The 69,441-nt window shown below is 38.4% G+C and overlaps 8 protein-coding genes and 1 pseudogene across 11 annotated transcripts in view; 4 read left to right on the top strand and 5 right to left on the bottom strand.

Annotated features, from left to right (window-relative positions):
• Positions 1-16,872: 16,872 nt before the first annotated feature.
• LOC127142439 (ecto-ADP-ribosyltransferase 4-like) lies at positions 16,873-23,333 on the top strand (annotated as a pseudogene).
• Positions 23,334-27,842: 4,509 nt separating this feature from the next.
• Positions 27,843-29,980, bottom strand: LOC108875787 (cerebellin-1-like). The gene is made up of 4 exons (XM_018664925.2): positions 29,887-29,980; positions 29,314-29,493; positions 28,375-28,506; positions 27,843-28,159 (listed from the first exon to the last, which is right to left on the bottom strand). Exons 1-4 carry the CDS (start codon positions 29,978-29,980, stop codon positions 27,858-27,860), a joined length of 708 nt encoding a protein of 235 aa, XP_018520441.1. The 3' UTR covers positions 27,843-27,857.
• Positions 29,981-32,539: 2,559 nt separating this feature from the next.
• On the bottom strand, positions 32,540-37,387 carry tppp2 (tubulin polymerization-promoting protein family member 2). Of its 2 annotated transcripts, none has more exons than XM_018664926.2 (4): positions 37,247-37,387; positions 35,506-35,729; positions 34,493-34,646; positions 32,540-33,674 (listed from the first exon to the last, which is right to left on the bottom strand). In XM_018664926.2, the coding sequence occupies exons 2-4, from the start codon at positions 35,721-35,723 to the stop codon at positions 33,483-33,485; spliced, it is 564 nt and encodes a 187-aa protein (XP_018520442.1). In that variant the 5' UTR covers positions 35,724-35,729; positions 37,247-37,387; the 3' UTR covers positions 32,540-33,482. The 2 variants fall into 2 exon arrangements, with proteins under 2 accessions (XP_018520442.1, XP_018520443.1); XM_018664927.2 differs by having other exon boundaries at positions 35,506-35,697; positions 37,247-37,383.
• Positions 37,388-39,497: 2,110 nt separating this feature from the next.
• ftr84 (finTRIM family, member 84) lies at positions 39,498-44,472 on the top strand. The gene is made up of 7 exons (XM_018664923.2): positions 39,498-40,242; positions 40,427-40,522; positions 40,668-40,901; positions 41,146-41,302; positions 41,402-41,458; positions 41,637-41,690; positions 41,948-44,472. Exons 1-7 carry the CDS (start codon positions 39,670-39,672, stop codon positions 42,487-42,489), a joined length of 1,713 nt encoding a protein of 570 aa, XP_018520439.1. The 5' UTR covers positions 39,498-39,669; the 3' UTR covers positions 42,490-44,472.
• Positions 44,473-47,458: 2,986 nt separating this feature from the next.
• On the bottom strand, positions 47,459-49,115 carry LOC108875793 (ecto-ADP-ribosyltransferase 5). The gene is made up of 2 exons (XM_018664932.2): positions 48,926-49,115; positions 47,459-48,809 (listed from the first exon to the last, which is right to left on the bottom strand). Exons 1-2 carry the CDS (start codon positions 48,989-48,991, stop codon positions 48,168-48,170), a joined length of 708 nt encoding a protein of 235 aa, XP_018520448.1. The 5' UTR covers positions 48,992-49,115; the 3' UTR covers positions 47,459-48,167.
• Positions 49,116-50,371: 1,256 nt separating this feature from the next.
• LOC108875791 (ecto-ADP-ribosyltransferase 5) lies at positions 50,372-51,746 on the bottom strand. Its single transcript, XM_018664931.2, has 3 exons — positions 51,614-51,746; positions 51,387-51,471; positions 50,372-51,278 (listed from the first exon to the last, which is right to left on the bottom strand). The coding sequence occupies exons 1-3, from the start codon at positions 51,730-51,732 to the stop codon at positions 50,523-50,525; spliced, it is 960 nt and encodes a 319-aa protein (XP_018520447.1). The 5' UTR covers positions 51,733-51,746; the 3' UTR covers positions 50,372-50,522.
• A 367-nt stretch (positions 51,747-52,113) lies between these two features.
• LOC108875790 (ecto-ADP-ribosyltransferase 4) lies at positions 52,114-54,563 on the bottom strand. 2 transcript variants are annotated; one of them, XR_001959921.2, is made up of 4 exons: positions 54,420-54,563; positions 53,685-53,824; positions 52,543-53,560; positions 52,114-52,238 (listed from the first exon to the last, which is right to left on the bottom strand). XR_001959921.2 is itself a non-coding variant. In XM_018664930.2 (3 exons), exons 2-3 carry the CDS (start codon positions 53,820-53,822, stop codon positions 52,667-52,669), a joined length of 1,032 nt encoding a protein of 343 aa, XP_018520446.1. In that variant the 5' UTR covers positions 53,823-53,824; positions 54,420-54,563; the 3' UTR covers positions 52,355-52,666. The 2 variants fall into 2 exon arrangements, 1 of the variants encoding a protein (XP_018520446.1); XM_018664930.2 differs by lacking the exon at positions 52,114-52,238 and having other exon boundaries at positions 52,355-53,560.
• LOC108875756 (ecto-ADP-ribosyltransferase 5) lies at positions 53,498-59,267 on the top strand. Of its 2 annotated transcripts, XM_051070715.1 has the most exons (4): positions 53,498-53,538; positions 54,433-54,524; positions 56,251-56,395; positions 56,718-59,267. In XM_051070715.1, the coding sequence occupies exons 2-4, from the start codon at positions 54,448-54,450 to the stop codon at positions 57,552-57,554; spliced, it is 1,059 nt and encodes a 352-aa protein (XP_050926672.1). In that variant the 5' UTR covers positions 53,498-53,538; positions 54,433-54,447; the 3' UTR covers positions 57,555-59,267. The 2 variants fall into 2 exon arrangements, with proteins under 2 accessions (XP_050926672.1, XP_050926673.1); XM_051070716.1 differs by lacking the exons at positions 53,498-53,538; positions 54,433-54,524 and adding an exon at positions 54,873-54,930.
• A 2,263-nt stretch (positions 59,268-61,530) lies between these two features.
• Positions 61,531-69,441, top strand: part of vwa10.2 (von Willebrand factor A domain containing 10, tandem duplicate 2) — an 8,571-nt gene continuing 660 nt past the window's right edge. Inside the window, exons 1-18 of the mRNA XM_018664902.2 lie at positions 61,531-61,724; positions 62,543-63,032; positions 63,326-63,533; positions 63,980-64,065; positions 64,186-64,279; positions 64,788-64,916; positions 65,010-65,196; positions 65,580-65,749; positions 65,844-65,956; positions 66,127-66,243; positions 66,397-66,600; positions 66,692-66,827; positions 66,928-67,080; positions 67,280-67,372; positions 67,559-67,668; positions 68,341-68,505; positions 68,647-68,970; positions 69,355-69,441. The exon at positions 69,355-69,441 is cut by the window's right edge and continues 660 nt beyond it. Coding sequence (XP_018520418.1) covers positions 62,832-63,032; positions 63,326-63,533; positions 63,980-64,065; positions 64,186-64,279; positions 64,788-64,916; positions 65,010-65,196; positions 65,580-65,749; positions 65,844-65,956; positions 66,127-66,243; positions 66,397-66,600; positions 66,692-66,827; positions 66,928-67,080; positions 67,280-67,372; positions 67,559-67,668; positions 68,341-68,505; positions 68,647-68,970; positions 69,355-69,441 — 2,577 coding nt within the window. The 5' untranslated portion in view covers positions 61,531-61,724; positions 62,543-62,831. The remainder of the gene's footprint in view (positions 61,725-62,542; positions 63,033-63,325; positions 63,534-63,979; positions 64,066-64,185; positions 64,280-64,787; positions 64,917-65,009; positions 65,197-65,579; positions 65,750-65,843; positions 65,957-66,126; positions 66,244-66,396; positions 66,601-66,691; positions 66,828-66,927; positions 67,081-67,279; positions 67,373-67,558; positions 67,669-68,340; positions 68,506-68,646; positions 68,971-69,354) is intronic.

Raw genomic sequence — 69,441 nt, 5'->3', positions numbered from 1 at the left:
GAATATGTGCACTCATGTGTGAGTGTCGCTTTTGAAAAGTGATGCTCCGTGGGCCCATAATCATCATTCATCCTCCCAGAGATTTGAGCACGGAGTGGCAGAGTCATCTCAAAGACAATTAGAGAGAGAGTGAGCCTGGGCTCAGGTCTGTGCATTAATGTTTGTTACTGTGTGCTATCATCTCTCTGTTACTGCGTGTGTGTTGGTCTTGTGCTTGAGTGTGTGGGAATGGTTTGTGAGCCATAAAGGCAACATGAGCCAGCAGATTGGTAGAGGCTTTGTAGTTTCTTATCATCTATCTCCAGCTTTGAAGAAAATGATCTCTTTATACTGGCGTCTTCATCAGCTCTTGCTCCAAAGCGAGAGTCATGCAACATAGTGCTCTTCTATGAAAATCAATGCAACTCCATTTTCTGAACTTTGTAATTCCAAATGCTATTTCACACAAGCTACACCATCTAATAGGCTCTTGCCTACTCTTCTCCGTGGCTCAACACACTGAATAATGCATGTAGTGCTTGTTCAGCCAATCAGGACTCACTCACCAACCCAACCTGTTACTGGCTATGTACAGTAAGGTGATGTCAATATGTTTCAGCTATGTTTTTCAGTCAGCTGTCTTACGATTCTCTTGGTGGAACAGACAGGCTTCAACTTTAATCAGTTCACACATCTACAGAGGCCATGTAAGAATCAGTCCTCACATCTGTAAATGCAACACAAAACATCCTCTCAGGCTTTACAGCTATTTTCTTCCATCTAACATGTTTAATTACACTTCTTGTGTATTAGGGCTGTGAGTGCTGCCTGTGAACACACTGCAGCTAAGCATTTGTTCACATACCGGACTGATGCTGCTGTTGCTGCACCAGTCATGTGCTACTTTCTGTGTGGACAGTGTGTTAACGCTCATTGTATCCAAACCTAGCAGGCAAGACCAAACCAAATCAAATACCAAAAACCTCATGAAAAGAAAATTCAGTTTGTCTCAAGCACATACTTTAGGACCTAGTGATTAGGCAGATTTGACTGAATATTTCTTCTCAGGATAAAGACGAAGGGAAATTTGTTGCCCTGTTGGTTATGTATTACTTCTACCTAAACAATAACAGAGAAACTTGTTTCACTGACACGCAGAAATACTCCAAAGCTGGCCCTTTCCCAGCCTGCTAAATCTCAGCACTCAGTAGTAAGCACTACTTCCACTGAGCAGTTAAAAAAATGGTGCCACAGCCACCTCTGAAATGTTCTTCTGTTGTGGAACTAAGTAGTGTTTGTGCAGCCAGAGATGATCCTCAAACAGCGACACAAAAGTCATCTAAGCCCCAGTATCTTAGTTCTCCTTAATTTATCCAGCCTGCTGAGAATACAGCCTCAGTGCTGGTGCCAAAACTGTCTATGTCCAGCACAACTCACTCCTTGGTTATTTTAAAGTAAACCTCTGAAATCACAGCTTTGAAATACAGTAAGTGCTCCCTAATCATGACACTAATGTTACAACTTTGTGCTCCAATGCAACTCACATCTGTGTCCCATCTTGCATCAAGTTTTTTTGGTGGTTGGTGTATACCTTAGTTGTCATTATTTACAATTATCTGCAAGGTCTCCCTTCAGTACGTGCTGCTATAAAAGTCATGGAGAATCATGTTATTCCTCTTAGTATTCAATCTTGCCACACAATGCAGAGCAGAAATTTCTCTTCATGATTTGAAGCAAACACAATTACAATTGAATTTCAAAACATCAACAGGTTAGAGGAGATGTGGGGATTTAGGGACATTGTTGGTCCTTTTAATTAATCTTTCACCCTCGTCTACCTCTAAGCATCTGTGAGCCATTCACTGTTCCAAGAGAGCAGCCTTGCTGTTAATCAAATGTATATCCCAGCTATGAATATATAAATGGCAAACAGGGAGTGTTCTCTGTTATGAACACTATGTCCTCTAAAGCCGGTGTGTGTGTGTGTGTTTGTGTGCTTGCATGTGCATCACTCCATAATGTGACAGGCAGCAGGACAATGAAGACATCCTTGCTGAGCCAGTGCCCTTGTCATTTAGTTGTGTAGATGTGTACTTGCATGCATGCAGGTGCCTGTGTGTGGGTGTGTGGTCTGGCACTGCTACATCTCTGTGATGACTGTTGCCATGGACTGCTTGATTGACAGCAGCTATGCTTCACCGATGTGGAATCAATCACAGTATCAGATTACAGCATGTCTGATGAGAGAGAGAGAACTTCACGTCACTTCAGTCACGATTTGACTATAACAGGCCCAGTCTTACTTCAGCACAATGTAATCATTTTCAGTTATTATATTGTATTCCAATCCAGCCTGAAAAAGCTTATGATGTTTCCAGTGGCTATTTTCTTTTTTTTTTCAGATATGTTTTAATTACTTTCGTCTTGGGGCCAAATTCATAAAACTCTATGCAGGTTTCATAACTAAAAGTCTGTGTATGCACAAATTGAAAGTTGCACATGCACCCTTTGCATAAGATTTAAAATGCTGCGTGCGCACAAGCCTGATTGCTGCTCTCAGAGTCAACCGTAGATGGATGTAGGCATGCCCTTAATCAGCTGTTTGCATATTAATACCTCTGTATGCTCCACTGAACAGGATAGAAGAAGAAGGGCAGTTTCACAGATCATATGTGTCACATTGGCAAAGTCCTCCAACAACGCTGGAGCGTTAGTCCATCTGTGCTACTATTACAGACAACCGTGGCTATCAATAGCACCATCACATGTACCTGTAAACCATCATCAACAGTGATATCTGCCACTTTCATCACCAGTAGTCAATTATTCAGTTCATAGTATAAATGAAAACAAACTTAACAAAGTTTCGAAATTATTAATTAATTTCAAAATAAAATCTAAAATGAAAAGAATAACCGTAGGCAACTAAAATGCCTCCAATGTAATAAAAAAAAACATTTAATTGTGCAAAAGCAGTTCATCAGAATTAAGTTTAGAAATGTGCTTTTCACTGGTATATTATCTACTGGTGTGTAGATTACTCAGTAATATCTGAAACAAATCATGTTTTATTATTCATCTTATTTTGGAAATAATTCTATTATGTATAATTTTCTTTTGCTCCAGAAAAAAAAACAAACACCAGTTTATGTGTGGAAAATTACATATATTTATTTTTTGTGTTGATATAATTTATACATTTTGTCTCCACTCTGAAGTTTCTCTGCAAGATGGCTGGCCTCGTTCTCTTATACAGGGAGAAGGAACTCAGAAAGTAAAAGGTACCACATTTCCTTAAGAAAAGCCAGAGTAACATCTTTACCAGTTACCTGAACCAGCAGCGTTCTGATTCACACATCTTCTTGGAGGATGACTTGGACAAAGTTGCAGGGGAAAAGAACATTTAGCCTTCCCACCCTAAACTAAGACCTCGGCTGAATATCTAAGAATGTCTAGTCGATACTTGTGTCCTTCTGAAGAATGAGCTTCCCAGTTTGTCTCAGAGAAAACAAACATCCCACAAAAGCAATCACTGAGATAGATTTTTTTTTTTCTTTTTTTCAGTTTGAGCTGGGCTGTGTGCTGATTGCTTGCACCATCAACTAAGAGTGAGACCCAGGTGTTAATTTTCCCGTCTGTTTAGCTGGCTGCATACTATTGATCACAGAAAATGTTTGTGACACGGTGTGGACAGGTACGCTTAGGTTGACATGCTTCTGACCCTGTAATCTTCCTAATTTTTAAAAGTTAAGTTCAAAGATATCCAACAGCACCTGACAGGAAGAGATGAAGGTTGCAGGATGGAATCAAGCCAATTATGTTGTCAGCATTTTTTTTCCCACTTTGATCTTTCATCTACGATGATACCTCGCAAAATTACTGTACTTTGTTTGACATTTTCCCGGCGTCCAATAACACTGAGCTTGCCCGCAGAGATAAAAGACACTCCAAGGTTGTCACGCCGAGAGGCCGAGAGTTAAAAAGGGGAAATGAGGGAGAGGGACAGAGAAAGAGAGGGAAGGGCAGATGTCCACAATGTTGGAGCCACTCAGCAGTCGCTCTCATTAACTCACAGTATAGTCAAGCTGAAAACAAGTCACATATGGGCACACATCCGACTCACATGTGGTATCTTGCTGACCCTAGAGCTGCAATGCTTACTGGTCACATCTTTGTTATTGTATAATTACACTTTGGTTTCTTAATTAAAGCCTAATTTTCCAAGTACTTAAGTACCTTCCTAATTAAGCAGTAATTTCCTTCTTGTTACTATACTAGATCCTTATAATCTATAAATCACAATCAGATTATATTATGATAAATGTATGTAAATGTGAAATGCAATCTAAAATGACTTGGCAACACTTTTTTTTAAATGTATTTAAACTAAACAATCCATCTGGAGGATGGAAAATAATTAAACATTTGAGTTCCTGGGGGGAAAAACCCTTGTGAATGATGAACTATGCTAAACAGTCATACATGCTGAGCTGCATTTATTCATGATTTACAAAGGATCTCTCTCACTGTGTGTCTCACTCTACCAGGTGTGATGAATGCACAAAGTAATTAACTCAACGAGGAGTAAGCTGAGGAGAGGTGAAGGAACGAGGGATCAAGTAAATGAGCAAACCTTACAAATGAGCATGTGTGAGTGTGTATATGTGTTTTTTTTTAACATGTACTTGAGTGTTATGTATGCCTTAATGGTCTCGTTTGGCTTTAATTGGACAGGTGCATCATTATGTGTGTGAGAAACTTAGTTAGAAGTTTGCGCTTTTCTCTCCTGGACAAAATTCCCTCCAGTCCCTGACTCCCACACAGCCGAATCTGGGGCAGAGAAAACAGCCAGCTCTAATGTTATTATAATGTGATGAGCATTGACTAGTAAAGACCCCATGAAGTGAAAAATGATTTCTGGAGGTGCTCACCAACAATGCACATCACCCTAAGAAAGTTTCACGAAAAGTTTACCTGTTACCAAACACCCTCCACCCAAAAAAAAAAAAAAAAAAAAAAAAAAAAAAAACAGAGACCCCAAATCATTTTCTTCAACAGTATGGTAAATGTACTGTGAAGTTCTGATGTGATGTGCTCCACTGCTCATCTGCTTGCAAAACCCCTGCCTATTTCCTTTTTATCAGGTCCACTTGTCATAAAGTCAGTTCCAATCTCCATTTCATGGGTTCTTTAACAAGGCATATTGTTTTGAATTCTTCTCGAGCCATTGGAAAGTCATTTTTTATTCATGTGTTCCCAACTTCAACTCAATTTCAGTCTCTAGATATTTCCACTATCTACATAAGATGAAGAGGCTTCGTGTTTTAGAATAGATATTATTTAGTAATTACAACATTCTATGAGAAATTCAAAGATCATATTGAAACACAAACTTCATATGGGAATGGTATTGCAAATTGATTGACAGATGACGTCAAATCCTCAAATCATACCAGGCAATGCATTGTTTGAGTTGAGTTGTTGAGTTAATGACATACGTATGTTGGACCCAAGTCATGTCAGCAAATCCAGCTGATCCACTGAAGGTTGACTGCAAATGCTGCTACTTGCCCCAGTCATGGGTCTCCATGTCACCTTTCATCTGAATACTTATTTTTCCTCCAGGTTTTAATAGTTATGCATTGTATGTTCCTAAAATGTTTCATTAAGTAATAATGCTTAAACCTGGAGGAAGATTTGAGGAATTTTTGTTCACAGACAAATGTTTTGGTCCTTTTCATTCAGTTGATTCTTACCAGTGCCTCCAACCACACATTCACTATGTGCTCTGTACTGGAACTCTGAAAAAAAAAATAGTAGAATTAAAGTATAAAACAGCAAGATAACTGTTATATCTGTACACACTTCCCCCCTGAATAACTTAACTCATGCTGTAATTTGATTTCAGAGAGGTGCAGGCACCAATGCATACCAAAATCTCAACCCTCAATACAGTCACAAAAGTCACCACAGTCAGTTTGAATAATAGCATAGAGCAATGAGAACAGTGTGAGGTGAGGATAGAGACATTCTAACTACTTCCTCCTGCATGTTATATATGTCCATGTGAGGAGCATGTTACCCTATTGATCTACAAGGATGACCATTCGCATTACCTTGTATTTGCGGTATTCAGCCAGAGGCCCACTTATACATGGTCCTGTTGACTGCAGTGTGACACTAAAGGGAATCAAATGTCAACATACAATAGCAAATGTAATCTTTTTATATATATTACAAAGACTTATTACATACATTTTTGATCTTTTATTCGATATCTATGTGCTGTATTAGGTGACAAGGAAATCAAAAATTTCAATAGTTAATCTTCCTAATAACAAATTACTCTTATGCGTATATTAGATATTTAGTGCTGAATTTTTATGTATGTCACATCTCCATGTCATGCAAGCCCATATGCTTTTGTTGTCTGCTTTTCAAGAAAACAGGCTATACCCCATGCATTACTGCGTGGCCTTATAACGGAATTAGCATTTTCTGGAAGCCAAGCATCTGGGCTTTGTGCACACCCAGTGCTTCTATTTTTACATGCTACTTATTATGAGCCTGAGGTCTGCACTGGTGTTGCTTTGTCAGAAATTAGAGGCAGGGAAATGAGCGCAAGAAGATGCGGTGGCGTGTGTGTGCCCATACACACATGAGCATGTGTAGGAAACTGTGTGTATCTGCAGTGTTATTACTCATCCCTGACTGAATTTACATTGTCCTCTAAGTCAGCAGGGTGGTGCAATAAAAGTGTATATATGTGTGTGGGTGGGTGTGTATATGTGAAAAAGACACTGTGTTTGCACATGTTATGCTATGCAGATTAACTATGCATTCTCCTGCTGCTGTGTGTGTGTCTGTGCATGTGCTGCGCTGTGGTCTACTTGACCTCCTCTCCACCTCTTCCCTGGTCCTATCACCTTCATTACCAAGAGCATGCTTCACACTGCTGCTGTCTGCCCACACATTGATGCATTTACACGACACAAGACACACACTCACACAACAACGGAATGTCATAGAAGTACAGCCGCTCTCTACTGATCACATCACCCTCTGTGATCCGAGGATAGTCAGAACAACAGCCAGCAGGGCTGCTGTCTAACTAATCACCCACAAACTGAGAACAAGGGAGTGAGAGAGGAGAGAGGATCGGTAGCAGGGAGAAATATAGTACAATAAAAGGCAAAGAGGGGGAGCAATGGATGGAAAAGAAGACAGGGGACATGTATCCGTATCTTGATACTAGAGGAAATCACACAGGGAAGAACATTATCATAAGAAAACAGCACTACTATATAAAAAATATCCTTGTTCACTTAGAACTCTTGTGTACTTATTTTTAATCACAGATTACACATTTACATTTACATTTACACGTAAGTACATCTACTCATTTACATTACCGTAATTTCGTATGGTACAGTCATTTTTGGTTTTGATATGTAAAAAGTTACTTTTTCTGGCCAATAATTTAAATGTTAATAATTAAGTGACTTAACAGATTTCTATTAAGTTTACTGGAGACCATTAAATGCATGTGAGATTAAGATATTTAAGAAAATTCAAGGTTGTAAAAGACTCATCCAACTATCATTAAATGATATTCTGAATACATTTTCCATTCTCTTACACTGGGTGTTTATCGTGCAAGACAAGGAGCATATTGGATTTTTTTTCTTTAATGAATGAATGTGTTCTTTAAGGATGGAGGAGGAAAAACAGACAGTAACAAGGCTGAAATGTTGACGTAACCACTGAGCAAGGAAAACAAATTTTAATGAATATATTCATCCCAAAACTATTTGCTGCTGTTCTTGACTTAAAAATTATGGTCAAAAGGAAAAAAAATTAAAAGGAAAATAGACTGATTTAATATATTATGCTACTATATTATATTTCCATATAATCTACCAGGAAACCTTGGCTTTTTAACTGTAGCAAACAAGTCATAGAGCATTGTTCTTTTAAGCATAAATCCACTTTGACCCCAGCAATACCAAAAGAATGATGCATCTGCTGTACGAAGAACAGCAGGAATTCCAGGCCTCTTTGGTGAGGGGAGATGACCTGCTGGGGATGTGACTGGCTGAAGATGATTTCTATATAAGACAGGGAAACCTGGTTGAAACAGCTATTTTTGAGAACAACACTGTAGTATACACAAAGAAAAAAACATGAAACTTTAAGTGAAAAATAGATCATTAAAATTATAAAAAACAACCATTACCTGAGTCACGACATCATCTGCATTAAGGCACAAAGAGACTTCTTTGTGTATTTCTGTTGAACATTTCATTATAAAATTAATGTATACACAATAACAGCCATATGGTGTCTGCATACTATGTCTTTGTACACTGCTGTTTTTATACCTGTGTACAGAAAGCCAGAAATGGAAAGATCTTGTCAACTGACCATATGAAATTTACATATAAGCACATTGCCCTAAGTATATTTTATAAACTTTATTCAGTCAGGTAATCTCAAATGATATCATGGATCACACAGCAACACTGTCAGTCACACACAACCTCATGAGTACATATAATTTGTTCATAAAGATTTATAATTATTAAGTTTAAGTAATTTACATCTAATTATTTTAGATTACTATCTTTTGGCCTTAAATGTGGTTCCTAACAACTGGCACTGCTGCGGAGAAAGAAGTACATCATCTGCATACATACTACAATCCATTAGAGATTATCAACCAAATTCAGTCACCCACAAGTTCCTATCCTTTAATACATCTGAGCAGAAGTCCTCCTCTTAAGACTGATTTGAACAGGAGTGTGAAGGTGTGTTGACACACAATGCAATGTAAAATTCACTTTGCATCAAACAACCATTGTGCCAACTGTATAGTTGTGAGCTAGCTAGCACTGGCCACACCAAGTGTCTCTATGGGAGTGTGTCTGTGTGTGTTTGTAGGTGAATCCTGAAGCAAGAGGCCTCTGACATTATTGTCCCCAAACAGTTACCATGCTCAGTAAATGGGTCTCATAATGCAATGTAGAAAGTCAGCATTAGAATCCCTGATAAATACCTATGGTCCCGGAGTCATCATCCTCCATTGTAGTGGTAATTGTGGTATGTTTCCCCTGTCTTCCCTTCATCATTAAAACTCTGGTTTTATCCTGACCCTTTACCATTACCCAACCAGAGTGATTGTGTGTGTGTGACTGTGTGTATGTGCGTGTGTGTGTGTCTCCTGCCCCTAGATTATTGCACTTTGTGGACTGTGAAATGGCAGGTTAATGGAAGCCACTGTGCCCACCTCATCTATTCATATAAAGAAAAGCACGCACACACACACACACACACACACACACACACACTCCCTTAACACACTGAAAAAGTGTAGGAGGTGATTGCTGTGACTACACCTGTAATCACACCACTTTATAGGGCCTCTAAGGCAGTCCCACACACACGCAGAGAATACTGTGATATTTCCTCTGCATGTTGTCATTATGTTGTATTACATCTGATTAAAGTTATTAAAGATCAGATGTCTGATGCCAGATAGCCTCCAAAATGTAATGAGCAATATCTAAGTGTGCGTTAGTCCATGTTTGAATTTTTGGGTGTGCATGCATGTGTGCACACTGTACATGTGGGCACATATAAGTAAGGGGTTCATTATAAGTCTAATATACATGTAGGAGGTGAGCAAATGCAGCAGCCATCCTGGGTAAAAAGTCTTTTATTCAAAGCCAATTTCCCTGCCTCTTGCTCTAGTCCTTTAATTAGTGGTTTGCCAGAATATTGATAAAAATTGCTACTGCCCTGGCAGTGACCATTTTTTTCCCCAAGGGGAAAAGTAATATTTTTAACAATTAATTTCAGGGTTTGTGCAACACGGAAGGATGGAGAGAAGGATGGAAACAAAAAAGAAAAGAGAGAGAAGATAGCAGACAGGCCAGGACATAAGCAAAATGGTTCTTATGTAGAACATTGAAACCTTTAGTCATACAGAGTGTGCAGATTGATTGCCACAAGTAAATTATACTTTTGACGGATTAACCCTGCCCAGCACTGTCCTTCAAATTCATTATTTTTCATTTTAAACAGAAAACTAGATAGGTGATTGTTGGCTGTCTGGAAGCAGTTCTTTGAGAAGACATCAGCTGTTAATTGCTCCTATTTTCTTTTCTTGTTTACATGGTATCATCATTATTTCCTTGGTTGACTTTAGACTTTAGACTTGACTTTATTGATCCCTTTGGGATGACTCCCTCAGGGAAATTGAATTTTCAGTAGCTTATAGATACAAAATAGGATAAAACAAAACAAAACAAAAAAAAACAATGCACAGTAAACTCTTAACAATGGGTTTTAAACAATTGCAAGTTGTGTGTCATAGAAAGAAAAATGTCAAACTATGAGAGGCTGCTCTACCCAGGACTTTGATGGGTTATTGACAGGTCATTACTCTGATTAGCGCTAAATTCTGCATAGAGTTGTTGTAAAGTGTGTTTTGCCAGTTAGGATCAGAGTAGGTGGAGCTGCTCACTCATGAAGTTTTCTGTTTATTTTAGTGTGACATTGGCAAATTCTTATCATAAATGCCAACAAAATGTTACATTTTTGTGGGTTTACTTGGTGAATGCATGGCTGCTATCCACCAGCACTGATCAACATTGAGGCTGTCAGTAGCACTCCCCAAGACATGTGCAAGCATTCTTAACAGCATTGCTGCTAGTGCGTAACTAAGCATTCACTAGCAGTCATCAGGATGCGCGCACACACACATCTATAAAGCCTTTGCAGGTGCTGGATAACAATAATCTGCAGTAAAGGACAAAAAAAAATACCTGCTGCCTACATGAATATGACAAGATTTCAACCACAAACACCTGAAAAATACCATTTCTAGTCAAAACATTGTCATGTCCACGTAGAATAAAAGAAAAATTGAGAGAGATGTGCAGGTATTTTCTCATCATCTTTTAACCAATGTCTCACTCCCACAAATGTATCCTGGAAGTATTTTTGCAGCTTTCTTTGCTCTGTGTCCTTAGTATTGGGACTCCTTGTCTGAAATACAATGGCAGCAGAAAGAATAGCAGCTTCTATACTGACTTAGCTTTTTAGGAGGAGAACAGCAGCAGTTCATCAATTCTTACTCATTTTTTCTCTTTTTCTGCTTGAAGAAATACATCAGCACATAGAGACCTTGAAGCCTCGCTTTGGTCAAATCAAATTCCTCACAGTTTAGTAGTGGTCACCCATGCCAATCTAGCCTGCATTGTTTTTTCTCCCACATTTCTCCTGCATTGTAGAACTGTCTCTTGTTGCTGAATGACAGATCCTCCCTGTCACCTTTTCAGTAAAGGTCTTGTCAGTGTCTGAGACAATGTGGTGTCAGAGCAACAGTTTATATGTCTCTTTGTACACACGTCTATATCTGTGTCTGTAATGTGGCACGCTGTTGTAAGTCCGTGTGTATATACTGTATTTGTGTGAAAGAGCGAGAAAAAGAAGGAGAGAGACTTTACGTAAGAACAAGAGTAGTAGAAAGTTGAAAAAAGATGAAAAAGAGAGAGTCAGGCAGTAGGGAAAGAAGAGAAAGATGAGCTGAATGAGAGAGATGAGAGGTGACATTAGGGGTTTTGCTGGAAACCTCAGCACTATACAAGATATCAGTCAGCAAGTTTTTACACACACTGGGACACGTTCCAAACTTAGCATTACGCTCTCTCGGGGGAGGAACACCACAAACATTACAGATCATGTTCCAACACAGCAGCGATGTAGGGCTTCTATAAATCTCTTTTTTGCCTGACACATTTGATCATATTTTAGTCTTTTAATGCTTTTCTTGATTAGATAACCATATAAATGTCAGATATGTGCCCCAAATTGAGCAGATTTTCTGTCCCAGCATGTGATTAAATAATTTGAAACATACCTGAACATGTTCCACTCCTACATCCACCAAGAGAACAAGCAGTTGCAACCTGCCTCTCAGCAGTCCTTTTTTGCTCTTTTTTTTTTTTTTTTTTTTTAACAATTTGGAATGAATTTCAGAACAAACACCACATGATCCTGATGGTCAAAATAAACATAACACATGCCAGCTGTAGAGATAACTTCTCTCTAGGCTGGTGGGGCACTGGGAAATGTTTTGAAAAATACTGTACTTACTTACTGTTTCTCCATTAACTGCCTTTAAAGGGGACGCTGGCAATTTAGTTTTGCACTTCCATAAAGTTGGGTGGTCTTGTGAGAGGCACCGGCACAGTCCGGTGGAGGATATGGGCTGTGGAACACACTTCAGACCAAACACACATTCAAAATAAATCCCTTGGACTCTTTAAATGAAACTGCAAATCCCAGTGGAAGTCACTGTTGAGAAAAGTGTACTGACTGTGGGACACATTTCAAATTAAAAACAAGTCAGCCAGACCAAAAAAAAGCACCTTACATTTTGAAAGCAGAATTCTTTTCTCTCAGTGTTCCAGACACACCAAGTCTCAGCATGCTCTGTTTCCTCGCTGTGCTGCAAACAGCTCTCAAAACCCAGAGAATTACATTCCAGATGAAACCAAACAACAATATGTTATATTGTTGAACCATAACAAGAACTGTTAAGTAAAGTGAGTAAAGCCAGCGATCAACAGCAGAACAGTATCACTTCACTTTCGTTGTCCAGTTGAAGGAACATAGCACAGAAAAATGAAAGATATGTCAAGGCCTGATCTCCCTCAGTCAAACCATCAGTAAAATGTACATGATGACATATTGTGACATACTGTACCTCTAAACAGCTTGTATACAGCTCAGTGACAATGTCCTCCAAATAATAGTAAGTTTCACATAATCAAAGTGTTTTTAAAGCCAAATAACTGCGTTGTCAATCTAAACTTACAGTATTCACCTCATTATTTTTCCACTATCGTTAACTCTGCACAGACTCACTACAGTATTAGCATAATATGCTGCCTTCAAGTGGTGTTCAAAACATCCCAATTACAGTACAGGTAGCGCATGCTTCAAAAATGTTAAATACACATGAGACTTCCAAACATGTCACAATGTGATATTCTCACTGTTTGTTTATCTTATGGTGTCCTGCATAATTAATAAACTTCATTTAAATATCACTTATAAAACTTCTCTACATCTTGCCACTGCTGCACAAACCCATTTCCAAAGCAACAGAAGCTACAGCTCAGTACAGTACAATGACTTGACTGTTTAAAGGCTTTAAAAGTTTTCCACCCACTTCAGTTTTTGCACACGTCTTTTAAGGCACATAACAATTGTTAATTGTTTTATATCAGACATGTTTGAATGACTTATTTCTTTAATCCCTAGGCCATCCAGACTACCCACTACACTTATCCTGTTGGTAAAAAATAAAAATAACTCCTTAGCACAAACTAAATGTCAAAAGTGACTTCCCATAAATAAAATAGACAATCCTGGCAGCACTCAATGTATGGAGTAGGACATGACTGTAGCTGTGCAGCACAACCAATAAAATAAGTGAAGCCAAACTATCACTTCAGCTGTGATGTTTCTCTATCAAACAGGGATTGACTGCAGACTTAACCACAAACCACTGGCTTGGAGCCAAGAAGCTGTGAGAAGTTTTTTTTTGTTGTTGTTGTTGTTCTATAAATCAAAAAAAAAAAAAAGGTTTTATATTGTACATCTGCTTAAAAGCTCTTAATGGGATCTATTAATTAACAAAAGTATATTGTTGTAGTCACAACCAAAATCTCATTTAGTAGTAAAACTTCAAAGATTTAAACAGACATCAATAAGAGGAACATAAATACTTTGGCTCTGCTGTTGTTGTATGTGGTCGGAATCTACTTCCTGCTGGCCACAAGCCTGTAACACACTTCCCTTGAGAGGGTGATAATGTAATAGGACAGTTTCCAATTTAACACAAGTAAGACCAAAGAGTATCAGAGTACATGAAAACACAGAGGCATTATGTATGCATGCAAACACACACATGACAGACAGTGTGAAAGCAAGGTAAGTGCAGGTTTCAGAAAGCGTAGCTTTCATACCTCCATAATGTAATGCAAATTTTGATCTGAAGGCTATTTATAATCCAAAATAAAGAGAAAAAAAGCTGACAAAGTCAACCTATTTTTGATTTAGCAAAGCGGATAAAAGATCTGAAGCTATAAACAGACATAGTCAGGAGTTAATGTACTGTAAAAGGGTCATAATGTTCACATGGGTTTAGTTGATTTGCTAATGGTGGAAATTTAGATCAAACCCATCATTGTAAAAGTTCTCTGATTCACCACTAAAGTCATCTAATAGTTTTTGAAGTGCTCAAACATAGATGGGTATGTTTTGTGGACCAGTGTCAAGTAGAAAATTTGATCCCCCTCAAAAGTAATATTCGGGATAGCTTTACCATACACTGCCATCATTTCAACTTCTTTCCTTTATTTATTACTGTTTTACGTAAGACAAACATTCACACTTTATGTCAGTCACCATGTTAAATCTGTTTCCTGTTAAATAATAATGTATGGTTACGGTTGGAGAGTTTAGATTGTTTGTTGAGTATGTTATTGCTGTGCAAGTCCAGGCTATTTAATCCATATCAGACCTAGTGTAAAGTAACGCGTAGAAATGATTTCTCTACTAATATTGCACACAGAGCACCAAACACTGAAAATATCAACACCACATTGTCTCACTTGCTCTAATCACTCTCCTTTCATTTTCTTTGTGGTCTCACTCTCGCCCTTTGCCTTGCCTCTGCCCTCCTCTGCTTTATTCAAAATAAATCTTTACCAATCCAGTCAAGCACACTTGACATAGTATATATTCATAAATGTGTGAAGGTTTTTAAGAGGCACCAGGCAATTTGCAAGTTGATGACTCCTGAAATACTGAGAGGTGATGTCAGTAAGCTCATACTAGAGCTCAAAAGCTGTATACCAAGCTGATGACTTACTGAATACTAAAAGGAAGAGAGAACCAAGGCTTTATGTATACTGAGTCCATGCTTTCTTTGGACAGAGTGCCCACACACCATTTTAGTGAGTCAGGACTGTTAAGTTTCGATTTGTCACTTCCTGCTGGCTCAGAACATTTCCCCACTGAGTCTATCCCCAGCAGAGGAATTTAATTTAGGTAAATAGGGCAAATCTACTGGGTCTGCATTAGTGTGGATGAGATGCTGTTGTCTGCTGAATCTCACCTTTTGGATTGTAAAATGGAGATATTTTTACACATAACTCTTGCCTGTTGCAGTTTTAACTATGCCTAATATCATATTTCATTTTTCAGCATCTACCAAGCTTTTTATATTTGGGAGCTACACATAGCATGCTTTATCAAACACTATCTGTTTTGAAAGTTATTGTTACCATGTCTCGTCTATTTGCTCTGTCTGTCAATCATCATCTGTGTTTCCTCCACCTGAATGTGGATTGTCCTTGTGTCCTTTTCCATCAGTTGCAAAGCTTGTATTCTTCTGTTTCCACTTGTTCTGTCAGAAGGTGCCACTCTGTTTGGGCAAATAAACACAAGCAAGCTCACACACACACAAGTTCACACACATGCACACACACACACACACAAACACACACACACTAGTGATACTAGTGCACACAGTGTCTTCATTATTATTTCTGGAAACTTCAGTGTGACTCCTGACTCCCGACCACTGTTACCTTCAGAGCAGTTCATTTGAAGTACAGCAGGAAGTGAGAGTGATAGCACGGCACTGGGGACTACCGCCGCTGCTGCTGACACTGTATGCTACCTGATAGTACAGTAGAGAGAGTAAAAGGAAGGAGGTAGGAAGGAAGTCAAAAAGCAGAGGAGAAAAAGGGAGGAAAAGAGAGAGAGAGCATTAATGTGATGCAAACGTCCCAGTCGCTCGGGACAAACATTACCTTGGGACGTCCACTGATTTGTAGCGAGTCTGCAAGGTGCTTGGATGGGGAGGTGTGTGTTTTGGGAACTGCAGTTTAAAAGTCAACTACTTTGACTTTTAAAAAACTACTTGTAAACTTTAAAGTGATGTGGTAGTTATACCTAAGGCCACATCCAGATTGACTTTAGCCCTGTGTGAAAAAAGTGCAACCTCATTCAGTTGAAAGGAGCCAGTCCGGCGACACTGTGCCAATACAGCAGGGCTCTGGCGAAAAACACACAAGGTCATCCTGTAAAAAAGTTTAACCTGGCTCAATGGCAAGGTGAATGCTGTGGCTAATCAAATTATGAGCAATCACACATTCCTGGTAGATTACTTTTTAGCACTTTGTATTTTGCAATTGCTGCAACAAAAACTTCAATAATTTCTGCATTGATAATTTTCAGGAGGTAAAAATCTGAGTATTATGTAATGTTTTGGATTCTAATAATCCTTAAAACTCATAGATCTGTTACTCAGAATGGACGTCTTGAATCATAGTTCACATCTTACCTTTCACAACTTATCTAAATTCCAAACATATAGTTTTACAGTGTGAAATTAAACAGGCCTACCTGTCATTTTTTATATATATATATATATATTTATATATATATAAATTATTTATTCATCTGGGGTTAATTCAGTTATTTCTCAAGGTTCCTACATAACATGAGTCACATTCAAATAGAGCTGAAGAAAGTGTGGGAAAAATTGAGAAGGGCGGTTGAACTGATGCAAAGAAAAAAAGAGAAAAATGGAGATGCGAGAAGCATTAGAGAGGGAGAAGGCACAGTCTGTCCTCACCTGCCGCAGCATCTGTGCCCTGTCAAAGCTGCTTGACTTAGTATAATATGCACACACACATACAGACTTTTCAAACTCTATGTAAGAGAGAGGGAAACAATGGAGAGAAATTTACGTGCACACACACACACACATATACTGTATATACAATGCTGTGCTGTCATGTATGATAAATGTCTGTTTCTGCAGCCTCTGTGACCCACTTGAAGAGGATCCCGGTGAGTTAGTGTCTACTGGCACTAACTCACCCAAACATATTACCTATACACCTCCTTTCCTTCCACTTTCATTTGCCTCCTTCCTCCACCTCTCTCTCCTTCCTCCCACTCATCCCTCTATTCTCAATGCATCTGCTGGATCTGATTCACTGAAAGTGAAACATCTCCTTCTACTTTGGGTTTTTTTTTTCAGTTTTCCTCCCTCCATCATCAGTTCTCCAAACATCACATCAATCCCTCTTATGTATATCCTGATCTCTCGCTCTTTTTTGGCTTCAGCCCTCCATCCCCGTGTCTATCATTGCATTACTACTATGTTATCTTCAGGCAAGTCACTGAAAACTTCCCAACTCCATCTATTTATAGCCAAGTCTGAAAGCAAGTCGCAATGCACTGAAACTTCTATACAGAAATATCTATAAACTGAATCATACTGCCTTCTCACATCCACATGCCTGTCTCTTTCTTTCTCCAGTCTCTCTCTATCTTCCTCCCTGTCCTGCCTTTCTTTCATCCTTGCTGATATCAGCTGGGGCAAATCCACTGAAAATATACTTAAAATATCCATCTTCATGCCTCATCCCGCCATCCTCAGCTGGTGGTAACTCACCGTCGTCTCTTTTATATACACCTCCTCCGCTCTGTAATGTGTTGGCTTACTCTCACTCATTTTTATCCTCCCAGCACTGCGTCTATCCACATTATCACCATCCCTCCTCCTCAGCCTTCACTCACTGAAACTAAAATTCTTCTCTAAATCACCTCTGCCCTCCATATGCCTCTCTATTTACTTAATCTCTTTCAGTCTGCATACTGTTGAGATTTGAGGCGAAAACATGCAGTTAACCCTTTTGTTTCAGTCACGACGATGACTGCTTTCATCTTATTTCTGGCCACAGTGTTCTAGTGTGTGTCCGGTCTTGACTTTGACTGTGACTTTCTATGACAGGACATCTTTTCCCATCCCTGCCTTATCCACTAGAGCTAACTCAATGAACTAGCTTCTTCAGAAAAAGTCCAATTTTGCAATTTTGACTATTATGGCATAGTATTTTTAATTAGCCCTTTTACTGACTATAACAATGTTCTTTCATCAATTAGTTTTCATAACCTTAAACACAACTTATTCATAGTTTATTTTCCATAACCCCCACCTTTTCTTATAAAGTACTTGCCTTTTGTAGATTTTGTGGAAAAGAAAGAAATGTAGAAAGACTGGCACTGGACATAATCCATTTGAAGTTGACTTTGCTATATGTTGAGAAGTTAAGACAAAGACACTTGCACCTCCCTCTGGCTTAATTCCATTTGTTCCCTTGCTTGCCAACGCCTCTTCCTCTTCCTCTTCCTTCCTCTTTCTTCTATCATCCTTCCCCTCCCTAATTTCTTCTTTTCTTTGCAGTCTCCTTTGCTTTCTTTCTTTCTTGTCATTCTTCACACTAAACCCTCACTAGTCCTCCCTCTGTTGCTCATTCTCTCATATTCTCACAGTTGAATTCCTCGTCCTCTTCCCTGATTCTCCCCATCTTCCCTTTCCTAAAAGCTCTCTCTCTCTCTCTCTCTCTCTCTCTCTCTCTCTCTCGGTGCTAGAGGTAGCTCATTTACATAGTAGGTACCCTGCATTTTGACTCCCCTTCACCATCCTCCCCATTCATACTAACTCTTCTCTCTGTATTTTTTAGCTGCATTCATTTCTTTTTTCTCAGCTGGGAATGTTGGAGTAATTCACTGAACACTTCACTCACACACACACATACACACTCTTACTTTGCTGTGTATGCTTTGTACAGCGCTCATTCTCTGCTGGGTCTATTCTTATTCTACCGCTCCCCCTTTGCTATAGTGCTGTGTTCCTCTCTCCCTCTCCAAGGTATGCCACAGCTAAACCAAATACCTACTCTCAACCAGTCCCTCCCATCCTCAACTTCACATTCCCTGCTCACTTGCACTCTTCTCACAATCTCCATACCTGGCTCTCCCTCTCTTTCTCTCATCTCTCTACTGGGCCTGCAGTGTAACAGGAGACTGATACCTATTCTCTGTCTCTTCCTTTCTCACTTTATCTTTCATCTTCTCTTCCTGAAAAACTAAGCCCTACCCTTACCCCCCGTCTTTGTCTTTTATCAGCTCTCAGAGCATCTTGTATCTGCCATCTCGACCTTTTGTTTTTGCAATTCATTCGTTCCTCTCTGCTCTCCTCTCTGTCTCTCTCTAACATGCCACCCCCCACACCACCCCACCACATTGCACTCACGCAAAGAAAAGCTCAGGCAAGTCAACGATAGGGGCCAAACAATTGGACAATGCTGCCATCTCCTGGAAAAGTATTGAAACATCATACCTGCTAACGGCTCTTTACACAGAGGACATTCTGACAAATTTTGTCACAGTGGGAAAAGCACAGGTACAAATAATAAGATTAATTAAGACTAAATTGCATATTGCTGCTTTAGTTTCATGGTCCTGGTAGTATTGTGCATGCTGGCTCACTGACACACTCTTATGATTTACTGCAGCTCTGGAATAGAACAGAGCCATCATTGGTGTTTTTGATTAGGATGATTTTTAGGTGGGCTCCTTAAAACGGAGCTATAGGCAAATTAATGTTGGCAGTTATTGTTGACTGTTGTCCTCTGTATGAAGTTCAGTGGCTACATAATATAACTCAAAATTAGAAATTAAAATAGAATCCAAAAAAAGTAGCAGGTTAGCAACCCAAACAAATTATTGCATTTGCTTTTGATCACTGTAGTGTATGCTGGATGGTCAGCCAAAATTTTAGAAATTTTCACACAGTGCTCAGTAGTAGTAGTGGTAGTAGTGCAATGGGCTTATCAGGTGTTTTTTTTTCCCAACAGCTACCTTCTCTTTCTGGAAATGATGCCAGTGATAACAGTTAATCTGCAAGCTATGAAAGATGCTAAACTACTTTGTTGAACTGCAGAGTTCACTGGTAGCTCCCAGTAGTTCTGTTTAATCATTTTACTTTGTCCATTCATGCAAAGAAAAGATAATCATATGAAAATGACTAAGTCAGTAGATAAGTGTGGCTTAGTGGTCTAAGGCACACACCATGTAGTTGCTATGTCTGTTGTGCAGGTCTGACTCAGGATCTTTGTTGCATGTCATCCCCCACTCTCTCTCCCCACATTTCCTTTACTATCAACTATTAAATAAAGCCAAAAGAAGCTGCAATAATTTGCACATTTGGTATGACAGGTTTTTTTTCCCAGTTGGCCTATTGGAACGTAACTCTAATCATACTTTAGTATTAGAAAATTGGCAGCGACCAGTGTTCAGATAAAATCAATGTGAAGATTTCCTTGTTTAACAGATTTTTTTTAAAGGTATGGCTGGTGTCTGTCTTTTCATTTACCTCCACCTAGCACAAGAACATTTTCAATATTGCATTTCAGCACACAAAGGTTTTCCTGTTTGTGGCCTCTATGTTTGTTTGTTTGTTGTCCCCACAAGACAAATGACACAGACAATCCATTACTGACTTTTCAGTGTGTTTCATTCACACACAATAAAATGGGATCAACAAGTGCTGTAATATATATTTTTATTGAATCTTTCAATATGTTATTCAACACAGCCAACTGTATTGGCAAATTAAACTATGAGTATATAATGAGTGGTAATTTGTGCATAGTATGTCCTTGAATGCACCAGTATGGCTTTCCAAAAGTTAAGTGGCTAGCTCAAAACTGCATGTCTCACCACTTGACAATAAAAAAAACTCTAACCCTGAGTAGGTAAAAATATTTAGTTGTGACTATATCAGAGCCTCAACACTAAATACCAATGCTGTACATCGATTACAGGTTAGTCAGCTGACTGGTAATGTCACTGGTCAAAGTTAGGTATCATCCAAAAAGTTAAATAATATTTTTGACTGATGCTATGTTAAAAAACTGTTGCTTTGGCATTTAAGGCCAAAATTCTAAAGATATTGGTTAAAGTCAAAATAAATAACGTTTTTATAGACTCATCATAATTAAGTAAATGCCGATTGCACTATGCAATGGCTACAGAATAATGACACCACTGTAGTTTAGATTAATGCTTATAAGCCTTGCATTCACCATACAATTCTTTCTGAAAGAGGACAATGCTTTTGTACTCCCCAGTAGCTATCTGTAGCTTTCCCCAGGTAGAGGAAATGGCACTCGGTTTAACAGCCAGCAAAAGTAACAAAAAAAAAGTGCAAATTAACAAAACCTTAATACTTATTGATACAACTGGATGTTTTGCTCTGCTAATGCTATTGCTAGCGGCCAAAACAGATGATTAATTATATATTTGATAAACTAAACAAATAACATATTATCTGGCGATGACCTTTCTAAAATTACCAGTGATGAAACGTACTTATATTCTTCATTTTTTTTTTTTTTTTTTTTGCTCCTCTTTGCTAGTTGCACCTCAATTTCAGCCTCTGCATATTGCTTGTTTTGAAACCATAAAAATATTCTAAAGTCCTATTTGCTTAGGCAGTGGCAAACACTGTTAATTGCCAATAAAATTAATATGGATTTGGGCAACCCAGTAGCCGAATAGTTACAGTACATGCCACATGGGCACAAATGCCGTGCATTTTTCAACTCCTAGCCAACTGAACCATTTGCTGCCTGTCATTCCCCTACTCTGCCTCCCCATATTTTCTGTCTGTTTCCAATGTTGTGTCAAATAAAAGAATAAAATGCCAGAAAAAAATGGTTACGAAAAAGAAATTATCATGGATTACAGGCTGTCTTTTGGCATCTGACTAAACTGATTTGAGAGATCAGTTGTGTGGAATGTTGCTCAGTATAATCATAGATGGTTTGTAAATAAATGGAGCATCAGTTTATAAGACATTGGTTGCTGAGACCATTTGACCACTAGCAGACATTGTAAGAATAAACCCCATTTCCTTTTAGAAGATACAGCATAACAAAATCTAAACCCATCAACCTACAAGAACGTACACATATGTGTGTGTGGGGAACCAGGCAGTTATGTATTTAATTAAACTATTGTACAGACACAGTATGGGTCTACCTGTATAAGTACATATATCAGTACATATATATATCACTGATATATTTTTTGGATATGTTCTCTGTGTGTGTAGATTTGCTATTTGCTTAACTTCAGTGATGAAAAGTAGAATGCTTATTTTTGCTCCACTGTGTTTGCTCCTTTGCTGGATGCAAATATATTGACTCATACATATTATCCTTCCATAATATTAAGTTTAAAACTATATTTAGCTGTTTACATTTGAAACTGTTGAGCATTTTATTTCTTTTAAACATTTCTTTCAGTCAGTAAGCTACACTTTGTTACGTACCACTTACAAAGTTGTAATTCTTCCATAGGCCAAATTTCTTGATGTCTGTCTATAAATCCGTCTATAAATGCAGGGGGAATTGTAGCTTTCTAATGTTGTGGCTGACCAGTGTATAATAATACTGACAGGGAACGTTCTACATAACCAATATTTATCTTTGAGGACATTTTGGTTATAATACTCTACTTTTATACAAGTTAATCTTTGAATGTAAATTTTTTTTCTTGTAATTCAGGACTTATATAGCATTGTGTTGTTATTCTAACTTAAGTTGAATGATCTAAATAGTTCTGCCACCACTGTATCAACATCTAGTTAATGACCTTTCATCTCATCTTTTTCTTCATTCCCCTGTAGATAAGCATCCTCACTTTACAAGATGCCAACCAGACCATCCCATTAAACATGACCAAAAGTGCAGTTGATGACATGTTCTCTGACTGCAATGAAAGGATGGAAAAACTGGTGAATGACAAATACTTTAAAAAAGAAACAAAGGATGCAAAGTTTAAAGATGTCTAGAAATACTTGTGCAACTAGCTGGTATAATCATAGAGATGAAGAAGATAAAGATTTAACCAATGAATCACATGCAAGCAATCTGTGTTTATACATCTGATTACAAAAAGTTTTACAAGACCTTCAATGATGCAGCTCGGACTGAGAGAAAAACATATGGTACTACCTTTAAATTCCACTCCTTACATTTCTGTCTGACATCTGCTGCACAGATGCTCAATAATAATAAAAACTATAACATCACTTACCACAGAACCAATGATGTATTTACTGGCAAAGTCAAGAAGATAAATCAGTTTGGTTCTTTTACCTCCACCTCTTTCAGAGCAGACCTGAGTCAATTTGGTACCAAGACCTGCTTTAAAATTAAAGCTCAGGTGCTTTCTTGAAGACATATTCACAACCTAAGGAGCAGGAGGTGTTCATCCCCCCTTATGAGATGTTCAAAATAACTAAAATAACAGATACATTTGTGGAAAATCTGACAGACTGTAAAAACATGTATTTCCTGGAGAGTGCAGGAGACCAGACCAATCGGAACTGCCATGTTGCATACTAAATAAAAGACCAGCAGTTCTTCTTAAACTGCTGGGGCAAAGTAAGCATTTAGTCTTGTTCAGAAAACTATGTGCATATAATCCTTCTAAAATCCAAGCTCGTGACAATATATCTACACATTCTCCTTAACCTCTACATTCATGCATGGGGTTCTTTGATTATTGCAAGTTGAAGTTTCCAAACATGTCCCAGCACATCGTTCAACAACCATGAGAAACAACTTTGTAGAATTTCATTTGTGTTTTTGCATTTATTAGTATTTCTATGTGTAACATATATTTTGTTTTGAATTTTTCTTAATGAAATCAATACATTTGTCAAACTGAAAAAATAGTTTTGTTTTCTTTGGCGAACGATTCATCATTAACCCGGAACAGATGGTCATCATACAGGCCTTTTCAATCAGAATCTGGATTTTTATGAATCACAATTGATGGGAGCATTTTACAATATTGGTACACATAATTCTAGTCACCAAGGGGCACATAAGGAACTAATATATAATAAGCAGTGAATGATAACTTGTTAGATGATACTCACAATGAAACTTAAATGAAATAGTTGATGACCAAATAGCATAGAAGTTACCTTATCTTTCCGCAAACCTTGTGTTTGTGTGTATATATATTTTAATGAATTGCTCCATAATGATCATACAGTTGAGTCAACACCCCTCTGAAACAGTTAAAAAAAATGAACATTATAACCTTCATGAAGGGAGGATTTATTGCAGGACTATTGCATTAGACTGCATCACTTTAAGCTTGGTAGATTTAATGAACTGGCAACTATGTAGTGTGTTAATCACCATATAACTAAGATATGAACATTGAAAACAATTGTGAGTATGAAGAAATGATATGAGACAGCTGCTGTTTTTGATATGTGATAATAATTCAACAAAAACAAAAACCGAGAGGGTTATTGCTCATCCTCTCTCTCTCTCTCTCTCTCTCTCTCTCACTCTGCACTTCTCACAGGAAATTAGATTTTATTTAGCTCGACAAAAGAAAAGTCTTTTATGTGTCAGCTGTCTTTCACTCAAGCACATTCACCACTGATTCACCAAGGGCCACATAGTGTTCAAGGTACTGAACTGGAAGTTTCTGATGCTACTTGACAAATCCAATAATTGCCTAGTGGCTTTAAGGGTGTTTTTAAGTCTACAGCATACATAACCATCATTATAGTTCTTCAACATCTCAGTGCAGATATCTTAGTCTGACTCATTTTGAAACTTTTGTCTTTGCTACATGTCCCTTTAATTCAGGCTTGGGTTGCTAAAAAATCTACTTTTGGTCTTTGCACAAGTTTTGATACCTGGTTGAACACTGACAGATACTACTAAATGGTATTAATGCAGGAGTTCATTTGGCTCACATTTACAAATATTATAGTATGTATCACCAGTATTATTAGACAGTAATAACTGTAAGCTTTACATTTCTGCTGGTGCTTTCATCTTGTGTGGACCAATCTTCATCAACTGAAAAGTACTTGATAACACAGGTTAATTAAGAGCCATAGACAGAAGAATCTGTGTCACTTCTCATCTCGAGCACATGCATACAAGCCTGACAGTAACATGTATACTCATATACAGCACAAAAACTTGCATGTTACACACACAGTTCAGTCACATAATTGCATGTATTTAAGTGTACATGCACTTGGAAAAATGTGTGTCTGTGTTTTTGTTTGTTTGTGTATATACTGATGACTGGTGAGTTGATCATTCAATGTGATGTTAAGCCATGCATTTTTAAAGTTGGTAAAACTTTTGTGTTTTCTTGAAGAAAAACACATATCATTTGTTTTAGCAATTGTGGGCTTATTTTAGATGCTTCCTTTATTGCTCTTTTACATGCATAGGTCCTTTGCACATTTTTGGTAAGGTATTACAAAGGAAAACTCGACTAGTATTGCAGATACCTTTTCACCCTGAAACCAATGTCAAGGCAGTTGCTGTCCGCCACCATGTCATTCTTGATATTACCATCAGATGGTGCCAAAGAAAAGAAATGCCAACTACTACACAGAGTGACTTCACTGTAGGCAGCTTGCACTGAGAGCCATCATTGAAGAGGTATGGATAAGGGAAAATATGGGTAGTTGAAGTTGTAGGGGTGCATATCACAAGGTTCACAGTTATGCTTTGAAAATGTATGTAAAGTGCTGAGGTTCCTGCTTACTTAACTGACAGATACTACACATTTGCATTAAAGTAATAGAAACTCTGTTTGTGGATCTTTGATCTGACTTCTTGTAGTGGGTAAAGATATGAATAGATCTAGATTATAATGCAGTGTGAAGTTAGATATGAGTAGTCAGGAAATGACCCACTGAAGGTGGCAAATGTGTCATTTGTACTGCCCATTGGTGCCACTGGTTTTGCATTCATTCAGCAGAATAGCATTCCTCTATCAATGTGTGCCTTGCATAAAGCAGTAATATCAGTTTTCAGTTAGTTTGGTAACATAAAAGCCGAGTAGGATTCAGTAGGTGAAAGTGTTCACGAAACTCACAAAAATAAGAACTGAAATTATTCAATCCTTCATTTTGTGCCAACACCACTATACATCCAAAAAGCCACAGACTCTGAACATCAACCCACATTAGCTTTGTTTTGTTTTTCAATTTGAGGTACTTGTACTCTATTTAGGTATTACAATTTTAGGCAGCTTTATAGTATTGTAAGTTTGTGTAAAACCCGATTCTACATAGTAACTACCCTATTACTTAAAATTTTGAACAAAGGTACTATGTCACTTCAGCAATAATACAATAAAACATAAAGTAAGGTTTTTGTACATCATGATCATTTGACTATTTCTTGTTTCTTTGGGTTCTCAAATTTTCAATTAACAAATAAAACTTAACCTAACCTAACTTGACAATTCTTCTAAAACTCACAAGAAGAAATTTAACTTTGCAGCTTTCATGTGATATTGCACTCTCATAGTTTATACCATCAGTGTTACCTCTAATAGCTGCACAATGAATGAATACAATACTTATATAGGAGACATTAGAAGAACACTGATATGTTCCAAACCATCTTTTGTGACCGCAAAGGTGGATTTTTGAGGCATTGTTGGATTTTTTTCCCCCTTTTTTTCATGAAGTTAATAAATTCATCACTGGAAAAAACACTACATTGCTAGACAACACTGTAGTTGTGGTTGCTCTCCTCTGTAGCGTGACTTACAACAATCAGTCATATGCTGCATACACCTGTCTGAACATCACTCTGTTAGTATTGTCTTGTGTGTTTGATTTGGGACACTGGCTGTGGTCACTGGGTGGTGCATTAAATCAGTGACTAATTAAGGTAGTTGTGACCTTTTTTTTCTTATCAATGCCAAGGTGATTTTAATTTTAACCATGGCTGCATAATGACTTCATCCCTAACTTTAATGCATGGTTAAACCAGGCCCAGGTGCACCCCCTGATCCTCTGTTAGTAAATGCAAACATTTAGAACATGTATACAGACCGTGAGCTGAAAGCAGCCTCTCTTTCAATACAGAGCCACTTGTGCATTGATTTATTAGCTTATTATTTAGTATTAATGATATTTTAATGTTATATGTTTAAGAATATGTCAATGTCAGGGCCATTAGTTTTCTGCAAAAAAGTGTTGATACTCTAAAAACTAAAAACCTTCACAACTAACATTATGGTAGTTCAATCGTCCAACCATCAATTAGGATTTATACCAGGGTGATAGAGGGTTGTTTAACATTTCAATTGTCTAAAACAAAGGCAGAAGATTGTGCAGAAAAACACAGCAGACTTTGTTGATACATCTAACCATGAACAGTTAATGTTCAGTGTTGCAGTCTGAGCATACAGAATCATCTATGGCACCAGCCTTTATTTCTGATCAGCTCACTTTCTTTGCATCAACCTCTTACAAAACCACAGGCCACTACCACTGAGTTAATATATTGCAGCTGCATTTTCTGCCTACTTCTCCACCTTTCCATGGTTTCTTCATGCAGCTCTGTATATTTACAGCTCTACTCACCACAAGAGCTGATAAATACCAAGCCCTTTATATTCAAATTTGTTCCAATACAGGATAACCAGAACTCAAAACACAATAACCTGTTTTAGTCATTAAGACAGAGGGGAATCAATAAATTTCCAATTTTGTATGTACTTTAAACTTACATTTTGTTAATATTATATTGGTACTGAAATTCCACTTCTTAATATGTAATTTAAAGGTGTATGTGTATGTATTATATCAAAGAATTGTACTACATGATTCTATATAACAGCCCTGCAACAAATATTACTGAACTTACAATGCTCGCTCTTGGTGCTAGAATAGATCACTTGTTTGCGTGTTGATTCAGTACAATGGATGTTTTGAGGTTGTACGCTATGATAGTGGTGCAGCGCAAAACTGTTTTATTATTTATTAAATATTAGAAATACATTCATCTTTATTTTCACTTAGTAATTTCAGCTTTACTAAATGAGACAGACACATTAGACCACAGTGAAATTACTCAATATTAGGCATCAGATGGGTAAATCAAGGTGCCAGAGAAGGTGTTTAGGCCCTCGACGTTCCCACACAGCTGCTTGCCACTCAGTAGCTCTACATACACCTGGCCTCCTTGCTGCAGTGACAGCAGTACTGTCTGGGAGCTGCTGTCTTCTGAGTCCTCTTTGTTGTCCTCCCACATGGAGGCCACCACCTTCCCGTTTCTCATGAGTTGCACCTTGTAGTTCATCCTCTTGCCTGCCACGCCCACCTTGCAGTAGACCGAGAAAGAGAAGGAGTACAGTCCAGAACAAGGTGCTGTGAATGTACCTGGAAATAAAAATAAATGTTTAAATTCAATTTGCACCAGACACCTCTGTACTGTATCTGTCTACCAGTCTGCAAGGCAAATACTAAAGCAGCTTATTCACAACTCATCTGTGGTTAAAGCTGCTAATCACTCAGACAAAAACTTTGCCCTCTCATGAACCATGGCTGGGCAACAGTTTTATATGGTGTTGAAATGATTGTTTGTGAGCACTTACCCAGAGCGGGGTTATATCCACTTCCTTGGTTAAGGGTGATGACATCATAACGAATGGGAGTGTTTCTGATGAAAGGTCCAAAGCAGTTTGTTCTGGGGCTCATGGAGGCTGTGAAGGCAACCTGTAGCCCTCCTGAGACAGAGGCAGGGAAAAGTAAACACACCTTCATTTAATTATTGTTAGATATGTCTTTCATTGTCATTATAGATCATTCTGTAAAAGTGGTGAACATCCAGCTTTGGGGTTCAAAGTTGAGTCTTGATCTTGTAAAAGCAGTTAACACATTAATCTAAAGCCTAAATGTCCATTTACTAAATGTTCAAGAGCTCTTCATCACATTGCATGACCTTGCTCAGTTGTGACAGCATAGTAGATGTTCAAAATGAATATCTGACCACTTTTGAGGAATTCCAGACCTCTGAAATGAAAAATGGGGACATCACTTCTCCACATAGTTAGCTAGCTAGCTACCAAGCTACATTCATGAAGCATAGCATCAGAGAAATGTTGACAAGCATGGATAAGACTGACACAACTGCTTTAAATTTGTTTTAAGTCGGATTTGCATTGATCAGTGTGAAAAAACATAAAATCAACTGATCCTAGAAACTACCAGGTAACTGCTAACAGCTAATTGCTACAGATTGGTTTGAGTAAATCAAAACTTAATAGTATGCAGTCAGAATGAAAATGAGTAAAAATAAATAAATAAAAAATTAAGATAACTTTGACATAGTATTCAAAATGCTCAGGAAAAAAATGGAAATTTGAACATCTACAATTCCATGAAGAGTGATTGTTTTGTCAATTATGTTTCAGTATAGGCTGTCCCTTAACTAAATACAGTGGTAGACTCAAAACAATATAAATACAGCTATAACCATATGAATCTGGACTTTTCTATGGACTACTTCTGACAGTGTCCATGTTCCAAAGTACCTATGACTTCAAGGACACTTTCACCCAGCTGGGACATTCTCATCGATATGTCCATCATCCTCACAAAGATCTGATCCTCTGCCTCTTGGAGCTCAGAGTTGGCACAGCAGCATCCTCGCTGGTGCTTGAATGCACACTCACAGTCCCACTTTTCGCATGGCAGTTCCCCCTCCCACGCCACTGCAAATGCAGAAGAAGAGAAACAGAGCTGGCATACTTATACTCCATGGACATATAACTAAATATGTAATGATCAATATATACAACATATGCAAACATGCAGATTCTTGTCATGATATTTCAAGACAAAAACATTTATACAGATACATAGCAATATACAATAAATTAAACATTTTCAGCATGGGTTGTCAATGGGACAAAATAGGTAATCAAGATACATTATAGCGACCCTGTTCTCTTTCTTGCTCTGTGACACTGGCTGGCCATCTGCTCAAGTATTTTTGTCACCTACTGGCGGTGTATGAACCTTCCTAATATGACTTGTTAACCCCCAGTTGTTGTCAAATGTAAAGTCTGTTCTAGAACAGTAGTTTGTGTAACGGTGCAGTTTACCAGCTGCTGCTCGCAGGCTGCTGATAGTGTCCTGTGCTCTCACACTGTCCCACAGCAGGCCCAAGACAAACAAACTGCATACTGTAGCTCTCATCTCACACCGCAAGGAAATGTCTGCTGACAGAATAGTTAGTAAACAGAGTAGTAAACAAAACAATTTTATGGGTTCAAAAAAAAGTTCATTAACAGTCTCATTGTCAATTAAAATGTTCCAGTTAGCACATTTGTTTCTGTTCTTTAAACTAAATTTCTCAAACTTTGATTACACTGGTGAACACTGCTCTGTGCATCTGCTTTACTAAGTGAGGGATGGGCCAAACTTTGTAAAACGATGTAAACAAGTTGAAAAAAGACAGCTATACAGTTGGCTTTAATGTTACAAGAATAGCCTGCGTTAAATTTGACGTTGTATTTGTCTCATTCTTGTGACTTACTGCCTTCCAGCAGGAAATCTCCTCTCCAGTGTGTGTCCACGTAAAATCTTAGTCCAGCGTTTAAACCACAAGTAATCCTGATAACCAATAAAAGGTAATTTTAGTTTTAAAAAAAAAGAAGGAGAAGAAGACGACGAAAGTAACGAGTACTTGGCCTGTGATGTCCACAATAACTTTGCTTGAAAACTGTTCCTTCTCTCACTTTTATCTCCAGGTGGGTGGTGATATGTCTGTGTCCAGTCAAATGCCAGGCTACACGCTCCAATGAATGGTCTATTTCCTATACATATTTTTCACCCTTTGCTATTTGGGCTAGGTGTGACCTGTGAGAGCAGGTTTCAGGGGGGACCATCCCACTGAGCTCCCCAGTGTATATCAAAATTTCCTAAAGATCATATCTCATAGAACCAGTGAGTATTGCTTATTAGGTCAGAGGTGTCACATGTGCTGATAGGATCTCTCTGTTTGTTGTTTATGATAAACCTGCTGCATTATCACTCTGCACCTGTCACTCTATTGGAAACTGATGACACTGGATCAAAGAATGGCCTAGTTTAGCTTAGACTGGCGTTTCCAATAGTATGTGTATGTCCTCCTGCCAATCATGGTCAGACTATGAGTTAGCAGTTTGAAATGGAAAGTGTTGAGTTGAATATTGAGACTAATGTTGTTTAAATAAGTCATAAACCATCTTAATGAGCAATAGACTTTAGCTTTGAAATCTTGTGGTAATACTAGCTGCATCTTTCATGTGCCAAAACAACAATAAACATATTGGAGTTCTGTAACACTACACTGTTAAGGGTGAGATTTGTAGAGCTGCAGATTACTGTAACGTCACCAATAAATATTTAAGTGGGTTAGAATTGTGGTTTTCTAAGATACCACTCATAACTACATTTTTTGTTTGTTTGTTTGTTTGTTTAAAGTGTAAATGTTTTATCATAACACTTTCACATAGACTGGCACTGGTTTTTCCAAGTTGTCCAAAAGTGGAATCCATTTTTATTCTGGATATCTAAGAATTGAGTTTAAAGCTACTATAATCAATATATTAGCAATGGATTAAAAGACCGCATGTAATGTGAAAGTTGCTGCTTGCCCACAGATTATTATTACCTGACTATACAGTTTCCCTCAGCTCCAAGGAGCTTTTTAGTGTCTTTTAAGTCATTACAGCCCACAACTTTTCTGACTTTCATCACTGTCATCACTATAGTTTCCTGATGCAGCAGGCAGCTGTTTACTGTATAAAGCTGTAGATACTCACTTTATGTGACTAAATGAATGAATATTTTGCTCTGAATCTGCTAGTCTTTTGTTAATAGCTTGTTTCAAGTGGCCCAAAAATCAATTAATGCAGGTTTACATGTCTTAAAAAAAAGAAAGAAAAGCTCTGCCTCTGATAATCAGCAGTGAATCTGATAAAAAAAAAGAAAGTAACAAAATCAAAATACACAAAAGATTATTCCACAAAAGTTCCACTATATACCATTTATTTATAGAATTATTGAGTGTTGAGACCTCAGTAATTATAGTGAATCATGACTGAAGCGTGATAATACACACAAGACAATACATATAGGCTCTGTATTATGAAATCCAACACCAGCACACACACAAAACTCTAGTGATGCTTATCAGGTCAGGCTTTTAGTGTGAGATGTAGAGGAGGAAAGTTATCTCTGAGCATGTGCACCACATTATAAGCAGTGGTAAATTGTTCTTATGAATCCTCCATAAATGCCATCAGTGTCACATTACAAGGAGGGTCCAGGTAGGATGGATGAGTATATGCTGAGTGTGCATTGTTCTGCATGGACTCTTTATGTTGTGAAACTGTATCCCGGCTATTTCTGGAAATCAGCAGGCCTTAGGTGAGGGTTATGTCAGAAGCTATAACTTCTATTGCTTAAAAGAGACATCCATTGAAAACCTATACTTGATATTTTCTATTTACTGTTAATCCAGCTCCTGTTAAAGTTTTGTTATGTTTTTATGTAGCCTATTATATACTCTCATTCAGCAAAATTTCTGACAGAATCCAGATTTTTATCAGTTAAAAAACATTTGAGTCTGTTGTTGTGTTCATGTGCATTATGTCTAGTAAGGGTAGTTAAAGATTTTACTCTTTTATCTCATATTACAATATTCCTCCACAATCACTGAAATATAATTATATACTGTATATTCATGTACTGTAAGACAGCCATGCTGGATAATTTTCAAATATTTATTTAGATTTTTACATTCACTTCAAAGGATGTTTGTTACTCATTAAACCTAGGAAGAAAATAAAATGATGTGAAACGATACATTTTATGAACATAAAGACTTACAGCATAATGTTGTCAGTAAGGAAGAAATACAAAATAACAACAATGTAAGAGTGTCTTTTTTTTCTTTCTTTTTTTTTTTTTTGCTACAGTCTGTGTTCTTGACTGCTTGTTATATTTCTTTGCATAATGTACTAAAAAAAAACTTTGATTTAATGATATGAATAAATTCTACAACAAGAATAATTGTGGGCACTGATTGGTCATGAGGAAAAAGGCACTAAAATATAAAGTGATACACTTAGCAAGTGAAGGAGTGACTACTGGCATGGTGTCATTTCTTGAAACCAGACAAATTATCATCCATTGCATCAAGTAAGCTGAGAATAGCAGCACATTATATCTGAGCATTCGCACTACCAGCTACATCACAACCTCAATAGTAAGGCACACTGTTAAGCTATAGTACAAAGCAGAGTTAGTTTCTACAAAGCATACTTGGCTACAAGTGCAGTTTAATCTTTTGGTCCCTGTAAAATAACTGAAAATATATACAGAGCAGTTGTTCATGCTACAACCCATTAAATTTTTTGTACTTACTGCAGGTAAATATATTCATTATCTTTTGTTTGTTTCCAGAAAATTATTTCTCTAAATTTCCTCTCCTAGATGTTAATTATGAAAACCTTGAAACTCTAATGATATATTTTTTGTTGAATTGTTTTTGAAGTGTTCTGAATAGGCTCACAGTACATATGCATATTACTTTTGTCTCCAAAAATAGAGTAGCCAATGAACTTTTGTTGTTTTGTTTGTTTTGTTTTTTTTTTAACTCCCCTGATTCAGGTTACTGGTGAAACAAAGTTTTCATAATATGTTAGAAGGATTATGCTTCTTTCACTTTGTCATCATAAGTGCCGCTGCCCTTGTAAGATGACACATAGCCACTGGTGTCTGGGATGTCCTCACGTCCGGCCTTCCCTTTTCCTTTGCCAGACTCATCGAATCGCTCCTTATGAGATCCAGTGTACTTGGTGGTATCAGTTAGTCTGTCCACTGCTGAAGCCTTTGCCACTTTCTAAAAGCAATGGAAGATAAAATGTACAGTGAAAAGTTAACTGAACAGGCATTAATTTCACTCTGTTCACTCAGACACAGGCAAAAGTACATACACACACAGCCTAACCATTAACCTTAACCTTAACCTCACTTCCCTAACCTCAAACCAAGTCTTCACACTATTATTGAATGACATACAGTACATTATGGGGACCTTTTTGTAAAGAAAGTTGAGTCCCCACAATGTGTGTAAACAGATTTATGCCCCCACAACATGAATAAGCACAGACACGGACATTTTATCTATCTTTAATTCTGCTGATTTTACTTCCTCATTTTTTAAATATCATCCTAGTCAAGACCTGATTACTGTAAAATATGTGTTTAAAGCCACAATCTGCAGGATGTGAAATTTCTTTGTTGCCATCTGGTGGTATAAGCAAGAATCACACTGGAGCAGACCATAACCTTGCCTCTACCAATCAAATTTTGAATCATCATTTTTGGGCTAAACAGTGACCATGGCACAGACCACATCATGACAATAAAACAGTGTGACTCACTCAAACAGAGTTGGAGATTCTCCTAGGGTCTTACCTCAACCTTGATCATCATCAAACATATTAACTTCAACACAGATGTAAGTGTTTTCTACACTAAACCTACACTTATCCATTTTAAAGTTTAAACACAGTAACTGATCAGTAAGGTGGTGGGTCAATCAAAGCACTACAACATATACTGTTGGAGGGAACTGTAAGTGCAGCCCCTGAATGTTGCATTCTTGAGGGGAGTGAAACTTGCATATGTTGTGGTTATAACTTATGAAATACTCACAGTGACTCCAACGTTGGAAGGCTCCTTCCCAGCAATTAGACCATAGAGCTGCTGAAGTGCCTCCTCCTTACTTTTGCCTTTAAAACGTTTGGGAGCCAACTCAGTCATGGCCTGGTTGAACTGCTCAAATGTGATTACACGAGCTGACTTTGCCCTGAGGAAACACAGTGTTGCCAAATGAGGAAGGTAACAACATTATCTAAATAATGTCACACGCCTCTTTAGATATAATATAATGATTTGTCTAGCAAAGGGAAGGAGCTACCTTGCATTGGTATAACTGTGTGATTATTGAGATTAAAGAGCAACAAAGTTAACTTTGTACATCTAAAAGATCTAGAAACATTATGACAACAATGCTGGCCACAATAAACAACTTCCTGTATTTGTGCATGCTGCACTCTCCATTGTACACCAAGAGACATTTGTATGTAATACTGTAATCATTTTTGTCTTTTTAGCCATGCAAGTGACATTGTGGTAATGACAGTTAGTCCACCAGTTTGGTAATCTCAACAACTATTATTAGATGCATTTCCATGAAATTTTGTACATTATATTGGGATATTTTGAACATTCCTATTCTCTAGAGGATTAGTCCTAATATCTTTGGTGATCCCCTTTTCCTATGTGACCATGAGGGTAACATTTTGTGTTTTTGGTGACATATGTTATGAAATATGGTATACATATCCATGGTGCCCAGAGAATGAAATGACTTTTCAGAGATTTCCTGACTTTTCATCTAGCACCATGGACTCAGCAGGTCAAAATTTTGATCTCAATATACACTGTCAGTGTATAGACTGCTACCTGGCTAATGTTCCTTCAGGACCAGACCATCTAAATCTATTTATTCAATTACAGACAAAGCTGTTTTATAGACAAACTAATATAGACATCCTTTGCAACAGTTGACATTACTGCATTTCCTGGCTGTTTGTTACACTGTGACAGGGTTGCTGTATTATTAATATCTTAGCCATGGAAGGAGTGAGTAAATGAAATCTTACTTGACTTTGCTAAAAACTATGTCAGCGTCAGTGGTGGTGATATTCTTGCCATCAATGACGTGGCAGTCCTTGCAGAGCTTGGCAAAGTTCTTGCCGTTCATCTCCTTCCCTGTGGCTTTGGTGTCCCCATGGACTGCAAACTTCTGGAAGGCAGTCTCCACCTCTGCTACAGACACTGAGCCCTCAGCCATGCTATCAGATACACATGCAGCATACATGCATTTCTGGTTAGTGTGCAGGAAATCAGATTGATTAAGGTACGGTTGACACAGAGACACAGACTGACAATATGGCAACATGGCAGCATAATAGTTGTATATGGTTGCATTGTCTTAAACCTGAAACTGCCCTTCAAAAAGTGATGACAAGATGTCCTTACTTTGGGTACTGTTAATTTACTTTCTATTCTTGTGAGGCTGTTTTTTGGAATTGATGAACTTGTATAATTTCCTAATGATCCTATTAGCTGATTAACTTCTTGCCTGCCAAGAAATGGCTGCTATGATGGTCAGTCTAAGTGAACATTTTTTCTCTCTCTCCCTCTCATACACACACACACACACACACACACACACATATAGGCATACACTTTCACATCCATCACTGTTCTGTTGGTGCTACTCAAGCTACTCTAAGGCCAGTTTAATTCAATCAACTCAATTTCCAAATGGCTTCTCTGCTGTTCCGTCTATAGTGAATGAACAAACACAACTCCTCTCTTTCTATCCTTCTCCTCTACTCAATCACACATACACACGGAGAGAGAGAGAGAGAGAGAGAGAGAGAGAAGAAACAGAAAGACAGCTCTGTCTCCTTGGCTTCAGTAGACATTACATTGACTTACATTCATTTCGTAACTTTAAGCATAACTACTACTTGTCCAAATCTAACCCTTAGCCTAACCTTAACCTAAATCTAACCTTACCCTAACCATACACCATGTCTTCACTTTAAAATGTAATAATCTACGTTAAAGAGACTTGCTTTTTGTCCCCATGGTGTAAGGAAGACAAGTTCCCATAATGTTACTATGTAAACAGATTTAGTGAGTAATACCTGAACAAACACACATGCAGACAAACCAACAAAACCTTATCCATCACTTATTGTAATGGTCACAGCTGTCTGCTGGTCAAGCTGATGGCAATAAGAATGTACTTCTAGTAATGTTAGTTAATAAATTGTGGCATAAAAATGTGATTTACACAAAGAAAAACAAGAACAAAAGAAAAGGCATTTTCTAAAGGCTTGTAATTACTTAACACATTCACACTTTTGCACATTTTACATCAATAGAAAACATCCATATACATTTTTCATACATGTGTTAAGCTTGAACTCACTTTCAAATTCCTTGGGTGGATGTTTTATTGGTGAGCAGGTGAATATAAAATACAGCAGCTGAGAAGCATTACAGGCATTAAACCAAAAAACACAATTAGATAAATAGATAAAAGCTTGTAATAGTGTTGCATTCCTGCATGGCTACATGTGGTTTTGTGAACACTGAATCTGTTTAAGAAAAGCTAATACTAAAATATACTACTGCATCTAAAATGTCCATATAAATATCATAAACTATGTGTCATTAATGGAACATAAACAGAGATCTAGTCACGACTACTGTTAAAACCTTGTTTTCTGCTGCTAAGACTATTTCAGCTGTCCCCGTATTACTGTATTACTGTGAGAACCAGTGCATGAAAAGCAATGTCAAAAATCCCCAGAAGGTAAAGTGTACCTGCTGCCGTAAGTGGAAGGATGCTATGAAAATATTCAGGATAATCCTGATTCGTGTACAGCTGCTCAGCCTCTTCGTCTTCCTCCTCCTCTTTCTGCTTCTTTCTCCCCTGGCTCTCCTCCTTCCGGCCACTCCCAGACTTTCTCACAGTGACGACAGAGATGGAGAGATACAGAGAGGCAGGAGGAGAGAGGAAAGGGGAAGGGAGGAGGGAGAGAGTACCAACCGGCACAGTCAATGACATCATGGGTGCTCAGCTTCTCTTGTGTCTATTCAGTCTTAGGAGCTCGCTTGTACAGACTTGATTCAGAAAGACTATTTATGTTATGTATTACATTGTTTTATTGCACTTCATTATTCTGATTATGTTTGTCTATATCTTCTTGTTCTGGGATAGGTGCAACATGAATACAGACTGTTATTCTCCCCAGAATTTGTAGTTCTCATCCTTTTGTCCCCTCTGTAACAGCTCACAGCTATCTGCCATGCTCACTCTCCACCACTTTCCCAACCTCTTGCTTAGTCTCTGTCTCTCTCTGACTGTCATTGTCACAAGAGCACTCTTGTCTGGACAAAGATGAGAGCAGCCCTTCAAAGGACAAAGAGCACTGACAACATAAAACTGACACATTACAGGAAATATAATGCCATCTCATAGCTTCATATCAGTCAAAATTAATCTCAGGAAGCAGGTCATCTTTTCACACTGTAAACTGTAATAAGAGTGAGATTATTTTTTGTGAATAATGATATAGTGCCACAACTGCATCATATGCACCATAGTGGTCAATCAGTATTCTACTGCTGCAATACAGTACATGGATCAACTACTATACTGCAGTCAGTTTTGTACTAAATTGTACACCTAAAAATGCTTCTCTCTGCATATTTGTATATATAGGAAATGTGGGATCAAACAACTGAAATGAAATGGAGGCACCACACATTTATAGTTCCCCCTGAGAAAATATGTTTCCTAGTGGCCCCTGTCTTAGCATTGTCTTTCAAGCAGAATGGCTGAAACATGAATGTTTTTTTATAGTAGTAAGTAGTAATTTAATGTGAATCATCTTTGGCCACAAGTGTCTGCAATTTAGCAACAACATAAGGAAGCTCACAGTTACCTCTTTCACCTGAAGAATATGGGATCATAGGATAGTTTAGCTGATTAAATGTGTTAATAGGAATAAACATGACCTAGTAGCTCAATGTCATTATTTCTGAGGATTTGAACAAAGGCTATCACAACCTTTAGGGGAAACTCTTCTCTGAAAGGCAAAAACATTTAGTGCCACAATTTTCAGAACGCAGTGTTTAAAACATGATATATGATTTCAAGGGCAGATCTAATCCTAACCTGACTTAACCTTTCTTTCTTTCCTCAGTGCCTCTAGCATTTGTTATATTGCTTAAGCCAGCAGCCAGTTCTGGTTAGTGCAAATAGACTCAGACTGAATGCATAAATATAATATTTATGCATTCAGTCAAGTTAAAATAAGTAAAAAAAATAAATAAATAAAGATATATACATTATTGCTTCAACATCGTCCTCTAGTGCTGCACTGTTTTCACCTTGCATTGTTTCTCAGGTTTCAAATGTTGTCTCATGGGAACCCATATACTGTTACTGATGTGCTGCATTTTGTTCACAGGATAAACAGAACAAGTTGTTTTGACATCATGCACCATCATGAAACTCACCTCTCAGTCAAATGGAAAGCTGAAGGACTATGTGTTCCCACTTGGAAATACCAACCAGTACAGCCAGTTCCTGATAAGTGTTGGTTTTAGAGGAATATTTGTGTAGTAGGCAGTGTTTCCCTGTAAAAAAAAAAAAAAAAACATATATATATATATATATATATATATATATATATCACAGACTGACTTCTGAGTCCTGCGTGTTATTGAACTGGCAAACAGACTCATGTTAATGTTAGGACAGATAGTAGACAGCATCATGTGGATGAACTCATTATCAGTTATATACCAGTACCATCACGTTGATAGGTCTTTAGATGAGATTCATTATTTATGTTCTGGGTGGCCCATATCAGATGTTATTTTTCTAAAAATCTGACCTTCCAATGTGAGTTTACCTAAAATTACTGCTTTATAAGCAGATTCAGTCATGGTTGCAGACCTCAGTATTTTCACTCAGATGCTGGAGAAAGGGGTTGTGTGGGAAGGCATCACCTGTCTGTTTATAGTAGAAACAAAGTTTCCACTTTAAATATCAACAGAAAACAGAATTGTCTCTGGTTTGACTCTCTCTGGACCTCATTTTGACTGGCAACACATGACTTACCATTATTTAGTGGACTTTCTCATACAGATAGTTTGGGGATTCACATATGACACAAACTAACTGGGAACTATTCTGATTCAGAGTATTTCTTATATTTGTCTTGTCCAACATCATCATGGCGGAGTCTGGTTTTCCTTTACCACCAGAAGCTTATTGTCCACTGTGTGTGGACACATTGAGAGACCCGGTCACCATTCCATGCGGTGACACCTATTGCCTGGAGTGCATCAAGATCTACTGGGACCAGTTTGACCACATGGGTGTGTACAGCTGCCCACAATGCCGTGCAACTTTCACGCCACGGCCCGTGCTGAGACGCAACCTGCCCGACGTAAACTACGAGCCACGGCACCAGCATCCTCAGCTCACACCTTTTCCTGACTTGAATCGCGAATCCTTTTGCGATTTCTGCGTCGGCCGTCGCAGCAAGGCTGTCAAATCGTGCCTCATGTGCTTGGCCTACTACTGCGAGACGCACGTCAAGCCTCATTATGAGTCGTCGACCTTCAAAAGACACAAGCTGGTGGATGAGACGGGCCACCTGGACAGGAAGATCTGCCCCCAGCATGAGAAAGGCCTGGAGTTGTTCTGTCGCTCTGACCAGATGTGTATCTGTGTGCTGTGTACTGTCAGAGAGCACCGCAGCCACAACATTACCTCAGCAGAAGAAGAGCGTGTTGAGAAACAAGTGAGTCAGAATTGTTAGTAGAATTCTGTATATCTGACCTCTCAGTTCTTGTCTGTACACATTGAATCTGTGCTATGAAAGCCATTTAAAACCCACTGAATTCTTTCTTCAGTTTCGAATCCAGTATCAGCATTTTGTGTGATTTATCAAAGCATGTCTTCATATCTTTGTGTTATTCCATTAGAAAGTCCTGGTGGTCACCCAGTCTGAGGTTCAGCACATCATTCAGGAGAGGATGAAGGAACTGCAGGAGCTCAAGCATAATGTGGATGTTCTCAAAGTAAGTAGTTGTCTATATGGATATTATATGTGCAATATCAAAAAATGTCTACCTTAAAGCCATCATGAGTAGGATTTGAAAATATTTTTGATTTGGCATCATGTTGTGGTACTGTCAGGAATGACAAACTAACTTTACTTTTTAGAGTGCTGCCCAGCGAGCACAGGCAGAAAGCGATAAGACCTTCCATGAAATGCTCCAGGCAGTGGAGCGCTGGAAGGCTGAAATCCATCAGATGATAACAGCCAACATGCAGGCAGCGATGTCACAGGCCGAGGGCTATGTAGACCGCCTGGAGCAGGAGATACTGGAGCTGCAGCGCAGAGACGCCGAGCTACGGCAGATCCTCGAAACAGAGGACAACATTCACTTTCTGCAGGTGCTGGAAGATGATACAGAGCTGAAAAAAAATCAGCATACTGTTTTTTCTGCTTTCCTTACATTATAAAAGGATCACCAGAATCAGTACTAATAATGGCAGTGTTCATATCACACCATGTGCTTTGTGAGGTGGTCTGATCTATAGGACTGTTTATGTTTTTTTGGTTGAGTGATGCTTCTTCTCAGATTGTGTCACTGACTCTTTTGCTGGATGATGGATCTCCTGTTTTGTTGTTGAACAGAATTTTCCAACCTTGCGTGTTCCTCCTGAGGCCATGGTGCCCAAAGTGCTCATCAACCCTCAGTTCTCTTTTGGAGAAATGAGCAAGACAGCCACAGAGATGAAGGAACATCTGGATGACATCTGTAAGAAAGAATTGAGCAAAATCTCCAAGACAGGTTTGTTCTGGCAGATAATGTTCACAAAATATCTTTTTAATATGAAAACCAAGACTTGAGCCAGTGACTGACCAACTTAATGCTGCGTAATCTTCACAGTGAGTGAAACGCCTGTGTACATACTTTTACCAAGAAATGGAGACAAAAGACTTAAAGGTAAGTGTCTATCAAATTACATAGTTTTTACTTTGGGGAAGAGAACAGGGAATAAGTAGACAGTAAATATTAGTAAATTCTCTCATTTGATTCATGTAATTCACATTAGATCATTTAAAATTAAACTCTAAAATGAAATGTATGACAAAATAATGTCCATGTTTTCATATCCAAACAGTTCCTTCCAGAGTAGATTTTCAGGAGCCAAAAACAAGAACGGACTTCTTGAGATGTGAGTTAAGTCTTTATGGTTCAGTCCATTCTGTGTATATCAGTGTTATCTTGCATATTTGTCATTGTTTGACAACAACAATGTGCATTATACTTATTAATAATGTACATTTAGATATTTAGTTGTTGTGGGTAAAAAAAGACTGACACAGTAAGGATAAAGTGAATGGATAAATGACAGTTTCTCTCTTCACTCACTAGAAAATGCCTATCAACATAAATAATTAACAAATGCATATTATGGCTGTTTTTGCTCAGATTCCTGTAAGATGTCCTTTGATCCAAACACAATCTATAAAGAGCTGGTTTTGTCAGACGGTAACCAGAGGGTCACACGGAAGAAAACAGTCCAGTTTTACCCAGATCACCCAGAACGCTTTGATGGCTTCTCCCAGGTGTTGTGCAAGGAACCTCTGACTGGTTTCAGATTTTACTGGGAGGCAGAGTGGAGCGGAGAGTTTTCAATTGGGGTGGCCTACAAGAGCATCAGTCGTAAAGGGAAGAATTCGCACAGTCTGCTGGGCTACAATGATAAGTCCTGGAGTCTCCTCTGCTCAGACTCAGGCTACTCTGCTTGGCACAACAAAACAGACCAAGACCTTCCTGGTGCTCTCCGGGCTACACGAATTGGTGTGTACCTGGACTATGCAGGCAATACTGTAGCCTTTTACTCAGTATCAGAGACTATGGAGCTTATCCACAGATTCAAAGCTCAGTTCAGTGAGCCTTTGTATGCTGGTTTTGGTGTGGGCTCCTCAGTGACCCTCTGCCAAATGAAGCAGAATCCCATGCCTTACTAAGATTTTTAAAATGAGAAGTTGGTCTATCCTGAAGAGTATAGAACTCACAGGCTCTGAGTAAATACAAAATATGGGCTGTGCAGTACAATCTAAAATCACTGTTTGCAAAAATTTATTTTAATCCTTCTCTTGCACAGATTTTCAATGTTGTCATGACCACACTTATTAGCATTATCCTGTATACATGCTGATAATATCTCTCTGAATGTAATTTTAAGGTCATTATTTTAGATTTATGAGCCAATGTGTTGTGTAATTCACGCAAGTTTCTGTTTGGAAAAACGTATACTGATTTACTACTGAGACTGCAAGTAAAATACAATCTTTAATTCAGCTGTGTTGTTTTTATGAAAATTATTTGTGGCTGAAACAATTTGCAGATAGATGACAGATTTATTCATGCCATTTTGGGTATGTCTGTGTATATGTACAGTAAAAATAGCAAGCCCCTTTGGAGGCTTTGGATATTTTGGATGTGCACTTTGTGCAAACTAATTTCCCTCTTGGAGACAATAAAATCTAACTCTTTAATCTAATAGTGTTTAATAACTTATTTTTCTTGATCAAACCTAATTAACATAATTGTTGGAGCAATTTTATACAAATACACAGATATCCTCTCATAGAATTGTTGTATTTAGTGGACAGTTTCCCCACCCTGTATTGATAGAGGAGCGGTGGAACATTACTAAGATCCAGATATTCACTGAGATAATCGTTATTATTTTCCATCTTACATTTGAAATGCAATAGTTAACCTTTACATGCTGTCTTCCATGCAAAATCATGTTATTTTTTGCAGTTTTTTAAAACTTTCATAGTTTTTCCCATTAGTCATCTTTTAGCTCACCTGATTTGCAAAAGAAATTACTCTGCTGTGTGAGTGACTCCCATCACTGATGATAACCACTGATTTAAAATAATTCAAAACTTGGCCACTCTTTGATATGTAATGTTTTGATAATCTCTTGATGAATGAGTCATGAATTCCATGTATCTGAGCATGTTTGGTTACCAGAGAACTTTTTTTTTAACAAAACTGCAAGGAAAAATGAATTTATCTAATGTATCCTCACTCTCTGACACCACCACTGCAATCATCACCTCCACCTCGATCAATTTCGTCCTGAGTCTGCCGACCAACATCTACATCGTGTGGCTAATTGTGAGCAGTGCGAGAGGCACGTTGGTGGCAGAGTTCTTTCATTCAACCTGGCCATGTTTGAGATTCTCTTCTGCTTGCTCTCTGTTTTCAGGTTTCTCAGAACCACCTTCCCCTCAGTGAAATTTCTATTAAAATTTCAACATGGTTTACTGTGGAGTGGCAGTCCTGTGCTGCAGTGCTGTATCTGTATAGAGCTGTTTCTGGCTATGGTTTACCCTATGCTGTTCCTCAGTTATAAACTGTTGAGGTACAAGGTGGTTTTCTCTGGGGTGGCTTTGGTGGTTATCATTGGCTTCTCTGTACTTTACTCACTCCCTCTCAGCATTAAGCAACTTGTATATGTGAGTGAATGTATGGTCTTAATATCAGTGATCCTGTTCTGCTACTTTTCAGTTCTTGTGGCTTTAAAAAGCCCAGGGCCAGGGGAGGGGAAAAAGGGGAGAGACAACAACATGAAAAGAAGAGCATTTATCACTATCTTAGTGATCATTGTATCATTTGTGGGCACCTACATGTTTTGGTCTGTTGTTATTCTAGCCAGTCTAAGCTTTTGGGCTTCACATCATAGGAGAATACTGACAGTTATTTGCACTAGTATTACTTTTGTCACTGGGTTTGTCCAGGCTCTTATGTATCTGCAAAAGACTGGAAAAATGTCCTGCAGTAAAGCTGTGTGAGGATACACACATGGTCAGTGTTCACTCTTGACTTAATGGGAATGGTACAGAGTTGTAGAAAGCTCAAAGGTCTATTTACTGATTTGTTTGAAGCTTTCAGATTCATCTCATCATCTTTATTCTTCTACTGGCTGTAAATTTTTTTTAAAAAATGATTATTTTAACATTAAAAGTCAGTCAAGGAGTTCATTTGCATATTGAATGCATTGAATTGTATTTGGATCTATTTTATTTGTATTTTCATGTTGAATATTACATTTCTTGTTTCCTTTATATCTCTTAAATACTTTAAACAGATAAGAATATCCTAAAAGATTATTTGTGTATATGGTTAAATAAAATAACTAGGGAACTGTTATTTATTGCTGTTGTCTTTGCTTGTTAATTGATTATTGTGTTTTTTATTGCATACAGGACAAATGATGAGAATCTGAACGGATGACTGTTTCTTTGTTTCTTTGATGAGACAGTTCAGATAACTGACAGTTGCATAAAATAGATTTGACTTGTGAAAAACAGTCCATACTGTAGATAAGGGACTTAAACATAAGCAAAACCTGCTTTTTAATTATTTTTCATCACATTTAAACTGTCCGCATTTCAAACACTGCTAAAAGCACTGCACAACACAACTGAGTGTCTTAGTGTTTTTCAAATATCAAGTTGGTCATTCATTAAATCTGTGATTTAAGTTTTCAGAGGAGTGATACAGAAAGTGTGATTCTTTCTATGAATGAAGTCACAGTTTTTAATTGTTACCACCTCTCACATTATACTTGTTTAATATAGTCTCCTCTTCACTTATCACTGCAACTGACAGACCCAAGAAATGTAAGCACCCCTGTGTGCCCACTGGGTGGCACTGTCTCCCTTCTATGTTGGCGTGTTTGTTAATTCAGACATTTAAACAGTATACTGTAGGTGCATAGACATGTGCATGTCTTCATGACTTTATTGCAGTTTCAGGTTTACAAGATAACATTTTTGTTCAACTGTATTACCAGTGTGTTGGGTTGGAGAATAATGTCCTATACAATTGATGGATCTGGTGTATTTACATTTCTACACTTCGTAGGTGAGGGGTATGGAGGCTGGCAGACGGAGGCGTGGTATTGGAGAGGCACAGAGGGAATGGTGGAAACCGGAGGCTTGGTGCACGTGGAAGGGTAATGTCGGCGAAGCAGGTGATTACAGCACAGGCAACCAAAAGCAACGGATCAGGCAAAGACTGCAGGCACAAAGTGAACACGGAAGCACTAAATACACTAGAAGTACTCAGTCTTAAAAGATGAGGAAATCTGAGCGGCCAAGAATGAGATACCACCTAATAAGCTGGCGACGAGTGGTTGGAGTGTCGGGGTTCATAGACTGAGCAGAGGGGAAGCAGGTGAGCTAGGACTGGAACTCCGGTCGTCTCTGCAACAAAGCACACATCTACACACACAGACAGCCACAGGTGAGAAAACACATGGAACACTGTGTTTGAAGTCACGGGGGTTGATGTGTTTGCTGTATGTGTAAAACATAATAATTGCAGAGTCAGCCCTTTTTTTGTTATTTGCATTTTCTTTTTAAATTGTGATCCTTCCCTTATCACAAAATGGGCTTGCATGATGAGGATGATATAATATGGAGATGACCATAATGCAGGGCAATGCACAAACAAATACTCTTATTTATATATATATATTCCTTTTGTCAGCCAAAAAGTAAATCACACACAAAGAAATGACCATTATGTTATTCTACATAGTGACATTACAGTCCCTGAATTTGGGGTCAAATAGACAGATCTAACTCCCAGTCTGGGCACAAACTGTGATACAAATTAAAGTGCAAAAATCCAAGTACCCTTGTGAAGATGGGGTTCTGTAGAGAAAGTTTGGGCAACACCAATCACAGTTGCAGAGCATATGAAAATCCATTGTATTGTATGTCACTGTGTTGACAGCTTTGGTCTCTGAAGCCCTATAGAAGTAATGCATCATTTTTTGTTCTGAAACATGTTATCAGTTCAAAATCACATTTAGATCATTAAAGGCACAGCTTGCACAGTTTATATTTTAGTTAACTGCTGCTGCTTACTGGCTTTTCCACCTCTCTACTTTCAATCAGCCACTATTTGTCTTCTAAAGGTGTTTTTTATTGGTCCATCTGTTCAAGTTTAGACCCATGTTAAAGCCATTTTATCCCCAAGTTCACTAAGGGTGATCAGATTCGTGTTCCTTCCCCAGATTTTAGTTTTGGTGCCTTTTTTCAAATTTTATTTCTTTGTTAACTCTCATGCTGCAAAGTGCTGTGTTCTGACAGTGCTATGCAAATGATTGTTAGTATTATTTTTCATTGACTGAGAGGGTAAAGTACACATCTCTGGTAAACTGATATAGTGAGGGGAAGTCATACATAGGGTGTGAGATTAAAACATTTAAATTTAGCTGAGTCAGAGAACGAGGAAGATATTTTAGCATGACCATAAAAGTCAGTTGAAGATACTGCACTGACTGAGCTTTCAGACACATACAAGTTACACACAGTTTTCCTCCACTAAAGTAGCTCTTTCTGTAAACAATGTTCTTGTGATTTTCTGTGCAAATCATTGATTCATTTTGAGTCTACATGTTTAATTCTGTTAACGTTGTCATCGTTTATGAATGCAAATAGGAAGTAGGAAGGAAATCTGTATAGGTTATAAAGCTTCCCTTTTACATTATCTTTATACCTTTAATTTATTTTTGATCATGTCTAGAATGAAAGACTTTAAGTTAGAGCTTATTCCTCCAAGAGGGTAAGGCAGCATCTATGTTGCCTGTGTGGTGAGACCCAGGGCAAGAAACACTGCAAATAATTTGCTACTGCTCTAAAGCTTAAGGTGATCCACAAGAGTCTATTAACTTTTTTAATCAACTCGGAGCTTGTCTCATTTGGATTTTGACTGGTAGATAGTGTGAGGACACAGAGATAATTTAGAAATGAATAAAAATGAGACTGTATAAATTTGGGAGGTCAAAATAGGCCCTTAATTAGTTATCAGGCTTTAAATGTATAACATTAAGACACGCTAAATAAGACAAATGTAGAAAAAGATATGAAAACATATGGTATAAACACGTTTGACAAACATGCACAATTTGTGAAAAAACAGGATGTTTTATTACAGTTTTGATACAATAACACTGAAAGATAGATCATGCATTCAATTTAAATACATGAGCAGTACAACCAATGTAGTAATATTACTGTATACAATGACCAACTCTCTTGATAAATCGCTTGATAAATTATTGATATTTACATTTTTATGAGAGGAGGAACAATGAGTAACGTGTATCGTAGATGCCTCATCATGTTCTTTAAAACTCTTCACAGCCGTTTATTATCAAATTTACCTCACAGTTGACACTCTTCAATACATGATGTTAACTTTTGTTAATATGCACTGTCCCCATGTTGGATTGAAAAGTAATGTGATATCCTTAAGAATACGGATCAATCATAACAGTTACACAGTGTTCAGGACAAATTCTCTTTGTCTAGTGGGTACTTGTTGAACAGTACAACCTCTGCACCTCTGGCTAACTGTTTAAATTCAGTTTTATATTGTTAAGTTATTCAAATATTAATGATGGTATTTTCTGCATGGATAACAAAGGAATCCATATTCACTTCAGTTTTGAAGATAATTTGCAATAATTAATATGGTGCGTCTGGTTATTTTCATTTATTAGCAGTCCATTGTAAAACATGGAATTGGTGGTACCAGAGCACAATTCAAATTGGAGAGAGTTTTGCGTGTACTGCTCAGTTTATAGACCACCTCACATGGCAGATTTTTGTCATCAGCTCTCCTCTTTATCTCTGATGACTTTAAAGACCTCATAAGGAGGAATCAGCACTTCTCTTTCTGACTCTCCAAGCTCTGAGTACAGTGAGATGTCTGCTCCAAAACATGTCGCAATCTCAAAGCATGACTTGTCTCCAAATCTGTCAGTGTGGGGGTACTGATCCCTTCTGCTGGAGGTAAAAGTGCCAAAGCGAATCTCCTTGTTGAGAACGTCTTGGCTAAAGTAGCTGTTGACTCTACGGTAGCCAGTAAGACATCTTTCTTCTTCAGATTTGCGAGAGTTGAGAGTTTGAAGGGCATCAGTCAGAAAAAAGTGAAGTGCGTGATACCTGAATGTGGTCTTGTACATAGATCTCTGGGTTCGAACTGCATTATTGAAATTGAGATATATATTTGGTTCATTGAGGGTATAAACATAAATAGCCATTTTCTGTTCTCTCCCTGGTTTTTTCTTAGGCCATTTTTTCTCTGCCTTCTTCCAGGCCAGTGTGAAATCACTATCAGCATTTTTCTCATTCTTCAGGTAGTTGTTTGCTTTGGTCCTCATTTTATCTTTGCAGCCACTGTACATGTCATCAACAGAGTCAGGAGCCATGTCCAGAGTAAGGACATCATCTGATCTATGTGCAGCAGAGTGCTATAAAAAAAAAAAAAAATACACATCATGACAATGTGTTTTATGGTCATCTTACTTATAAATGGAAGAGCATAGCAGTCACACTCAAGCAAGCCACCATCCTGCATATACGTTACCATTGCAATTCCTGTAGAGATTCCGTAACTGATTAGAACTGCCACCCAGATTGCCATCATTGCCATCTCTCACTAAAGAAGAATCTTGTACAGAGAGCACAGTTATCAAATAAAATAATATCAGCCCTGCTTTTTGAGTTAAGCAGAGGTACAGTGACACAGCTTAGTCCACCTCTTCAGTCTTTGAGTGTATGATGCACTTCTATAATAAGCACATAGGGAAGTTGTGGTGCAAGATAAGTCAGCTCATTGGTGTCATACAAAAAGGAAGATAAAACTAAAGATAAAGATTACCATAAAAGGGAATATAAGGGCTTATCTGTACAACTCAGCAAGTTGAGAATACAGCAAGGCATCTGATCCAGAGCATGTGACAACTTAAAGCAAATCTGCCAGTGTTGGGATGGCAATACATTACATGGCAGACCCAAAAAGTCTACTTGTGTTGAGAACAGGTTGGCTAAAGTATCTATGTTGTCAGACATCTCTCTGCTTGAGTTTGCAAGTGTTACAAGTTTGAATTTCATACACCACACATTGCACCCTGTTTTGTATATTGATGTTCTGTTTTTTGTCTTGCATTACTAAAAAAAAAAAAAAAGTTTCATGAGTCAGCAAAAGGTGATGACTGTCACACCTAAACCTGGTTCTGTGCCTAGAATTCTGGGTTCAGAAGAGTTAGACATTGAGGAAACATAGCCACTGAATGAAAAAATAATTGATGCTGCTGACTTTGCTCTCAGACATATGAATGAGTTACAGTACATATCTGGTGACATGGAGATATGGTTAACAGATTTAGTCTACATTGTGACTCTTTCACTAAACAAGAGTCTTATGATTTTCAGTGTAAATAATTTGATTTCAGTGAAAGCATCTGACTGCTGGTTTTTATTTCACAGCTTAAAATGCAATTAGAAAAAGGGGAGTGGTAAGGTTGTAGATTGCAGCCAACTGAACACCTCTCCCCTCACCCCATATAGGTATGTAGGTGATGAAAACAACACATTGAATCTTACTTTCAGAGATATATACTGATGAACACATAATATGAATATATATCCATATATTATATCATTCTGCAATAGACCTAACAAAAAAAAAAAAAAAAAAAATCTACACTGGCTTTAATATACTCTGTAACTCCACTTCTTTATGAGCTTGTAATCTGCACAAACTCAATGTTCAACGAAGACATCTATATACAACATTACACTGATATACTAAAGTGGCTTGTGTGATACATTACTTGCATGAGCTCATGGTCCATTGCCAACTTCAGGCCTGTCCAAACAGAGATGGCATGGAGAATAGTTTTTCTTCACTGCATCCAGTTTAAATGCAAATGACATGGATAATACAAAGAAACACAGCTACTCAATAACAAAGGTTAAGTCAAATATTAAAATATTGGCATTCCCTATTTGTATATTAGGAGAACAGTCAGAATGTTATCATGTCTTTATTTAAATTGACAAATCAATATTCAATAGAACTTATTGAATATCTTGAAATCCCCTTTCTGGCCCATCTAATAGCATTATTTTGCATGTTTTCTTAACAGCAAATATATATTAAATGTGCTAGACCACTTATTTCAGAAAAGAGCACAGTTCAAATTGGAGAGACTTTGGCTTGTACTCTTCAGTTTGTAGACCACCTCACATGGCAGACTCCTCTGGTCAGCTCTCTTCTCTATCTTTGTGACTTTAAAGACCTCATGAGGAGGAATTAGCACTTCTCTCTCTGACTCTCCAAGCTTTGAGTACAGTGAGATGTCTGCTCCAGAGCATGTGATAATGTCAAAGCATGACTTTTCCCCAAATCTCTCAGCGCTGGGGTACCAACCCATTGAGCTGGAAGTAAAAGAGCCAAAGCGCATCACTTTATTGAGAACATCTTGGCTAAAGTAGCTGTTGACTCTGCGGTAGCCAGTCAGACATCTTTCTTCTTCAGGTTTGCGAGACTTGAGAGTTTGAAGGGCGTCAGTCAGGAAAAAGTGAAGTGCGTGATACCTGAATGTGGTCTTGTACATAGATCTTTGGGTTCGAACTGCATTATTGAAATCAAGATATACACTTGGTTTGTCGATGGTATACACATAAATAGCCATGATCTGCTCTTTACCTAGTGCTGTGGAAGGTCTCTTTCCCTTTTTACGTTTCCATTTTTTGTTGTAGTATTTCTCTGCCTCATCCCAGGCCAGTGTGAAATTTATGTCTTTGTTTTTCTCATTTGCCAGGTACTGCTTCTTCACTCTGTAGTCCATCTTGTCTTTGCATCCAATGTACATGTCATCAACAGCATTTGGAGCCAGATTCAATGGAACTTGACCTTTTAACTCTGCAGAATTCTGCAAAAATAAAATTTTCTGATTAAAATTTTACTCAATGATAATCCTACCTACAGCAATCACACTTGAGCAAAAGACCGCAAAGCAAAAGAACAGTTAATACACTACCTTTGCAAATCCTGTAGTAATTCCATAACTCATTAGCACTGCAGCCCAAACTCCCATCATGGTCATCTTCCACCAGCATAGAAATCTGCACACAAAATACCACTTTCACTTAAGACAGGCTGTAAAAGTAAAACAGAGCATAAAAAGCAAATATTTCCATGCTTGTTTGGAATTTGATCAGATACAAGGAATATCAAGGGAAGAAATTAAGGTTTTTATTCCCTTACCGTAGTTCACCACTCACATGCTGTAGTGATGCTTTGGTGACTGGAGGGAGTTCAAGATTGTCTTTCACCAGCTGCAGGTCATTCCAATCAGGGGTGAAACCTCCAGGAGGACTACACATTAAAGTCACTCCACTTTGATTGCAATCAATTATACTGTATAGGTCTGTGCATTTGGAATTTATGTAGTTGCAGACTATTCTCTAGTCTAACATATGAAGACATTGTAGGAGAATGTGTTTTTAGGAAATGTATAATTTATTTTTCCCATTTGCCCAGTCAAAACAAAGTGTGTGAAAACCTAAAAAAAATACTGCACGTTCCCTTCTTTTCATCTTCAAGACAGCTCCCTGATGACTATGTCATAAAAAATAAAATGTAAAAAAAATCAGTGTACATGCAGGGTAATTTCTTTACAGATGGGTCATTGATATTTTCAGACATTTTCTGCCTTTAATTGGACAGCAAATGTGAAAAGAGACAGAAGGTGATATGCAGCAAAGGGGCCCACCTGGATTCAAACCTAGGCCACTGCAGTAAGGACTTAACTGTAATAGTACATGGTTAACCAAGTGATCCACCAGATCACCCGATCAGTGACCTTTAACAAGGGCTCTGCATCACTGTCCTGTATTGATTAAACACAAAAAAATAAAATAAAATGTAAAGGTTAACAGTGCAGATAGAGAGGGTCTGTGTACTATATGATGTCTCTTAATAAAACAATTGAACAATGCCACAACATATTACATATTGTTTATTATCAAATGTTTAAAAAGATTTAATACCACCAGGGTGACCCAAGGATACGTTACAAAATCACACTGGCAGTTTTGCTTTATACAAGTTAATTTGTTTGAGCAGTGCATCAAAGACTGTGAAAAATATATATCAGTTTTGAGGTTGAATATTCAGGACTGCACTTCATTTACCTGCTTTTACTTGTTAGAAAGGCTCTCCAAATCCACAAAAATGATTCAAAAACCTTACATAGTTCTACAGTTTGGAAGACAGGAAAAGGGAATATGTTATTAGCATACAACACACTTCTTTGACTCACTGGCTAATTTTCAGAATCACCACAATAATTATCTCCATCAGCAGGGCACCCATCACTGCAACCACAAAACACTTCTGTCTGCGTTTTACAAGGACCAAAGAAGTTATAACCATAAGTACTGCACATGCTAACATCATCCCACTGCTTGTATACCAGTGTGTTGAAACAGCTCCAAAATATGTTTTTATTTGCCTCTCATTCAGTTTGCAATTTAAATCTGTCCTTGGTATTTTGGTGCTCTGTAGCTTGTAAACTACATCACACCATGGGTCATTTGTCAGGACGTCAGTGATTTTGAAAACCTCATAGGGAGGTATCAGCACCTGTCCCATCTGGTTTGAAGCAGAGTAATATGTTACGTCAGCACCAAAGCATGTGTCGATCTCAAAACAAGACACATTGCCATTAAAATCAAAAGACTGTTTAGTTGAAGCTGTCAAAGTGAAGGCACCAAAACGCATGTTTGTGTTGATGACGTTATTGTTAAACTGTTTCCATGTCCTGTGATAAGTGGTTCTGCACGATGTCTGATTGTGATGCAGAACTTGAATGGCATCAGTCAAGTAAAAGTAGAAATAATGGAACTTAAATCCATGTGTGCTGTAGTTGTGTTTCCCTGTTTTCACCGCTTTGTTGAAAACTTGTTGGATGTGTTTCATTTTTGTGTACATGTACATAACTATAGCGTGGTCTTCTTTCAGGCGCCTGTGAGCAGATTTCTTTGCACCTCTTTCAGCTAAAGCCCAGGCAAAACTGAAGTTTCTGTTGAAGTGCCACTCAAACACGCCAAACAGGTCAATGGTAGAGGCTGCCTCAGATCGACAGCCGTCATACATGTCATCAATGGAGTCTGTCGCCATATCCAGAGGTAAACCTTCAGTCTTAGTTTTCTGCAATTATAGTTAGAAAACAGCTATATGGGTAGAATCAACAGTTAGTTTTGTAATATTTTTGGTGTAAACTGGCTGAAGAAATTACGTTGTGACCATCTCAAAGAAAGAACTGTCAACCTACCTCAGCAGGTTTCTGAGGCCACCAGAGTATTAGAAATGGGTCATGGTACAGTAGGAGCACCACCACAAGCAAAACACACAGAGTTGCCCAGTTCCTCAGTGATTTCAGGTCACACACTTGGCTTTTGGCAAACTTCATATCTAAATGGAAAACCAAAATAAAAAAAATATAACTCTTCAACAGCACGGTTATCGACCAGATTTGTATTTTTATATTTGCATGCACACCGACTTAATTTGTATGTTTTTTTTTTTTTACCTGTTGGTGGTACCTGTTGTAAATTTTCCCACTGTGGGACTAATAAAGGATTATTTTATCTTATCTTACCTCAGCTGAGGACTAAAGGAGATTGTGCTTTTGATGTTGTGGCTGCTAAGTTGTGGAACTCGCTCCTCCTGGAATTGAGATCTGTTGATACTGTTGATGCCTTTTAGAAGAAGCCTAATACCTGCCACCTGTGCAGGCTTGCTTTTAATTAGTTTTACCCATTTATATTGTTTTAATTGGTTTTATTTATGTCTTTTCATTTATTCATTTTATGCTGTGAAGCACTTTGTAACTTTTGTTCTTGAAAGGTGCTATATAAATCAACTTTACTTACTTACTAAAAGTATCAGCCTAGCCTAGCTAAACTATAATCAGGAACCACAGAATATTTCCTGGTTGTAAGATTTAATCTATTGTTAATAGAGAATATGAAGATGTTTACTGAAGGATCCGATTGTTTTGGCTTACCTTCCCCCTGCAGAGTGCTTTCAGCAGCATGATAATCCTCCGAAGTAAATGTGGTGAGGGCGGATGTGGTGTCAGCAAGAAAGTCCCAGCTCACAGGATCGACAGGTACAGCCACACAGTGCAGACATTCTTCTGCACCTTTGCGTGAAGGTGCCAGAGCTAATACAGAGCTTATCTTTCATATGATGTTTAAACAGCACTTAATGTTGAGCAACCATTTAACAAAAGAAACTGTCTTCACATTTGGTCTTCACCACTACTAAATGTTTTTTGTAGTTTGCAGCATTTCCCTATACTGTGTGTATGTGTTTGTCATGTGTAAATGAAACTCTTGCTTCACACTAGAGGAGGTCATATCAGTGTTTGCATTGCCCGAGGGAGGTTCTATACACTTGTGTATCCTGTTTGGTGACTCTCTCAGGTAAAAACAAACAAAGGTAAGTCATCGAGTCACCAAACACAAAAAGCACAGACTCAGACAATTCTTTGCTGCAGTGCTGCTCAGGTTGTGGTAAGTTTATTCTTTTCTGAGCGTAATGAGTTTACTGAGGATTGAAGTGAAGACTGAGCTACTAAAAATCAAATAATTCTGATATTCAGTCCCTCATCTTTATTTGGACTTAGAACTGGATTTACAGTAGGGCCTGATTTGCTGTAATGATTTTTCAAGGAGAGCCACAAACATTTTTCCTGTTTGTATGAGACTCATTTGCTGTCAGGAGGATCAAAAACCTGTATAACACTGTCCTCCCTTGACATGTTTTTTTCCTTTCCTGAGCCTCTAGTGATGAAATGTTGCATGTACAAGGGGTGTGGCTGATTGTAAATGAATAGGCAATGGAGGTATACAAACTTACATTACAGTTCTAACATTTTAAATTACACATCAGCTTACTAGTATCACTCACCTCACACACTCACACACCTATCACATCCAACCAGTACAACCTCACACCAAGAATCAAAAATCAAGAATTCTTTATTTGTCATTATGCATTCTCAACACAAAATTTTGTTAGGTAGCTTTCGGCTTGAGAAAAAGACAGACAAAAGACAAAAGACACAATACTTTAAAATATACAAACAGAAAACAAACACACTATAGACACACTATACATATGTGCAATAAAAGTAAAAATAAGATAAAATAAAATCAAATAAGATAAAAATGAGATAAAATGTGCATATGGCTTAAGCAAGCTTGAGACTTTAAGACACGGTGTGTGTGTGTGGGGGGGGGGGTTCACAGCTCTGAAGCTGTCTTTCAGTCTGATGGTGCATGTTTTTATACTTCTGTCCAATTCCCACGAACCCCTGTGCTGCTCTCACCACCCGGGCTAGGTCCTTTCTGTCCTGTGCCATGCAGCTGCCATACCACACTGTCACACTGAGACAGAGGATGCTCTGTGACTTCTATAGAAGTTAGTGAGCAGCCAAGAGGAGAGTCTAGCCCATTTTAGTTTTCTGAGGAAGAAGAGCCTTTGTTGGGCTTTCTTCACCAGGTGGGATGTGTTTAGAGACCAGGTGAGATCAGATGAGATGTGGATACCCAGGAACTTGATGTTGTCCACACACTCCACCACCTCCTCATGTATGAGGAGAGGATTGTGTTCTGTCTTCCTGGACCTCCTGTAATCCACAATGACCTCCTTGGTCTTGCTGGCGTTCAGGATGAGGAATGAATCAGGACGAGGGATGAATATACTTTTTATATTATTGCCCTCATCCAGGCTTTGTAGGGGTTTACCCGTTGATTCCAGGAAAAAATGTATGAAAAACATACTCAACCTCAGTGCCTCTGGGTAAAAATAATAGATTTCCTGTGTTCCAGATGCAGTATGCCAACCTGGGAGAGACAAGCATGTCAGAGAAAAACCTTATCTGCATGTGCCATTACTTCTCTTGTTCTTTTGGTGGGATTGCTGATGTTTGTTGTCATATATCTGACACTCACCTGGCAAGATATTGTTGGAGAGGTATTTAATACTTTATATTATTTAGCACTTTATAATTGACATAGAACAAAATCAGTGAAGTTATCTTGAAATCTTTACTGGCTTACCTTCGATTGAATCAAATTCTTGAGGACTCACTGGCTCCTCTGATTTAAAAAAATGTGTAAAAAAATCATTCTTATCTTTGAGTACACACTATTAAAGTGATTCCAAAAGCCATTCCATATTATTATTTTTAAGGGAAAAGGAGATATGGACTGTACAAAAGAGCAAAATACAGTTGATTTAGTGTGCATTGCCATCTACAGGACAAAAATGAACAATCTGTTTCTCTTACTTTCAGAGTTCCACTCAGGATCAGAGTGACAACATGTATAATGACTGCAGATCCAAAGCTACAGTTGTGACTGATGAAGCTTTAATGCAGAGATGGGATTCCTATTCAAACTTAAGTCAAGCCTGGAGCGATGCAGAGCGAAAAGCTAGAGAGCCTGCACACAAGTACATGGAGAAACATCATTCGATTGCCATTTACATGTACACAGATATTACGTTGCAACCTGTCAACCAAGACTTTGCAGAAAGAAGCCGTAAGCAGTCGAACGAGACGCTTGAGTCCCACTCCCTTTATTTTTCCCTAACTGAAGCCATTCAGATTCTGAAGCACAGTCAAGTGACATGTCTTCGTACAAGTTACAGAACAGAGACACTTTTGAATATGAACATGTCTAGCAAACATATTAGGTTCAGCACCTTCATATTAGGTTCTGATGAGTGGAATTTAACAAGGAACGCTTCATGTTTTGAGATCTACACATGTTTTGGGGCTGACATAACACATTATTCTGCCTTCAAACAAAACAGCCAGGTGCTGATTCCTCCCTACGAGGTTTTCAAAGTCACTGACATCCAGACAGATACACAGAGATGTAAAGTCATCTACAGACTGCAGAGCAACCTGAACTGTGTGTATGATAGAGAGAGCAATACATTGCACCCAATATCCTCATTACCATTGGAAGGATTTTGGCTGATATTTGCTATCACTTGCATTATTATTGTTTCTCTTCTACTACCTTTTGTTATTGTGAGGGTGTTAGAATACCATGAGGAAATTGCCATTTATGGTGCTTCATTTTTGCACATCAGCACTTACAGTTCTGCGGGAAATGTCATTTAATTCTAAATAAAGACAGACCTATAAGCAGAAGTCATGTGGCCTGAATGACATTTCTGCATTTTATAACTTAATGCACAGGGAAAGAGAAACATGGTTAAAACATAATGGTCTTAACATAATGCATACTTGTAGTGTATGTATTTTGGCAATTTTAAGGAAATTGAGTTGTTCATTATTAACTAATTTCATAACTTAAGTGCCGAAAGTTTCAAGCCTGTTGCAACTCACATAGTAGTAATGTTGGGTGTGGTCTGAAGAATACAACACAAAGAGGAGTATCAGACATGTATCAGACAACATACATGAATATAACAGTAATTAATACTGTTTGTTGGAGACAAAAAAAGGCTTTTTGTTCTCTTTTGCTAAACACACTAAACTCCAGACTGCTGGAAGCTCCCTAGCTTCAGCTAATCATCATAAAAGTAAACCCACCAGTGCATTTAGTAATAATGATCCATATGCTGCACTTAATACTGCAGAAATGTCACTGTGTAAACTCTGGTAGAAGGTTAGCGTATCTAATGATTTTTGATTCACCTGATGATCTCTTATTACAATTTGTCAAATTTTGACCTTCATGTATGAAATATTACTAGTAAGATGTCACAAAATATCACTGGTAAGACAAAAATATATTCACTATACAGGTATTGTTATTTATTGACAGTTACTCGTGTCAGTCAATGTGATGCTGTGGAAAAGTCAAAATCGCACTGTGTGACTGTGTGACTGTGACTTGCACGTCTTTAGGTGTGGAGTTTGATAGGTTGATGTCTCTTCATAGTTCAGAGTTGCTTTTAGCCATGGACATGTAAATATACTTGGCTTGAATGAGCAGCTTTTGAATGGACAGGCATGTCAGTATAGTAATTGGTGATGCCAAATTTCAAATAACTTTGTTGCTCTCAAGCCAAGTCAAGTCAGGTTTATTTATATAGCACCAAATCAGACTGTTATCTCAGGGCACACAAAAAGCAGATCTGAATGACAGAGACAGAGACAGAGGGAGAGAGGAAAGGGAACACAGCACAAAGCAAATTCCACAGAGAGATGTAAGGCTAATTGTAATAATAATAGTAACGATAGCCGTGTGTGTTGAGCAGGATTGTGGGAGCCGTAGGTCACTTGTGATCCACACTGTACAGCTTCAGAGGCAGAAATACCAGCAGAAAGTGACAGGAGACATCTGTTTAACCAAAAAATGTTAGACCTCTTGATCATAATTAAACTGCCCCAAACATTCTAGCTGTGACTACAATATAACAGGAAGCATCTCGACAGCTAAATGATATTTTATCAGATTTGTCCCACCTGAATCATTATGACATTTTAATATGTCACAATAGGAAAAACAATGGCTCAGTTCCAGTCAAGTGTCTCAGTAAGACATGACAGTGTGACAATACCAGGACCCTGAAACTTAAGCACATAAAAGGAATTCAGCCACAAGCATTTTTACAGACAGGCAAACAGTATTTTCAGGACAGTGCTCAACAATGATGTGCTGAGGTGGTGGCTGGATGACTGAGCAGGACATGGCATTTTGGATAGAAAGGCCTGTCAAGTCCATTGGGCCAGCCGTGGTATTTTAGCCTATAAGCAAATCAAATGTAGAGAAAAGGACATGATAAACCATCTAGTATCTGCTCTTCACTTGGGTGAGAGAGAAGGATTTAAAAGCAGCTTAATGGTACGTTAGGTAAGAGCTAGAGAGTGTCGATAGATATAATGACACAGTGAAACTAATGATATAAAATAAATGAACATAAAATAAACTGTAGAATGTATCAAAAGTAATAACACACATTCTCTGATATTCACAATGTGATGTAGAACAGTTGAAAAATTCAGCTCATTTAAAGTGTCAACAGCCTTATTGAGGGCGTGAAGAGGTGAAAGTATGTCAGCTACTTAAGTGCCCCAGCCATGAACAGAGGAACGTTTATCTTCTTAACTTCTTGTTGTTTTAGTCTATGCACAATGACTCACACATACTCAATATGTGCAAGGTTGTGTAAAGTGCAAACAAAGGTTTAACACTAAATATGCTGTTGAGCAGGTTTTTGGAATTTGGCAATGTGTTGGCATTGTGGTACCTCACAGGCAAGAATCTTAAATGCAGTTCACCAGAGGTGCTACTGTGCATGTGTACAGGTAAGCTGACTGACGATTAGGAAATTTCCTGGGTCTTATCTTTGATTTGAGATTAGTTATATCCCAATCTGATTAACACAGCACTGAAATTTAAGCATCATGAGACAATATTATTGTGTTTGATGCAAGGTGGCATCATCAAGTATTGTATATGCTCTAGTTTTCATTGGGATGGACTTGTTTTTCTACAGATGAAAACTTTTGTATAATCACAAAAAATACACACAGTGACTTTAAATATAGAGGTTCAAATATTCTTGTGTGTTATGTGATATAAGGAAAATGTGACAAAATACTAGCAGTTTCATAAGTAGGTTAATTAGTCACAAAGCCATATTGTGCACAGTGTTACGTAATTCACCCTTAAGGTGGAGTCTCTACATTATTGTACTCTAGCTGATACTGCACAAGTTTAGAGTTTCTTGTGAAATTTGGTGTTGGGAAATCCTGCTTTGACTGTTTCAGGAAGAAAACTACAGATTGGTGGATTAAAAACACATCATGGTATCCCATGGATTTTTTCTCTTCTAGTGTCAGTGTCTACACCTATCCCCCAGGAGTTGTTATTTCCTCATCATTCAGTGATCTTGGCCCACTATGAGGCATGATTGTCGTAACAGGGCTCTTTTGAAATTTTCCATGAAAATTATTATTGCATCAGAAAAAAAAACAGAACTTGGCTCATTTGTACAAATGCATCATCAGAAGTATATCATTGTTTGGTCTGTCAGAACAATACAACTCAGACAATGTGTGGGTGTACTTAATACTACCCCAAAACAAATAAGTGTGTGGTAAGAGTGAGGCATAAGGTCAGCATTGAGTCCATTTGTTGTGTGGTAACACATAGTAGTATTAGTCAATGGATACACTGTATTTAATCATTGATTTTGAAAAGTTATCAGGGCTCAGTATTTTAATCCTCCATTGATTGATTGTGTTTTCCTTCTGTGCTCCTATTGTTCTTTTTGCACTTTGTTTACTGACTGGATTTGTTGAATAATCTATAGGGAAACATGGAGCTTAGTTGATTTAGGCAGTTTAATTTGGTCCAATGGGAGCAGCACTGCAGCTCATTGATGGGCGCTGTTACCTTACAAAGATCCTGGGTTTAGATCTGGAGTGAGTATTTCTGTGATGAGTTTTTTTCCCTTTGCCTGCTTGAGTTTCATCCAGGTGCTCTGGTCTCTCTCCATCAGTCCAAACGCATGCAGGGCAGGTGGCAAGCAATTGTTCAATGTTATGGCATATATGCTTTTTTATTCTTTCTGAGAGAGAAATGAGAAGATTGCTGTTGTTGTCATGTCTGTGCATTAATGTACTGGGTTGTGCGCAGCTTTAGACTGGTTATGTCTAAAATAAAGTAAAGTTTAAAAAGAACTGTAAAAACAATTTTTGGTTTTAGGGAAAGTTATGTGCTGTAACTACATTATCTGGCAAACAACAGCCAGTCAAAGTGCACGGCTTTCCAGAGTCCTGTCATCACAGTGATGTTCCCCAGTTTGGTACCATTGGACCTGAACCAAACAACAATTTTACCAAACCTGTGAAAGCACAGACATGTTGAGCCACTCCTTTACCTGGAAACAAATTTCCTGTAAATGCCCCCAAAGGATCTGGGAATGCAAAAAAAAAAAAAAATTGTTATCAGACACTCCCATGTTCTCACTCAAACACTTGTGGATGTGCAAAAAAAAAAAAAAAAAAAAAAAAAACAAGAAGAGAAGAGAAAAGAAAAGAAAAAAGAAGGGTGTGTGGGAGTCCTCCTGTGGAATTCTAGTCATCAGCTCAATCACTCAGGACAGATGTGAGCTATAAGAGGAAGGAATAAAGGCTGACGCTGTCTCTCGGCACACACACTCATACACATACACTCTTAACATTTTGAGATAACACAGCTCCTAGATCTACACACAATATAATCTACCTAGTTTAGACATTGAATTCTGACATAGTAACCCTGAAGTGGTGCCAACATCTGAAAAAAGCTGGACTGCTTAAGAGCACACAAAGGTAAGTGCAAGTTGAAAGTGTGTGAAATGACTCTGTATCTTCTGCATTAACTGCATTAGTATTAGCATTGCCTGTAATAACTGGCATTTGTATATATTTCCATGAGAGCTTACAGTCTGTCAAATTAGGCCAGATATTTATTTGATATTAAATAATTGCATGTATCTGAACACATCAGATGCAGCCAAATTAATTAGCATAGCCAAGGAAGATATGCTTTTATGTGTTCTGGACTACACAAAAAGTACTGAACTGATTTGTTGCAGACATGGTAAAGGAATGGGGCATGGGCCAGGGAAGAATCCATAAAATGCTGGATGGTGTAGATCTGACCAAAGGGGAAGATGGAGGAATTTATTTTATCAGTTTCCTTAACATTGTGATATAGGGCATTTTTCAACAATTTCTTTCATCTCTCATGAAGTAATGTAGAAATACTGTTGATGACGTATTTATAGGTGTTGAGATCTATGTGTTTGTACAATAGACAGACATGTATGATTGTTGGACCTTGGTGGACGTATGTGCTCTACTGAGTGCCATTCTATTTTTCTTGGCATTTATGTTAAAAGTGTAGATTCTCAGACTTGACTGCGCAACATTTTACTGTGTCAATTCCAACTTTTGTAGTACTGGCATTTAAAAATCCTACAAAAAAGGATGTTTTCCTTAAAAATCTAATGATGTCCTGTAGTACTCTTTTTTTGTTTGTTTGTTTATTGTCATTATTTCTGTTAAATGTAAAGCTTTTTAAAAAGTATCTTTGTTTCCTTCTACCCTTCCTATGCTTATTTCGTCTCTCTCTCTTTCTTCCTCAGGTGTTTTCATTAGCCACTTGTTGCCTCGTTACACCTGGTTCACAGCCAGAGACCTCTCTGTGCTTGACCACATTGTTTTCTGTCTGTGGAAACCCCTTTTGGAGTTACTGCACAATAAATTACCTTTTTGTGGCAAACAGCAATACAGAAGGTGAGCCCTGGTGAGGGAAAGAGTTGAAGCAGTCAGAGAGAGGAGGTAGGACAGAAGAGACTGGTTTGGAGACAGTATCAATCCATATCTCTCCTTCTTTAAACTTCACTCTCCTCATCCTCCTGCTCCTCATCCGTCATGACTGCCAGACGGACAGTCATGCTCCTGATTTTAGTGGTCCTCTCACTGCCAGGTCTCATTCATTGTTTCCAACCACTCTTCACATTTGATGGGAATTCCTCCACTCACCGTGACATCACACAAAGGGCAGTCCTCAGAAAGACGGCTGAGGTCTGCAGAGATATCGCTGCCTCTGAGGGACGGGACTTCAGCCTGACTGTGAGTTGAAAAGCCACGCTGAAACAGAGAGACTTGGAATTCTGTGGTGCATTCAAGTATCTAGGTTATACACTGTCTTGTATTAATTTCTATTCTGTGACATGGGGCTGGTGTTTCTACAGTTTTAGTTAGCATCAACTCCTTTGCAATGATGCTGAAAATAGTAAATTAATATACCAATCATAGCTGACTTTTGTTGTACAGTTTTCCTTGTCAAGGCAGAGTACAGCGGTTGCATTTTAAACCTACATTCTCCATCATACAGTCTGTTATTTTTCATTTCTTGTCTCCAGATTGATGACAGCCTGTCAGCTGACAAGGTGCAGAGGGCCTGTTCCTCTACAGGTACTTCTACAATTCTCCTCTCCAGTGTCATATTCCAAACATCCATTGCCGGTATGTACTTCAGCAATGCCATAGTGGACGTGGTGTTCGCCCTGAGCGAGGAGCACCATTTTGATGATGAGACCTTCCAGGGAGGACGGGATGTCATCACATCAGGTACACATCAAACATTATTTCCTATATACTGTATATCTTTTTGTTTAAAATGTTTTTCTTTCTCACAGTGTAAATTCTGACACATAGAAATAATCTATGGTGATTTATGTCCTCTGCTTAGTGTCAGGTGTGATGAAGGTGGTGAAAGTCAGACCTGATTTCTATGGATGGATCAGAGCATTGCTATTCAGGAGACAGTTTGCTCTTTAATTTTTTATAAAGAAATCCCCTCCACTGATAAGACAAGATTTCCCACTGGTAAACATACCAGAGAGCAGAATAAATTTGGTCAATTAGGAAGAATCTGCTGCATTTCCATAAGACATAATGGGGCATTCATTTTCATATCAGCTGCACATTGTTATTTGAGTTTAGACCAGGAGTATATTTTCATATTTCAGCTTCAGTTGAACCTAATTTTCTTTCTACGCTATTCTATTGTTGAGGTGTGTCTGCTGTGAAAGCCAGTGTGAAGCTGGAGAACTTTGTTGCAGGGAGATGGACTCTTGGACGAGTCTGTCATACCCTGCAGGTGAGGATTATTTTCCCTTTTTGGGGGTTGGATGGTGTTATTGTTTTGGAGGCAAGAGTAATAATTACAACAATAAGCGATGGTGATGTAGTAAATTATTTTTCATATTCTATTTTTCAGGACTTCTACAGTCACAGTAACTGGGTGGAGCTGGGGAACAAAGCTCCTTACAGCACTCTGATCAGACCAGACCAACCTCTTGAGAACCTGGCAGGTACAGTAACCGCTGTCTGCGCATACAGTTTTGCTTTCAACAACATTTTTTGTCTGCAAAGCTGTTGTTTGGTCAGAATGACACTATATATGCTTGAGTGAGAAATAACACAAGGCACAGTGACAGCATATCTGTCACCTGTCAGTTAACAAACCCCCCGCCCTGCTTTGACTCATGAAACTTTACATGCATACATAAACAGAAAGCCACACATGAAAATTGTTACATTGTTACTCATTACTACTCTGTGCTTCCCATTCAAGAGAAATTCCAACATTTGATATACATGATTAAAATTTGCAGTGATCACAGTTTATTCAGTAAAAGAAATCACTCAATGATATGTCTTCATACAAGCTTACCAGATTCTGATATACATGTGTAGACACATTTCTCTCTGTTTGTGTCATAGTATAATGTGTAAGGTAATGTAATTGAATATCAGAATTTCTGCCATTATGTTTGTGCGTTATGTTTATTTCTGTTTCATTCACTAAATTTGCTGCAGGCCCAAGTATGCCAACCTGTAGGAACTGTACAGGAGGGAACTGTGCCGACAACCTTCTGCCTGACCTGCTGCAGCAGGGGCTTCTCACTTCAGGCTACTTCAACATCTTCTCCTCAGCAAAGCCTGCGGGTAACATTACAGAATCATCTACATTCATGTGTGTTCCACTACTAGTATTTTGTGAATGTATCTATATAACGTAAATATTCTCTCTGATTTAAGGTAAATGCAGCCACGGTGGTTTATTTGACCAGACAAGCAGACGGGACCCAGTGGGGGGCATCAGTAAGGATGATGTTGGGTCTAGTCATGGCTCACTTCACCACAAGGCAGCTGATTTGGCTGTGAATGCCACTATAGAGCTACTGGAGGACATCAGAGCAGCTGTGGGAGACAGGAACTTCCTGCGGTAAGGGCTATCCTATAAGAGGAACAAAAATGTGACCAGATGTAGGGTGGATGAATATGTATGCTAAATGAAATCAAACATAAAGAGCATGTATCCATGGTCCCACCTTCACATTGAAATAAATTTACTGATAAAATCACTGGTGTTGAAATTCACCATTTAGCTCAGCTTTAACTGCAACATTTAGATGTATTTTATCTTGCAAATCACAAATTCACACTCTTACTGGGCTGCTTCTAAACATTTGCTTTCTGTGCTAAGCAGCAGCCTGATCAAGGTCGAATAGTAATCACTGATAACCCACATAAGAAACTCTCACTCACAGCAACATGAAAAGGTAATTAGTTTTTTTTTCTCTCTCTCTCTCTCTCTCGTCCCTCCAGACTGATGGGCCTCTCCCAGTCCTCTGTTCTGTGTTTTGTCATTGACACCACAGGCAGCATGAGTGATGACATTGCTGAGGCAAAGAGAGTTTCCTTTGAAATCATTGACAGTAAGAGGGGGACCCAGCAGGAGCCCTCTGCCTACATATTGGTACCTTTCAATGACCCAAGTGGGTAACTCACAAGGCCTGTGCCTGTCTCCTAATAACCACAGTGAAATGATTAATTAAAGATGTGATTGGGATCAATTATCTGTACATCCAGGTTTTGGACCTCTGCTTATGACAACCAATGCAGATGTATTCAAAGACAGCATCAACAAGCTGTCTGCAAATGGAGGAGGAGACATCCCAGAGATGTGCCTGTCTGGACTGCAGGTGTTGACCATATCATGAGCACTTTTCTACTGTTAAGCAATAATTTCAGTTATTTTGGAATCATTAATTAGTATTGTATATAAGTATATTTTTATTCTGGGCCATTCTTTCGTCTAATGTGAACGTCTCTAATGAATAACAGTTCTTCCTGTGCTATATATGATTGACAGCTTGCCCTGACAGCAGCTCCATCCTCCTCCGAGATCTTCGTCTTCACTGATGCACCAGCTAAAGATGCCTATCTGAAAAGCACCATCACTGCCCTTATAGAGAACAGGAAGTCTGTGGTAGGAGTCAGCTTTTATCCTTGCTCTTTAAATGTCAATTCATTCCATCAAGAAATGATGAAATAGTATGTAAACATTTGTGGGCTTATATATCACGTATGCAGATCTATCATAACCTTTACAAGTTTTTCTTTTCTATCCTTACACTTTTAGGTTAATTTCATTTTGACAGATGTCCTGGTCAGTCGACGGCGCCGCAGAGGCATTCAGGGTGTGAATCCACGTTCAATGAGCCAATCAGATGCCCAGCTGTACCGTGACCTAGCCCGAGCCTCTGGAGGTCAAACCATTGAGGTCACCAAATCAGAGCTCTCTGTGGCTACAAGTATTATAGAAGATTCATCAGCCAGCGCTGTGGTAAGACATCAAACAAGAAAATCAGACCAGATGCAGGATGAACTGCAGAGTATGTGTGTAAATGTGAAGTTTCTGTACCTTCCTCTTTCAGGTGACAGTTTTTCAGGTCATGAGGAGTCCTGGAAGGCCCGATAATTTTACTTTTACTGTTGATGGTTCATTAAGGAATATGACTGCATACATCACAGGAGCCTCATCTCTCACCTTCAGTCTCACCAGCTCTACAGGTGCTGTTATTGATAATGTCGAGTTGTGACCGCTCCAATGATTGATGAAAAGATCTTTGTGCTGGTAGCGTTGGTGTTAACATGTCTCTGTCTCCTCCAGGTGTATCTCAGAATTCCAGTCAGTCCAATGGTCCTCTGGCATCTTTCACTACAGCAGGAAACCTACGTCGCATAAGCCTCAACACTGACAATGAAACAGGATTATGGCAAATCAGTGTTAACTCTAATAGTCCCTATTCTGTTAAGGTCACAGGTCAGTAATATGACAGAGTTCAATGATTGTTATATAATGGGCTCACAGTCAGTGAGAGTTAGAAGTTTCAAAAGATTTTTTTTTTCACAGATCTTTGTCAACTGTTGTGTTTGCAGCTGTAAATCTATTGTGTGTGTGTGTGTGTGTGTGGTGTGTGTGTGTGTGTGTGTGTGTGTGTGTGTGTGTACGTGTACATCAGGTCAGAGTTCAGTGAACTTCATTTACAACCTTGTGGAAGCTCATGAAGGAGCCCATGGGGACTTCAGTCTAAAGGAGGGACGTCCTCTCTCAGGTCAGACCACTTTTACAGTTAACTGTCATCTACAGTTTGTTTCCTTTGAATTTGCCTGACCCCATTCTGTCTCTTTCAGAGCCTCTCAGTCTTATCTATCTATCTGTTGTGCATTATGTTCATGTCTTCTGACGTGCCACAGTGATACACATCTTGTTTTCCTTTCTCTTTTGTTACAACTTGCAGGTGGTAATGCCAGCCTCTTGGTCTCTGTGACAGGAAGTGACACAGTAAAGGTCACAGAGGTCACTCTGTTTGACAGCTCAGGGCCAACGGAGGTCAATGGATCACTACAGGCATGTCAGATGTCACACTTGATAAACCTTAGGGCCCATACCTAGTAGCTAAAATATATACTTTACATTACTCTTTACAAGTTACAGTCAAACCAAAACCAATTTCTTTCTATTGCGATTTATTCTCTACTTGGGAAAGCCAATGGTTGTAGCTGATGTTACTATGCTTTCACAGCTGACTCGATAATATAACTTTGACAAAATTTAATCTAACAGCAAGTTAGTTACTCAAATGGATTACCTGTCTATAAGATCTATGAAAAGTTGAATGTCTCTAAGAGTTGCATTTCATACAGCACTGTATTAAAATGAATAGGACACAAGAAGAAGGAATGAGGGGAACAGTTGAAGGAGGTGTTTAAAAAAAAAATTAATGTCCAGAATATATACACAAATACTGGCACAATGAACTCAAAAAAGGCTTAAAATGGCAAATGGAGGCCATTTTTGTGGATTTCTGACATTATTTGAAACCTCTGCCTGCCTGGAGCATATTAAATCAATTTAGAATTTTAATATGTTTTGGGTAAATAGCAATAAATTGAAAGTAAATATGAAAAATACATGTTTTGCTGGCCTAGATTGCACAGAAGGGTTGCAACAGAGAGACAGTCATTCCTCATGTTACAGTCTACTTTGTGACATGTGGCTTTCTCTCTCTGTCTTCCACAGTCGATGGGAAGCGGTAACTTCCTGGTGACATTCACTGGAGTCCCGGCAGGTGACTTTGTGGTTCGCCTGAAAGGAGAGGACAGCAGCTCCACCTCCAGGTCGACAACAAGCAGCTTCCAGAGACAGGCCTCCACACAGATAAAGACCTCTGGCATCTCTGTAACTGTGAGCACAGTCTTGTTCTTTGTCTGCCTCGGTGCAGCACTTCAACATCTTTAAACACATCTTTATATACAATAGAAAAAGAATTGTTCATTTCTTATAACCTCATGTTTCTGTTTTAATTTCCTTCCTCTGCTTTTCCAGGCCCAAGTCAACAACACCAACATAGAACCAGGCTCCACCATCTCCGTCCCTTTCACAGTTGCCACAACCACCAACGGAGTTGTTAACAACTCTGCAACTGGGACTTTTACAGTGCGAGCCAACAATGACCGCAGTTATACTTCCACTTCACCCAGCACCGTCACCATAGCATCAGGAAGCAGAGGCACAGCCAATAGCACCGTAACCTTGACAGTACCGGCCAGCGCTGCGTCAGGAACGGATGTGACCCTTACCATTGAGGCAGAGAACGCAGCTGCCAGTGATGTGAACTATGCTGTCCTCAGGTTTTCGGTGGCTGCCAAGGTTAGAGAGAAAGATAAGGAAAACTCTATATTGAATGTCAAAGAAGAGATGCTAGGATGGTCTCTGTCTCACATCAGAGGTTTTGCAACTGCTAATATTCTTCAAGATTAAAACCGTATTTCCCATTTATTAGACTAGTTTATCTTATTAGGCCATTTCTTTTATTTGATGGTGTTGGTGGTGCCTTTGGTCATGATAAGTATGATGATGTGCCAAAGTTAGCCATGATTGACAATTACTGATGTTAAAATGCAATTAATTGATGGTGAAATAAATGGCCCTGGTCTTCTTTTGGCCTTTTCCTTAACGATTTGTACAACCCTGTCTTCTTCTGTCTTCATCATTCTCGCTTCATCTCTCCCACTTCTGTTTCTGTGTGTCCAGGTGACAGATGTTACCCGCCCTGTGTGCCAGGTAGTCAGCACATCAACCAACTGTCCGTCCTCCTCATCGCTCTGCGCTTCCGCCCAA

The sequence above is a fragment of the Lates calcarifer genome, linkage group LG5, assembly GCF_001640805.2.
Source record: "Lates calcarifer isolate ASB-BC8 linkage group LG5, TLL_Latcal_v3, whole genome shotgun sequence".
NCBI lineage: Eukaryota > Metazoa > Chordata > Actinopteri > Centropomidae > Lates > Lates calcarifer.
This window is presented reverse-complemented; position numbering and strand designations above follow the sequence as displayed.

Bases quoted from the DNA above. Each gene is read 5' to 3' on its own strand.
- LOC108875791 (XM_018664931.2), bottom strand. From the start codon at position 51,732: ATGTGTAGTCCTCCTGGAGGTTTCACCCCTGATTGGAATGACCTGCAG. The intron at 51,472-51,613 runs GTAAGGGAATAA...TTTTGTGTGCAG, and splicing joins CATGTGAGTGGTGAACTACG to ATTTCTATGCTGGTGGAAGA. The intron at 51,279-51,386 runs GTAGTGTATTAA...TTATTTTTGCAG, and splicing joins TTACTACAGGATTTGCAAAG to AATTCTGCAGAGTTAAAAGG.
- ftr84 (XM_018664923.2), top strand. From the start codon at position 39,670: ATGGCGGAGTCTGGTTTTCCTTTACCACCAGAAGCTTATTGTCCACTG. The intron at 40,902-41,145 runs GTGCTGGAAGAT...GTTGTTGAACAG, and splicing joins ACAACATTCACTTTCTGCAG to AATTTTCCAACCTTGCGTGT. The intron at 41,459-41,636 runs GTAAGTGTCTAT...ATATCCAAACAG, and splicing joins TGGAGACAAAAGACTTAAAG to TTCCTTCCAGAGTAGATTTT.
- LOC108875787 (XM_018664925.2), bottom strand. From the start codon at position 29,980: ATGAGAGCTACAGTATGCAGTTTGTTTGTCTTGGGCCTGCTGTGGGAC. The intron at 29,494-29,886 runs GTAAACTGCACC...CTGCATTTGCAG, and splicing joins CAGCCTGCGAGCAGCAGCTG to TGGCGTGGGAGGGGGAACTG. The intron at 28,160-28,374 runs GTAAGTGCTCAC...TTTTATTTCCAG, and splicing joins TGGATATAACCCCGCTCTGG to GTACATTCACAGCACCTTGT.
- LOC108875793 (XM_018664932.2), bottom strand. From the start codon at position 48,991: ATGGCAATGATGGCAATCTGGGTGGCAGTTCTAATCAGTTACGGAATC. The intron at 48,810-48,925 runs GTAACGTATATG...TTTTTTTTATAG, and splicing joins TCTCTACAGGAATTGCAATG to CACTCTGCTGCACATAGATC.
- tppp2 (XM_018664926.2), bottom strand. From the start codon at position 35,723: ATGTATGCTGCATGTGTATCTGATAGCATGGCTGAGGGCTCAGTGTCT. The intron at 34,647-35,505 runs GTAAGATTTCAT...GTGTTTCCTCAG, and splicing joins ATAGTTTTTAGCAAAGTCAA to GGCAAAGTCAGCTCGTGTAA. The intron at 33,675-34,492 runs GTGAGTATTTCA...CATTGCTTTTAG, and splicing joins CTTCCAACGTTGGAGTCACT to AAAGTGGCAAAGGCTTCAGC.
- LOC108875790 (XM_018664930.2), bottom strand. From the start codon at position 53,822: ATGAAGTTTGCCAAAAGCCAAGTGTGTGACCTGAAATCACTGAGGAAC. The intron at 53,561-53,684 runs GTAGGTTGACAG...CTATAATTGCAG, and splicing joins GGCCTCAGAAACCTGCTGAG to AAAACTAAGACTGAAGGTTT.
- LOC108875756 (XM_051070715.1), top strand. From the start codon at position 54,448: ATGATAATCCTCCGAAGTAAATGTGGTGAGGGCGGATGTGGTGTCAGC. The intron at 54,525-56,250 runs GTACAGCCACAC...CCTGTGTTCCAG, and splicing joins CCAGCTCACAGGATCGACAG to ATGCAGTATGCCAACCTGGG. The intron at 56,396-56,717 runs GTATTTAATACT...TCTTACTTTCAG, and splicing joins GGCAAGATATTGTTGGAGAG to AGTTCCACTCAGGATCAGAG.